Genomic DNA, 69,972 nt, shown 5'->3' with positions numbered 1-69,972 from the left:
GTTTAAGCCCAACTTCCTGTAAAGGAATCTCAGCCCTTTCATAGCAGCCATCCATCCAGTCAGCCAACCATCCATCTTACCAGGCAGTCATTTATCCATCCAACCAGCCAGCCAGCCTACCAACCAGTCAGCCAACCATCTATCCATCCAGCCACCAGCCAACCAGCCATCCATAAATCCAGCCAGCCAGTTGGAGGGTTTGAAGTAGCTAATATATCAGTAGCTGTCCAGAGCTGGCTCTAATCCCATCTCTCTCCCTCCACTGAAAACAACTCAGGAATTTTGCTACGTTCTGGTCGAAAATATAGTCTACATATTGGGGCTCTCTCAGACAAGTGTAGAACGACATCTGTGTAAAATGTTTGTGCTTGTAACTGGAAGAAAACATTACTACAGTGAAAGTGTATATAGTACAGACTACAACATTCTTCAGGGGTTGATATAATTTGCTATTTTCTTCACAGTGCTGACCAGACACCCATGATCCACTACTGTAGTTTTCATTTGCGAGAGGTAGGCAGTTCATTGTAACAGTGTGCTACAATCGATTCCAATTTTCTCTGCTGGTGTGGGGTCTGAGGTCCCAGCACATTAGAAAACGAACCAAAACTGGGTCTGTGGCTGTGCGAAAACACCTCACAGGATAATATTGACAACATCTCGATTCATACAAGACAGAAATACCAGACTGAGGCTCTTAGGAGACTGACATGAAAATACTAAGATGCTTGCAGATGCATGTGTATTGTTTGCATTGTTAATTAAAATACCACTACCCCTGAGATGAACAGAGACATCCATATTCATCTGTTATCCCGCACCACAGAAATTGGTCTCAATCCACCTCAACCAATCAGTGTCCAGCAGGTCACTTCCTCTTTCCTGCAGCCTGGATTTGTGATTAGGTAGTGAAGACTGAGAGAGCGTGTGATTGGCTGGGGGTAGAAAAGGAGAGCTGAATAGAAGGCACTCTCTGGAGTGAGGAGAGCTGAACTGTCATCCTCATACCAGCAGACAATCATCACTGGGGAGAAACTAACAGAGCTGAACCATATATCTCTCTCCCCCTCCCCCTCCCCCTCCCCCTCCCCCTCCCCCTCCCCCTCCCCCCTCCCCCTCCCCCTCCCCCTCCCCCTCCCCCTCCCCCTCCCCCTCCCCCTCCCCCTCCCCCTCCTCTCTCTCTCTCTCTCTCTCTCTCTCTCTCTCTCTCTCTCTCTCTCTCTCTCTCTCTCTCTCTCTCTCTCTCTCTCTCTCTCTCTCTCTCTCTCTCTCTCTCTCTCTCTCTCTCTCTCTCTCTCTCTCTCTCTCTCTCTCTCTCTCTCTCTCTCTCTCTCTCTCTCTCTCTCTCTCTCTCTCTCTCTCTCTCATCAATATTTACAAATACATGCAAACACAAACGCACGCAAGCACGCACAGTGAGGGGAAATAAACAGTATGTGTTCTTCATGTCCTGAGTTCTTTATTTTCAGCTTTATATGTTGTGAGGGTTGCTGAGTTGGCAGAATTAAAGTAATTTCATGGCTGGCTGGCCCAGACAAGGGGCTGTTTGCATTCTTTGGTACTATGGAGGTAGAAACCACTCGCGATAAACGGACACCACTGTGTGAGTGTGTGTGTGTGTATCTGTAAGCTTGAGCATGTTTTGTGTGAGAAGACTTCGTGAAAATGGATGATATGAGGCAGGAAGTGTAGAAATCATATTCACTGTGTGGTGTGCAACAAACACAGAACAGGTTACCGGGGAGACAGCAGCAACAGCAACAACAACAACAACAACAGCAACAACAGGAAGAGGAACAGAAACTGCTGACAGGCATTACACAACACAAACCCCTTCACCGGGAACTTGAAGAACAGACATCTAATCACACATTTACATGGACATCCACCAGACCTGGGTCTGTTCGTAGGCCAAATACAGAGAAATACTTGAGGTAAGCTTGATTCAAACCCCCATTACAATTGCAAGTGAAACAAGTGTCCCCTGAAGGGCAAACTGTTGATAAAACAAACTAACCGCAAATCCTCTCAAGTAGATCTATGACCTTCACTCTGGCCCATCTCCTATCCACCCATGACTGAGTGTTCAAGATCGGGAAGGGCTACATTCAACAACCCAAGTCAACCCAGATGTTGTGCTCAGGTTTGACCTAGTTTGCTGTGAACCGAACGCATTTAAGCTGCACTCTAGTGGATTCCCAATTAAAGCTGGTGATGTGGTTGTTTTTTCTACCACGACTGTGCTGAACGAACAGGGGATGAGAGAGGAAGGGCCAAAGAGTGGGCGGAGGAGAGGAAACGCAGGATGATTAGACAGATTAGGAGGGAATCTGTTCGACGGGCATATTCCAGTTTGCCTGCCCCCACGGTACGATTCATCCCAGGATTTCGAATCATCCCAGGATTCATCCCAGGATTTTGAATCATCCTAGGATTCATCCCAGGATTTCGAATCTTTCCAGGATTCATCCCAGGATTTCGATTTATCCCAGGATTCATCCCAGGATTAAGATTCATCCCAGGATTCATCCCAGGATTAATCCCAGGATTTCGATTCATCCCAGGATTCAGATTCATCCCAGGATTCATCCCAGGACTTCCCCCAACTCGGTATTGGAGGAACTTCGTCACGGCCATTTTGGCTATCTTGAACAGTTCACCGTGGAGTCTGTGTGTGGGCGCGTGTGTGTGGGGGGGAAGCTACCCTCACCAAGCTGTAGGTAGCTTCAAGGCCCCGTGACGGACTGCAGCTCACATGCTCACACAGTAACTCATCGGGAAAAAAATGCATACCCAAGAGCAGCACGTCATAAATTGCTACGAGGGGAGGCTACGTACGTTCAAGACTTCTCTTTTAGCCTCTCAGATGTGTCGCCCCCCCGTCGCCCCCAGTTACCGCTTCCCTAAAGGGGGAGTCTTGAGACATGGCATGTCTCTTTAAAAGCATCTAAACAGAAGACAGAGCGTCTCCAGTGGAGTGTGCTCCTGTCATAACAAGCGGTGCTGCATGAGAGGAGGGGCGTGTGTCACGGCGCTCAGGAAATGTTCCGGACGTTTCCGTGTGTCTGTCTGTCCATCTGCCCGTTGGTGACATCGGTGATCCGCCGTAATAATCAGCCTCACCATCCTGTGGGCAGAAACAGGACACCCCTCCCCCTCCCCCTCCCCCTCCCCCTCCCCCTCCCCCTCCCCCTCCCCCTCCCCCTCCCTCTACCTCTCCCTCTACCTCTCCCTCTACCTCTCCCTCTCCCCCTCCCTTTCCCTCTGTCTTTCCAACCCCCTTCTCCCAACACACAAAGAAGTATCCCTTTCACATTCTGAGCTACTCTCTCCTCCAGACCTCCTCACCCCCCCCCCCAGCTGACCCCCCCACTCTGGGCAGAGTTGCTGCCACAGCAACCCTCCCCCCTCCCCTCCCCACCCCAGAGCACTGCCTGTGTGGATACACACGAGTCAGAAGGGGTGGCAGAGCCAAGGGTGTTTTCACAGTGCGGCAGAGATGAAAGTATAACAATAGACCCCCACCCCCCCACCACAAACACACACACACACCCACACAGGCACACACACACAGGTGCACAGGCACACACACACAGACACCCACGCAGGCACAGACACAGACACACACACTCAAACACACACACACACGTGCAGGCACACCCCACGGGGCTATGAGGAAGCAGCAAACACAAAGCGACAGTCTCTCACATGGCTCTTTCAGCTGCCTCTCTCTCTCAAACACACACACACACGCACATACAATCCATGCAGGGAGGGAACGACCCAGCAGTAAAAGGCTGGCGGAGGTCAAAACAGGAGATGATATCAGATCAGTGTGGTATAGCATGACTTCCCAATGCCAAAGATATCCTTTCTTCTGTGCTGTGCTGTTTGTGTGTATGCGTGTGTGTGTGTGCTAATAATAAAAATACACCGCCAGCCAGCCAATGTTGGTTAGGGTTTATAATTTAACTCATGTCGTCTTTCTCTTGTCTTATGTGGCAGAAGCTGCTTGGTATGTTTGCTCAGCTTAGCAACGGAGGTGGGAGGAGTGTGTGTGGGGGTGTGTGGGGGAGGGTGGGGCCAACCACACCATCCTTTCACGAAGAAGAACCCTTTTTCCAACCGATAACCGCGCTAACCACGCAGGAGAATCACGTTAGTCCCTCATCTCAACACCTCTCTCAGGAGAAACTCCTACTCCACAGGTTTGAGGTTAGATCACATGGTCTAGTGTGAACTACTTTGACTGTGGTGGCTGAAGTTTAGATCCCAGAAGTGTGGATGTTGGATGTGTTCTGAATCTGTTGTGAATTGGATTCTACTGAGCCCTACTGAGCTTCCTCCATGCAGTTTCACACCCTGACAGAGTTGATCTGGGGCCACTGGACTCACCTCCCAGTCACACCTGCACACGTCAGTCTAGATCTCTCCCTCTCAAGCTTGTTATCTCTCTCTGTCTCTCTCTGTCTCTCTCTTGTTTTTTTTTATTTATCTTTCTTTGTATCTGTCTATGTCTGTCTTGATCTCTTCCTCTCAAGCTTGTTATCTTTTTCTCTCTGTCTTTTTCTCTCTCTCTCTTGTTTTTTTTATTTATCTTTCTTTGTATCTGTCTATGTCTGTCTTGATCTCTTCCTCTCAAGCTTGTCTCTCTTTTTGTCTCTCTTTTTGTCTCTTAAATTACACACTGTCTTACACACCCCCCCCCTCTCTCTCTCTCTCTCTCTCTCTCTCTCTCTCTCTCTCTCTCTCTCTCTCTCTCTCTCTCTCTCTCTCTCTCTCTCTCTCTCATCACATGCTCCACAGCCAAGGTAGAGCAGTGAAAAACTAGGTTACAACAACAACACTGTTATGAATTACAGGGCAGTGACAGAGAGAGAGAAATAAAGAGAGAGAAAAATGGAGAGAGAGATAGAGTGAGTGAGAGAGTGAGAGAGAGAGAAAGATAGAGAGAGAGAGAGAGAGAGAGAGTGAGAGTGAGAGATATAGAGTGAGAGAGTGAGAGTACAGCTAAACATCTGCTCCTGCTTAGATGTTTAGCATGCCATCCCACTGACACATTTACAGCCTCCATGTGTACTCACTGGGTTGTTCGCATCTACGGGGAGAGTGATACTATCGTAAATCCATAAAAATATCGAATCTAACTGCCGGCTATTTCTTTTCAGCTTTGGAAAAGGGGTCATGCGCAAGCATGAATGGCCATTCTGTGTAATAATCATACAGGCAATCTCACTGGGATCTAGTTCTACCTCCCTGCTTAGTTTTATGTTTATAAATTGGTTCTGTAATGATGCCGATGCCTGCACGTTTCATGTGTTTCTCACAAAGGCCTCACATTCACCTTTTCACATGGTCGAAAGAGACCTGTGACATTTCAAATTCTCAACGTGTTAAGAGTGGATGAGCATCATCTCCTTATTCAGTATCTGTCGAATGATGAAGTGCATTCTGGGTGCTTGTGTGGGTGTTCCTGCATGGGGGGCTTTGATGGTCCTGGTTTTCCACACGGAGCGCTGGTCACAGCTCAGCCCAGTGCGCGGCCAGCCCTGTGCTCCTGTAATGCTGCTCGACAAGTCCGACAGCCCAAACGGCGAGGTTAACGGCGAGGGATATTGAGATATTGACGTAATATGGCCACAGCGACAGCCCTGTGCACATAACGTGTGCGCGCGAAAGACGGTGTACGGGAATTAGAGACGAAGAGACAGGTACACACACGGTTGCAAGGATCACTGGAGCTTCCTTTGCTGGTTGACCGTGCAGTTTCTTTGATCCTCCTCCCCGGTAATCAGAGTCTTCATCGGTGCCAGGTGCTCTGAATCTTTCCCCTGGCAGACCTCACACGCCAGCAGGTCAACATCCACCCTAACCGCCTACTTGTCATCTGGCTGGATGAAGCCAGGGTGGTTTATAAGTGTAGCTGTGTCCTTGTGTGTGTGTGTATGTGTGTGTGTGTGTGCGTGGGTGGTCGGTCTGTCCTGATACGATATCAAAGCATTTCAAAGGCACACCCTCGAGCCTTTGAACATCAACTGAAACACCTTTCAGTGTTTTTCCGCGCAGAGTTCCGTTGCAAGAGGAGAAGACGACAAGCGAGAAGAAGAAAAAAACATTTGCTTTTTCTCAAACACCGTAGGTGCTGAAAAGAAAGGAAAAGAGAGTTCTTCTCTCTATCCTGACAGGTCTCTGCGGCGCCGTCAACTGCCACTGGCAGTTCTCTGTCTGTCTAAGAAACTCTTATCCAGAGCGACTTACAGAAAGTACAGGGACATTCCCCCGAGGCAAGTGAGGTGAAATACCTTGCCCAAGGACGCAACGTCATTTGGCGCGGCCGGGAATCGATCCAACAACCGTCTGATCACTGGCCCAATTCCCTAACCGCTCAGCCACCTGACTCCGGAACATGCCGCAGATCAGCCTTGGTGAAATCCATTTCTGGAGATGTATTTAGACAGAACTAACTGATTGGAATGGTTGGATTGGAGACCTTTCCCCCACTATCTCCAGATCATCAAAGGCAGGCTGCGTGTCGTTTGTGTTTTCCCACACTGAAAGCTTCCTCCACGGGGGATGTGATTGGTGCGACTCCACTGTCCATGTCTGCCTCGTGTTAGGGAGGTTGTCAGGACACAGAAGGTTGGTCTATTCGCGTGCACGCCCGGCTTATCCTCATTCCCGACCTCACCCACACACCGACAGAACAAGCAAACATAGGAAAAGACGAGAAAGAGAACAATTTGAATGAGAAAAAGAGAGAGGTCTTAATAGGGAAGGACATCTTGTTTGTCTGAATCCAGTCCTGTTCCTCCCCGTTAACAGTCACCCCTCCCTCACACTCATCCTCATTCATATTTCAGAGCAGAGATGGGAGGACGTGTCACTAAACATTGGGTTTTTAGTCCTCATATGTGAGAGCACTCAGGACACCCACCGGGGAAGCAAGCAACACCAGAAGAAAACAACATCCAGAAATCTGTGCCGTCACCAAGCCGACAGTGGCACACTGATACACACACTGATGCACGCCGGGAAAAGCGTGAATTTGTGTGTGATGTCGAACCTTTGAATCGTGAACCTCACCTCTTCCAGTCTCTCACCCAACATCCCCCCCCCCTCTCTCTCTTTCTCTCGCTCTCTCTCTCTCTTTCTTTCTCTGTCTGGTTCACTCTTTGACAACTCATTTCTTCACTCATCTCCCCTGCCGTCCCCCACAACTCTCTCCTCCCCTCCCCCTCCTCCCACCCCTTACCCTTTCCCTGCCTCCTCTCTCCCCTGTCCCGGGCCTCCCTCCCTTCCCCCTATTATGAGGCAGCCTTGGGGGCCAACAATAGCGAGGCATCATCTATATTTTAGAAGCAGAGAGAAGAGAGGAACGGCAGTGCGGAGCCGAGGAGGGGAACACTCAGCCTACTGTAGCTGTCTCCTGTGTGACCCAAATTCTTTTCATAGCAATGGAAGACAGTGCGTTTTGTCTCTGTCTCGCTCTGTCTCTCTCTGTCTCTCTCTGTCTCTCTCTGTCTCTCTCTGTCTCTCTCTGTCTCTCTCTGTCTGTCTCTGTCTGTCTCTGTCTGTCTCTGTCTGTCTCTGTCTGTCTCTCTCTCTCTCTGTCTCTCTCTGTCTGTCTCTGTCTCTCTCTGTCTCTGTCTCTCTCTCTCTCGTTCAGACCTTCAACCACCTCTCTGTGTCTCTGAGTGCAGTTTATGAGGATGCTCTCTACAAAATTGATGTGCGAGCTCTCCAGTCCCTCAGCAGAAGGTTTTCTGGAAGCTTCCGTGACTTCGGTGTAGACAACACAGCATTTATCTGTGGTTTAGCTTGCCAACCGCTTTCTTTCTTTTGGCAACAGGGATATTATCTATACACCCACCCACCCACCCACCCACCCACCAACACTCACACAGACAGACACAAGCACAAAAGCAATTCCAGTATGGTCACCCTGGCTCAATAGCATTAAAAACACCACCTAAAGATGATTCTCTTCGGTAGCCGAAAGTCGGATTGAAATGTACGAATACGAAATTTATGGAAAGGAAAACTGGAGGAATCAAAAATTCACGGACGGAATTTCAGTCGACCTCAAGCCACCGAGGGAATCCCAGTTGGGTGGGTTGTTCTGTGGCGTGGCTCAGCAGAGCAGACTGGAGAAGCCTTCTCTCTCCCTGGGGATCGTCTGTCTGGTAGGGCCTCATTACAGGGACGAGGAGACCCTTCTCATATCTCCAGCCTTGACAATAAACACACACTTGCGCACGCCCTCACACACACACACACTCCACGGGGTCAGTGAGGTGGAGAGGAGGAGGAGAGGAAAGTCCTACTGTCAGTAGCCAGACAGTAATGAAGATAGCCAGTGAATGATAACACTCTGAGACTCAACACAGGCACTCTCATTTGTTCCCATTGACTGCGTGGATTACAATATGACATCCTACCATCGCTGGGGTACTTTGACTGATTAAAGTGGAATGCTAAGTGATTGTCTAGGATGTGAAACATCTGTGGAAATTAGCCCTTCTGACACACAAGACCACCACTTGAAGAGTAGCTTCTTACATGCATGTTACAAATAGCAGTATGGGTGCCTTAAATATTGAGCTTAACAATAGCACTGTTTTGTCAAAGCTTATTAAATTCACATGTTCTTTCATCTGCAGGAAAACAGAGAGAAGGCTATTATAGTTCCACTGTGTGTGTGTGTCTGCTGCGTGCTTGCATATGTGTGTGTGTCTGTATGTGTGCATTGTTACTGTACTCGACAGTTACTCTGTGAGACTAACTCATTCAGTGTTCCCCTCTGCTCCCTCCCTCCCTCCCTCCCTCCCTCCCTCCCTCCCTCCCTCCCTCCCTCCCTCCCTCCCTCCCTCCCTCCCTCCCTCCCTCCCTCCCTCCCTCCCTCCCTCCCTCCCTCCCTCCCTCCCTCCCTCCCTCCCTCCCTCCCTCCCTCCCTCGTTCTTGTGTGACTTTGACGTCTCTCCAGCGGGTAACTGGAGAACCAGGGCGGGAAGGAAGGACGGAGGGAGAGAGGGAGAGAGGGAGAGAGGGAGAGATGGAGAGAGGGAGGGAGGTAGGTGACCCCAGATTGGGAGGTGGCAGTGTGCCAGGAAAGTGTTCTAGTGTTCTTCATAAAAGCTCTGGCTGAACAGGAAGAAGCAGGCAGGCAGCCTGACCACCAACCAGGCAGCCAGCCAGACAGCCAGGCAGGCAGGCATGGAAATGGGGAGAGCAGCAGACAGGCAGGCAAAAACGTCAGACAGACAGACAGACAGACAGACAAGCAGAGCAGCTTGAAGCAGGAGGGTAAGCAGAGAGGTATTCGGTCTAAGAAGCGGAGACAGGCAGACAACTGTTAGGAATGGGGGATGGGCAGGAGAGAGAGAGTGTGGTAAGAAAGGGAGGGAGAGACTGGGGGGAGGGGATGAAGGAAGTATATTTGTCATCCTCTGTGATGCAGAGACTGGTGTGTCTGGTTTCCCAGGAGAATGTCACACTCTCTCCCTCTCCTTCTCTCTCCATTGTAATGGAATTCACTTATAATGATCAAATACAGGCAGAAAGCAACACACTTTGAATCCATCATTAACAGGTTCCACAATGCAATGTGGCATCTCAAAGTGTGACATTGTTAGCACACTGTTAGCAATATGTTTCCTGTGACCCCAGAGCGTAATCAACATACAGCAAGGCCGTGTCTCCATAAAGGGTTTGCATTTCGTAGTGTTTGTCTGTTGTCTAACAGGATGGAGAAAGATAGAAGATGAGAGAACATGACTATTGGCTTCTCAGAGACAGGAATGCCCTCGACGGTAATTGTTTCAGACAGCAGCTCCCGTAGAATGCTAGCCTTGAGACCGCTACACTCAGGACAGATGGCTGAAAGACTTCTGGTAAATTGAGCTATCAATGCATTTGCTGTATTTGCGCATGTGTGTGTGTGTGTGTGTGTGTGTGTGTTTCTAAGAGCTTGTGGTCTTTCTGACTCATCCTTCTTCATGGGCACTAATGGGCTATAAGTATGCAGCTTCAGCCCACACAGGGTGTGGGTGGACTCGTAATGCTGGAGCCAACACCAGAATCACTGCTCCGTCTAGTCTGCAGTCTATATCACTGATCTATCCAGAACAGTCTGCAGTCTATATCACTGATCTATCCAGAACAGTCTGCAGTCTATATCACTGATCTATCCAGAACAGTCTGCAGTCTATATCACTGATCTACACAGTCCAATCTGCAGTCTATATCACTGCTCTACACAGTCCAGTCTGCAGTCTATATCACTGCTCTACCAGTCCAATCTGCAGTCTATATCACTTCTCTACCAGTCCAATCTGCAGTCTATATCACTGCTCTACACAGTCCAGTCTGCAGTCTATATCACTACTCTACACAGTCCAATCTGCAGTCTATATCACTGCTCTACACAGTCCAGTCTGCAGTCTATATCACTGCTATACACAGTCCAGTCTGCAGTCTATATCACTACTCTACACAGTCCAGTCTGTAGTCTATATCACTGCTCTATCCAGAACAGTCTGTAGTCTATATCACTGCTCTATCCAGAACAGTCTGCAGTCTATATCACTGCTCTACACAGCCCTTTGCCAAATGTAAAGAGCTTAGTCCGAAGGTTCTCTACACAGCAGACTGTGCATCTGCAAAACTCCTTGCATTCAAGGTTGTGTGTGTGTAGACGTGTGCATGTGTGTGTGTTTGTGTGTGTGCGTGTGTGTCTGGCAGGGCGCGGGGTGATACTTGGAGGATATGCAGGTATAATCTGACTGCCTGGATACGGCTTAGCCAATAAAACACAACTTGGTTCCCTTAGCAACAATTCGACTGAGCTGAGGCAAGCAGACAATTCTTTTCAAATGTGGCAGAACAAAAATGTTCACAATAGCTGGACGTTTTTCAAGTTTTAGTCCTGGTATTAAACCAACGGAATGAGACTGCGATGAAAATGGACTCCTGTCCTTCAGTTAGGTCAAAGAGATCCTCAAATAGAATGTGATTACTATCGGGTGAAAGTGCCTCGCAACTGGACCATATTTATTATTGATTGTTGACAGAAGGCTTAGTACTTATCAAAACAACAAAACCAGATTCAATCACATGTTGTAAAACTCAGCAGACAGCCACTGATTTCAGGGTGAGTTGATGGGTGTATGGGTTGGTGGGTGAATGGATTGGTGGGTGAATGGTTGAATAAATCAATCATCCTTAAAGTGCACGTCTCATGTTGTCCTTCTGGGTGTGCTTTTGATGGGGGCTGGACTATGTTGACATACTGCACACAGGAGGGCAGAAAGACTATACTGCACACAGGAGGGCAGAAAGACTATACTGTAAAGAGATGTGTTCAAATGGCTGGGATTCCCCGAGCTTGCTGCACTACAACCATACATCACAGCTCATTTGGAGGACGAAGGGCGCACACGCACGTACACACATTCACACAAACACACAAGGCGGTGTACCTTCTAGTGAAAGCTGATATGATTCCAGTCCCTTTCACTCGTTGCTCAACTGCGCCTACTTCTCCTCCCCCACCCTCTCTGCTCACCCCCCCCCCTTCACCCCTCCCCCCTCCTCCCTCCCCCTCAAAGGGGGAGAGCTGTTGCAGTGAGCCCAGCCCCAGCCCTCTGCTCTGCTACAACAGAGGAGCCCTTTCACCTACATTCAGGGGAGGGCTGTGCCTGCCTGCATACCATTCTGCTTCTCTATCTGTCTGCTGTGCGCGTTTATTTCCATGCTTGCTTGCCTGCCTGCCTGCCTGCCTGCCTGCCTGCCTGCCTGCCTGCCTGCCTGCCTGCCTGCCTGCCTGCCTGCCTGCCTGCCTGCCTGCCTGCCTGTCTGCCTGTCTCTCTCTCTCTGTCTGTCTGCCTGCCTGCCTGCCTGCCTGTCTGCCTGTCTGTCTCTCTGTCTGCCTTCCTGCCTTCCTGTCTGCCTGTCTGTCTGCCTGCCTTCCTGTCTGCCTGTCTTGTCATGCAGAATGCAGCACTGCGCCACAAGACAACAGTGCACCCTACAGTGGAAACTGATCAGCCATCTGCGTCCAAGGACACTCTTACACACTGTCTCTCCCACACATACAGGCAAGCACTCACACACGCACGTACACACAAGCACGTACACACTCACACACATGTACACACAAGCACATAAACACCCACCCATGCAAATACACACCTACACACACACTTACACACACGCACGTAAACACCCACACATGCAAATACACACCCCACACACACACTCACACACATGTGACATTGTTAGCACACTGTTAGCATACAGTAAGAGAAGAAGGACAAGGGGTGTGTTTTTTATGCATGATGCTAGTCTACCACATGAACCGTGTATGGCAATGTGCTTTATTGTTTTTGTCGAGAACAAAGATTTCCCCTACTTGGTTACCATGGTGAACAAATGAAATATTTATCAGAACACAAGTGGAGACAAAACTGGTGTAGCCTGTGTTTTGATGAGTCTCTCAGAGACTCCTGCTTCCTGTGTGCAACAGTTTCTTCAAGCAGAAGGACTGGATCCTATACCCCTGACCTCTTACTTCAGTGCTCTTTTTGAAACCCAAAAAAATTAATGCAAAAGAACATTGGAAATTCTCAAGATTGAGCCACTAATTATGAAACCCCAAACCTGACACTAGACAGTTAGCCAGCTCGTGCTTCCTCAGAGCAGCACTGTTAAACATGGTAACCATGTTTACCACAAACGCCCTCTGACAACAAGACACCTGCCAGTCACACTGAGAGCCCCCTTGGAAACCCCCCCCACACACCGCCCACGCCACGTACCCTCTCTCTCTACTCCCCCCCCCCCTCTCTCCCCCTCCCACCTCCCCTCGTTTCCCCTCCCCCACCCTCTTCCTCCATGCTCTTCACGACAACTCTTATCAGCATCAGTTGGTCCTATTCCTGGAAAGACTCTCTCCTTCGAACACCTGCCAAACACGAGGACTCTCTCCTCTCACGCCGGTCGTCTCGTCTCCTCGTATCTGGAGGATATGGATTCATTTGTTTCAGGGGTTTTTTGTCTTCACACGCTTAATATTCCATCACACGTGTAGTGAAAGTCTGTGTTAGTTAGGTGTTATACTAATTATGATATTCTATCCTTTGCTCATTCATTTACAGTAAGATTATGTGTGTATGTCTGCTTCCAACTAAATATATATACGTGCATAATATGAACACATAAATAAATAATAAAACCCTTGCCAGAAACAAATCACCATTTACAGTCAAATGTGTAAATTACTGTGATGAAACTGTGTGTTATTTATAAATGTGAGGTCTTTTTTTCTCACTCTCTAGGAGACAAATAAGTATACAACTTCAGTAGGCTGATAAGTGATTTCTGTAACTGAGGGAATGAGTCTCTGTGCTTTGGGCTCATGCAGTATTGCTTCTTGGCGAGAACAGACACAAACCAACATTAAATTGACAAAAAGATATGAATCCAAAACTTATGACTCCAACAATCTATACTGTGTATGGAAGCTCTGGTAGGTTTCTGTGTGTACAATTCAGGGCACATGCATGTATGTGTATATGTTTGTGCATGTGCATGGGCACGTGTGTGTGTGTGTGTGTCGGTTTGCTGACTAACAGACACAGGACAGTGGCCATGGGAGGGTTGAGGGGGGCCAGAGAGAGAGAGAGAGATGGAGTGGGTCCTGTCGGGGGGGGGGGGGGGGGGGGAGTGATGATAAACGGCTGCTTGATGACTGTGGGGGCTGGAGGCTGGCTTGGGTCATCTTAGGTCACTGCGTCTAACAGGACAACACGACCCACGGTAACACTGTAGAACAGACCAGCCCCGTGGACAGACAGACAGACAGACAGACAGACAGGCAGGCAGGCAGGCAGACAGGCAGACAGGCAGACAGGCAGACAGGCAGACAGGCAGACAAGCAGACAGACAGACAGACAGACAGACAGACAGACAGACAGGCAGGCAGGCAGGCAGTCAGGCAGACAGTCAGGCAGACAGACCAGCCCTGTGGACAGACAGGCAGGCAGGCAGGCAGGCAGGCAGGCAGGCAGGCAGGCAGGCAGGCAGGCAGGCAGGCAGGCAGGCAGGCAGGCAGGCAGGCAGGCAGGCAGGCAGGCAGGCAGGCAGGCAGGCAGGCAGGCAGGCAGGCAGGCAGGCAGACATGGAAGCCATCACTGGAACAGTTGTTTGTGTGAAGATGTGCATGTCACTCCTCGCTTGTGTGAACGTGCACCCGTGTCTGTGTTGAAGTGCATGTGATATAAATTATAGCTTGCGGGTGCATGCACGTATGCGTAAATACCTTTGTGAGTGAGAGTGAGTGTGTGTGTGACCTTGGAGATGAGGTCAGAACCTCCTCTGGCAGCATGTGGCAGGGGAGAATGACAGGAGATCAATACTGTGAGAAGAAAGGTTCAATATCACCAGCACCCCCAGGATGCCACAGAGAGAGAGACAGAGATACAGAGAGTGAGAGACAGAGAGAGAGAGAGAGAGACAGAGAGAGAGAGAGAGACAGAGACAGAGACAGAGACAGAGAGAGAGAGAGAGAGAGAGAGAGAGAGAGAGAGAGAGAGAGAGAGAGAGAGAGAGAGAGAGAGAGAGGGTGTGTAAGACAGTGTGTAATTTAACCAGTTAATCACAAACTACACAGACCTTGATGATGGTGAGAAAAGAGAGAGAGAGAGAGAGAGAGAGGAGGGGGAGAGAGAAAGGGAGAGAGCAACCAGCTACACAACTTAGAGGGGAGAGGAGATGGAGGAAATGAAAGGAAAGGAGAAGATGGAGGAAATGAGAGTCTGTGAACATAAAGCCCTTCCAGATAACAATGTGAAAAGAAGACAATGTGATAGAGAACTGAAATTCATACAGTTAAACCTCATACATCATTCATGCATCTATCCCAGGTGGTGCAGGTAGCAGAGTAGAGCTGAGGAGAATAGAGCTTGGCAGAGCAGAGGAGACGAGGAGGTGGAGAAGAGGACAGCTTGGTAGAGCAGAGGGGATCTTGGTAGAGCAGAGGAGAGCTTGGTAGAACAGAGGAGAGCTTGGTAGAGCAGAGGGGATCTTGGTAGAGCAGAGGAGAGCTTGGTAGAGCAGAGGAGAGCTTGGTAAAACAGACGAGAGCTTGGTAGAGCAGAGGGGATCTTGGCAGAGCAGAGGAGAGCTTGGTAGAGCAGAGGGGATCTTGGTAGAGCAGAGGAGATCTTGGTAGAGCAGAGGAGAGCTTGGTAGAACAGAGGAGAGCTTGGTAGAGCAGAGTTTTAGTGCCATGTGCTCAGCAAGGTCTATTTCTGGAAGCAGCGGTCAACTCAGGAGCACTGCAGATAACCCAGAATATTTATGGCCCATAACATTCCATTACAATAGGACTGATTGCTCTCATCCTTAGTTCTCTTTTCTCTTTCCCACTTCCACACTCTGCCTCGCTCCTTAGCAGGCTGTGTGCAACAGTCTGAACAAGTGAGTGGATTGAAAACTGTGTTTGATGTTGCCGCCACACTGGTGAGTCTGCAGACAGAGGTGCTAGATGAGAAGCTGTGTGATACAACACTGAGCTATGCTATGCACACTTCTGAAAACGACGACCATCTGTAAATGTGTTCGTTGAAATAATAACCTTTTGGGAGCTCATAGGAAAGTTATTTTCTGGCAGTACAAGGCACATGCAGCCAAAGCCACACACACACACACACACACGCTAAGAGACACACACTGCATTTTGCCCTGCATTACAAAATTACAAAATTGTATCTTGTACATTTGTATTCTTTGTAATATTTGTATTTTTAAATTGTAAATTACGGCAACTTATATTTTATTTTATATTTTATTTAATTATAATTCCAGTTAGTACTGCTAGTTTATGTACCCTTAGTTTAGAGAGTCCACATATTTAAATTTTTGGTTCCTATATGTTTATTGTATGCACCTTCCTGCCAAAGCAAATTCCTTGTCTGTGCAAACTTTCATGGCGAATAAATCCCATTCTGATTCTGACACGTGCACACACTCGGACAGACAAACATGGACACTCACACACATGTTCTGACAGACAGACACTCACACACATGTTCTGACAGACACACACACACACACGCTAAGAGACACACACTGCATTTTGCCCTGCATTACAAAATTACAAAATTGTATCTTGTACATTTGTATTCTTTGTAATATTTGTATTTTTAAATTGTAAATTACGGCACTTATATTTTATTTTATATTTTATTTAATTATAATTCCACTTAGTACTGCTAGTTTATGTACCCTTAGTTTAGAGAGTCCACATATTTACATTTTAGGTTCCTATATGTTTATTGTATGCACCTTCCTGCCAAAGCAAATTCCTTGTCTGTGCAAACTTTCATGGCGAATAAATCCCATTCTGATTCTGACACGTGCACACACTCGGACAGACAAACATGGACACTCACACACATGTTCTGACAGACAGACAGACACACACACACACACACACACACACACACACACACACTGCAGTGGGGCTAGTCAGGGACAATGTTTCCACCACTCACTCACAGTGTTCAGGTTCAGTGAGCAGGCGGGTGAGAGCTGCCATTAGACATGAGAACAACACTAGTGACTGTCCTCCTTGCTCCCTGGCTGAACCACACGAGACCAGGGAGAGACCAGGGAGAGACCAGGGAGGGACCAGGGAGGGACCAGGGAGAGATCAGGGAGAGACCAGGGAGAGACCAGAGAGAAACCAGAGAGAGACCAGGGAGGGACCAGGGAGGGACCATGGAGAGACCAGGAGGGACCATGGAGAGACCAGGGAGGGACCAGGGAGGGACCATGGAGAGACCAGGGAGAGACCAGGGAGGGACCAGGGAGAGAACAGGGAGAGACCAGAGAGGGACCAGGGAGGGACCAAGGAGAGACCAGGGAGAGACACAACGCTGGCAACACTGTTTCTGCCACTGTCTTTTCATCTTGTTTCGTCTCCTACATTTTCACCAGTCTGACAGACACATGCATACACTCCCACAGAGACACACATATCCATAGAGAGGAGAAAAAAAACCTTACTCTTACTTAACATTATGCTCTCCCGTTGCCGTGGATACCGTACTGCATGCTAACATTCTGTGTCGGCTGCTGACCCTGCTACGCCTGTTGTGCTGCATCATCCCACTCCAGCCCATAGTGTGATTTATCAAGCTACCTTGGAGGTAAACAAAGGATTAGTCCTGCTTCCCCCAGGCAGGATGGGTATGTGTGTTTGTGTGTTGTGGCAAGCTGGTTCGGGGCACTGGGTAGAGGCCCAGGCTGGTTCGGGGCACTGGGTAGAGGCCCAGGCTGGTTCGGGGCACTGGGTAGAGGCCCAGGCTGGTTCGGGGCACTGGGTAGAGGCCCAGGCTGGTTCGGGGCACTGGGTAGAGGCCCAGGCTGGTTCGGGGCACTGGGTAGAGGCCCAGGCTGGTTCGGGGCACTGGGTAGAGGCCCAGGCTGGTTCGAGGCCCAGGCAGACAAACAGGGTTTCCCCCTTTTTTCAACACACTGTTTGTTTACCATTTCCTTATTTGTCGCTTTTATCGTCTTAGTCAAACCCACACTTTCCACATTGGAAATCGATGCTGCGAATGTGTTGAAGCACCCGGAAACGCCGACGTTCCACAAGGAAAAAGCAAACCGGTGTCGAATGTCGGAGAAGCTCGAGGGGAATGCGTGCCTTGTCAACTGTCTGGGAGCCTAGCACCACACAGGAACCTCTGAACCCTGAGGGACAGAGGAAGGCTGAGACACTGGATGATGAAAGGATGAGGACGGGGTGATGAAAGGATGAGGACGGGGTGATGAAAGGATGAGGACGGGGTGATGAAAGGATGAGGACGGGGTGATGAAAGGATGAGGACGGGGTGATGAAAGGATGAGGACGGGGTGATGAAAGGATGAGGACGGGGTGATGGGAGCAGAGGACAGATGGGGCAGAGATGGAGGCGGCTGCTCGTGACTCCACAGCCACACGGATGACCTCAACTCCCCTCTTTGTGTGTTTGTGTGTTTGTGCTTATGTGCGTTTCTCTTTTTTGTACATGTGTGTGCGTGTATCTGTGTGTGCGTTCCCTTTTGTTTTTGCATGTGTGTGTGTGTGTGTGTGCGCGCACGCTGACGTGATGCGTGTTGACAGATCCAGGCCATGCTGGAGCGATCATGAAAGAGAGTCGAGGTCTATTGATCCTACTGTTTCTGCAGGGCCTCTCGTTTTTTCACTTTTAACAGACCCCTGGTAATACTGCATGGTGTGTGTGTGTGTGTGTCCATGCATGCTCAGGCTTCTGTTCCAAAAAGACCTTCTAGGCAGTAGGAGAGAGAACGCCCTGGTGAGAGGGGATGGGTTCATGGGTCCCCTCCATGGTGAGAGGGGATGGGTTCATGGGGGCCCTCCATGGTGAGGGGGGATGGGTTCATGGGGCCCCTCCATGGTGAGAGGGGATGGGTTCATGGGTCCCCTCCCTGGTGAGGGGGGATGGGTTCATGGGTCCCCTCCCTGGTGAGGGGGGATGGGTTCATGGGGCCCCTCCATGGTGAGAGGGGATGGGTTCATGGGGCCCCTCCATGGTGAGAGGGGATGGGTTCATGGGGCCCCTCCATGGTGAGAGGGGATGGGTTCATGGGGCCCCTCCATGGTGAGAGGGGATGGGTTCATGGGGCCCCTCCATGGTGAGAGGGGATGGGTTCATGGGGCCCCTCCATGGTGAGAGGGGATGGTTCATGGGGCCCCTTCATGGTGAGAGGGGATGGGTTCATGGGGCCCCTCCATGGTGAGAGGGTTCTTCTGACAGATGAGGCAGCGCCAGGACATTCCCCCTCACTCAGATCGGCCCAGCTTGGGCGTCTATTGAATGCCTGGAGCTGGAGAGGAGCTGGAGAGGAGCTGGAGAGGGTTGGGACGAGGTTTCGTGGGATGCTAACTGCGTTTGTTCCATCCCTTTCTCCCTCCTCCCACCCCTCTCTACTTCCTCCCACCCCTCTCTCCCTCCTCCCATCCGTCCTCCCACCCCTCTCTCCCTCCATCCTCCCCTCTCTCCTTCCTCCCACCCCTCTCTCCCCCCTCCCATCCCTCTCTCCTTCCTCCCACCCCTCTCTCCTTCCTCCCTCCCCTCTCTGCCTCCTCCCACCCCTCTCTCCCTCCCCTCTCTCCCCCTCCCACCCCTCTCTCCCCCCTCCCTCCCCTCTCTCCTTCCTCCCACCCCTCTCTCCCCTCCCACCCCTCTCTCCTTCCTCCCTCCCCTCTCTGCCTCCTCCTACCCCTCTCTCCCTCCCCTGTCTCCCTTCTCCCACCAGTCTCTCCCCCACCCCTCTCTCCTTCCTTCCTCTCCTCTCTCCCTCCTCCCACCCCTCTCTCCCTCTCTCCCACCCCTCCCACCCCTCTCTCCCTCCCCTCCCTCCCCTCTCACTCTCTCCCTCCCCTCTCTCCCTCTCTCCCACCCCTCTCTCCCTCTCTCCCTCCCCTCTCACCCCTCTCTCCCCCCTCCCAGCAGGGTGTCTGGGCTGTGTCTTGCCTCTGTGTTGCTGTGTCCTTACATAACGTGTTCCGTTCAGCAGCAATGTCAGCTAAATATAGTTTCCTCTACTTCCCCCTGGGAGGACTGGCTGCTTGAATCTCTTACATTCTCCTGCCTCACTGCCTTGTGTCTGCCTCCTCAGTCTCCTGCCGTTCTACCTCTCAGTGTCTCTTTGTCTCTCTGCCTATTTGGATCCCTGCCTCCTTGCCATTCTGCCTTTCAGCCTCACTGTGTTCCTGCCTCTTTGTCTCTCTGCTTCCAAGCTCTCTGCCTTTCTGCCTCCCTGAATCGGAAAATACATTTTTGAGATCTGTTTTCTGATCTGAGGAGGTGTAGAATACTGTAACAGCAGAGCAAATGTCCCAGTTCAACATAGGGATATAGGGATTCAATTTGATTCAAGGCCATCTGATTCGATTCTGATTTGCATCGAGGAATCAATTCTTGTGTTACATCCCAACCATAGGGGAGGATGGGAGGAGGAGGGACAGACGTAGAGACGGAAGGCATCCCTCACAAGAAATGTTTTTTTTTCTCTCCCGGGAGTGAAACAGAAGTCACCGAGGCCAGCCCGTTATGCTGAAGTTCACATGAAGTTGATCTGGGTGAAGCTACTGTGCCAGTTGGGAGTTCAGAGAGATGGCATTGCAAACAAGACTCCCACAGCTCAGATGGAGCGGAGCGCCTGGCGGCTCACTGACGCCTCAATCACGGCTCTCAGCGTGCATTAATAGCGTAATGGCGGTGTCAATCATTTCATTTGATCAGACGGCCAACAAAGGGGAATTTATTTCCATATCATTCCTCGTTTCTGCACATAGCCCACATTTCTCCACGGCGTTTGTGCCCGGGCCAACTGCTGCCTGCTGCTGTGCTGAAGACTGATGAGCTGGAAGCTATTTAAAGCCTTTCTCAACAGAGCAGCAGAGAGGGAGAGAGAGCGAGAGGGAGAGCGAGAGCGAGAGAGAGAGAGAGAGAGAGAGAGAGAGAGAGAGAGAGAGAGAGAGAGAAAGAAAGAAAGAGAGAAAGAGAGGAGGCCGTGAAAGTGAGAGCGAGAAAGAAAAAGGGGGAGAAAGAGCAATAGAGCAAGTGAGAAAGAGAGGCAGAGAGAAATAGAGAGAGAGACATAGAGAGAGAAATAGAGAGAGAGACATAGAGAGAGAGAGAGAGAGAGAGAGAGAGAGAGAGAGAGAGAGAGAGAGAGAGAGAGAGAGAGAGAGAGAGAGCAGTCTGGAGGGAGAGCAGAGGCTAGCTATTCGGATGGCTTCCTCATTAACAAGCATTTGAAATATTCATCAGTGGAGATGGATGCTGGCAGAGGTCTGTGTGAGCAGGCCATGGTGCTGGGTGTGTGTGGGGTGGACTGACAGAATGGACTAACAGCAGGGCCACAATCCACTGATGGCAGACCACAGTCCAAGAATGACACTGGGTTTGATTGGTGCAATGTAACCAGTCCAACAGTCTCACAAGATCCAGCCACTCAAAACCATACTGAGTCCAATCAGACGACCACAGCTTCCTCAGGTTCCCCCAACAGTCATTGTGATCATGTTCTACTTTAATGTGACTAGTGTGCTGCTATGTGTCAATGTGTAAACCGTTGACTGTCCATTAAGCTGCTGCAGCTAGCGATGACAATCCTCTGAAGTGGGTGGTGTGTGTATTTGGATGTGTGTTGGCTTGTGTATCTGTACATTTAGGAGTGGGGGTGGAGTGTGTGTTTGTGAATGGATGATGGTGTGTGTGTGTGGCTTATTTAACACTAGAGCAGCTCGGTAGCATGGTATTTTTATGAAGGTTACGGGTTCAACTCCATCTCATGACTACAATATAGGTTACCATTTCGTTTAGATTATGATGTGAATAACTTAGCTGTGTAGCTATGAAGTAATCTTCCAATAGCATCTTAGCCACGCACCCAGAGGTAATATTATTCTTATCACTGCACATTAATCATAACAGCATGATTACATAAAGCACTATTAGGTGGATGTCATTACAGCAGCGCAGTTTGAAAGCACACGACTTAAAGACCTGTTTTGTAATTGAGAAAAAAAAAAAGATGTGGTCTATTCAGGTATATTTAAGTAAAGCAGAACTAAACGAATATGCAGGCTGGGTTCAGTGAAGCATGAGGCTGTAAGACATGATCGGTGTTTGTTATGGGTTTTTACCCATCTGTTGATGGGATATTATATAGTAGACCAATATGCTAGCCATTAGTAACAGCCTAAACTCCGACATATAATGCACTTCCAGCGTTTGGTAGCCTCCGAGGGAAAATGCTATCTTACCTAACATCAGTTGTGCTTTTTTTTGTGGTCTCCTTTTAGCATCCTTTCGGTCATGGTAGCCTGCAGCCCTAGTTACAGGCAGCACCAAGACAAAGGCAGAGAGGTTTCTGGGTATTTATGGAGTAAACAAGTGACGACCTAAGGGCAGGTGACACACAGGCACTGAGTGTTCTGGGGTTTTAGCAGATGACGTTGAGTCGTAATGGAACACGCGCGCACACTCTCTTCGACAGACCGACAAAACAAGCTCACAAATTTGTGACGTTTCTATAAAGGAATAAATTAGTTTTTTTAAATCAATGTTCCTCGTTACCAATGTTCCGGAGGTTGCGGGTGCTGGGGGTGAAGCTGTGTTTGGTTTGGAGTGAGCCAGTTTAGACGTTCTGTTTTGACGGTGTATCAGATGGTATTATGCAGGCCCTTCAAGGTAAAATGTCATGAATGGTTGGAGCATTCAGGTCACCGCCCCAGGGTGCTGTGTCACAGATCCCAGGTGGTGTGTGTGTGTGTGTGTGTGTCTGTGAATGTGTGAGGGAGGGAGGGATCTCAAGTCTTTACTGTATCTCCAGGTGTCGCGTCGATTAATAATTCATTAGATTCTTCTTCACCTTCAACACAGTAAGTACCTTTGGACATTACCCTTCAAACTTTCCTTTTACCCCTGGCTCAGAGGAGTGGAACTCTCATCATAACAGTAAACCCAGGGATCATTATAAAACCATCATGAGGGATCCTAGATATTCCATGCGGTCTGATTTTCTGAAGGAACAGTGCTCTTCACCGAGAGGAATAACTGAGTCACTTTGGAAACAGTCTCGCTTTTCCATCCTCCTCAATACAGCATGTTAGGCAACAGTTCAATAGTAACTAGGTCACTCCCAGCCCCTCTTTACACAACCCCGAAAATCCAAGATCAACCCTCGGGCTTTGGCCGCTCTCCTCCACCGACCTACGTCCAAAACTATTCACAGATACTGCCAATGAGTTCAGGTGCATTTGATTTAGGTCATCCGGAGGGGTGAAGCCTCTCCGGTTCTCCCTGTGGTGCACAGTTGTAAGGCGAATCAAATTCACCCCTCAAACAGAGAGGAAGTCTTCCATTGCAGTTCCATGAGGTGTGACCCCGGTTAGCCTCGGCACTTTGAGCGGTCTGAATGGAGAACACAGACGTATGGGGGAACATTGAAGAAAGGACGCACTCAATCCGAAATGACTCGATACAGTGTGTTTGTGTTGTGTTAAAGGGGAAGGAACAGCATTAATGCTGTTATCCAGTTGGTGCCACATCTCACAGCACACAAAACACACACTGCATTGTTTTGTGCTTTCCCTTAACCTTGGTACGTCTTTTGTCTGTTTTAAATCTTTAGTCTTTAACCGACGAAATTGAGAATAAAGGTTTGGGCTGAAAATCTACTCTGGGTTATTCTATTTATGGTCACATGGACTTGTAAGTGTGGCAGTGGAGTTTATCCTCTTGTCTCCGCGGTGACAGCCTGGATTCTAAAGCCCGATATGGCTGCAACCCATTGGTGGAAGGAGGGAGTTCTCTGCACCATTCCCATGGCAACCGCTCCCATGGTTTCTGGGAAAGGGCGGCATGGTTTCTTGTTTCATTGCAGAGTGTCAGACTGCCCCCTCCTCTGCCCTCCCTCCCTCCCTCCTTCCCTCCCTCCCTCCCTCCCTCCCTCCCTCCCTCCCTCCCTCCCTCCCTCCCTCCCTCCCTCCCTCCCTCCCTCCCTCCCTCCCTCCCTCCCTCCCTCCCTCCATCCCCTCTCTCATTTTGTAGTTCTCTCTCCCTCTCCCTCCCTCTGTCTCTCTATGTCTCTCACTCTGCTCTGTCTCTTATTTTCCCTCCCTCCCTCCCTCCCTCCCTCCCTCCCTCCCTCCCTCCCTCCCTCCCTCCCTCCCTCCCTCCCTCCCTCCCTCCCTCCCTCCCTCCCTCCCTCCCTCCCTCCCTCCCTCCCTCCCTCCCTCCCTCCCTCCCTTCCCCCTTTTCTATCTCTTTCTTCTGCCTCACGTTCACTTTACAGATTGATTCCTGCAGCAGCAATAAAAAAACAAACAGAAAACAAGACATGTTCCAACCATTAATGGATGACATCAATGTTTTTTTTTTCTGTTCCAGCGTTCTCAGTAAAATCATGTATCTGCTGCCCACTAATCAGTCAATTAATGGTCGTAACCATGGGATCATGAAACAGACAAGTTTCCACACAGTGTTGATGCTCCTGGAATATAAACATACACAGGGTCGGGGACGACAAAGCAGACCACATTAGCGGTGGAGGACGATTATGTAAAATTTAGAGCTCAATATCTTGTTGAAATGAACCGTGTCTCATCTTGGTCTATGAATCCATACAGACATGCACCACAAACCCCAGCAACTCACAGCTAAAACCCCTCTTCCCAGTTCAGTATGTAGGTCACTTGTTTGAGGAGAGGGAGCGACAAGGGAGGGACTGTCTATTAGTTGTAACTGGCTGCAGAGATGCACGCAACCCTCCTCTGTTCTTCACGAGCGGCTGTCAGAAGGTCAAACACCTTGGAAACGACAAAACCATCAATCACAGACACTCTTTCACCAGTCACCATCGTGTCATTAGGATCCTTAGCGACATTACCGTCATCGTTTGAACAACGAACATGGTACGCTGATTAAAACGTCAACCAAGAGATCAATTGGCTGACTTTGCCATCCCCAAGCTACACAGGAGCCTGGAAGCATCTCCTGTCGGTTTGCGATGGACTGTAGCGTTGTTCCTTGAGGCAAGTGTGAGCTCATGCGTGTTTCTCCGCAACGCTCTGTCTCCATGTCTGCGTCCTGGCTATTAATAGCTCTCCGTCTCACAGTGTTCACCATCCGGAGGCTTTGTTGTGGTTACTTTTGGTGTTGGTGTTGTTGTGGTCCTTACTGTTGATTTTGTCAGTGGCGCGGAGCTCCAGCGCTAAACCCCCCACGGTTGCGTAGGTCCTGTGACCGCCGCTACCTCAAGCTAGGCATTTGAGTGTTCGACGGCCCCCGCATGTTTCCAGTCGTACTCCTCCTCACAGACTCGCAGCCACAGAAACGGTCCGGTGCTGGACCGGAGGCCCGGCAGACTGCGGTCTGTGCAAGTCTTTGTTTACGCAAACAGAGCAGTGGAAGGAGGAAGTAAGAAGTGGAAACTTGGACACGAGGACGTATTTTTTTTTGCATCGGGGGAGAGCTCGAGCACGTGGTCTTACCACTGACCCACATTCCCACCCCTCACACACACACACACACACACACAAACTCTTACCCCCCCCCCACATGTGTGTGTGTGTGTGTGAGGGGCGCCCCCCCCCCACCCCAAGGCCCAATCCTTTCAAACTGAGCTCCTGTACATCCCCTCCCCCAACTCAGACAACACACAATGGACGACACACCTGTTAGTGTCTGTGGGCTGGTAAGTTTCACTGCACTGGATACGGTGGCACGTACCAAACCACCCTAATTCCCCAGCCACACGGAAACATACTGTATTCACACGTCACCTTTCACCTTGTTTTAGTTTTTGATCGTATTTGAGAACGCAAGCGCATCTTGAAGGCACCTTTGCAGTCCCTTTGCACTGCCCTTGTTACTACTGAAACTGGGGACACGTTTAACACTGAAGCTGTGGCTTTCAGAGAATAGAGAGACTAACCCAGGGGAACATTATTTTTGAGCCAGAGAGCTGGAGGGGGATAAAAACAACTACAATTCACCTTGTGGAAGGAGTTCTTATGGAACAGTGCCCCCTAAAGGGCAGTTGTTGAAGTTGTTTTGATCTGGCGACATGAATCCGATCTTTGTTCTGTACAGAGTTGCGTTGCAAACAACCCAGATGAAAGTGTTGCAGGTGTTGCTTGACTCCATACCGCCATCTAGTGGTGGAAATTATTTAATCCTGCCACCTATTGGTGGAAATTTGGTGTTGCATCCAGATTCAAAGCCTTGTTTACATTGGGAAAAGGAAAAGAGGTCATTCGATCAACATTTGATCAACATTCAGCGTACAGCTTATGCAAATGCTGTCAGTTTATTAGAAAGACCTATCGAAGACTTGTCACTGCGCACACATTCTCACCCAGGGCCTGCACTTTCACTTCCTCCTCCTTCCTCTCCTCCTATTCCCACCCAGGGCCCGCCCTCCGCCTTCCTCTCCTCCTCCTGTTCTCTCCCAGACCCTGCCCTTCCTCTCTCTCTCTCTTTCTCTCTCTCCGTGCCAGACCGCCAGTCTGCCCCTGCCATCCTGCCTCAGACCAAACACGACCTCCAGGCACCAGAGCGTCAGAGCATCATGCTGACAGGCAGAAGATCAGGGTGAGAACGATCCTTATTGTTATAACTTTCTATTTTTCTTCCATCTACTTTTTCACCTGCTACTTTTCATGACTCTTTTACATTTCGTTTCCCCACCGGGGGAATGAGAGGAGTCTGACTGATCTTCAGGAGCCCCTGACTGGAGTTCAGAGGTCAGCAAACAGAACCCCAGTGTTAGCCGTCAGGACGCAGCCGACCCTCTGCATACGACCCCTTACGATCCGTCATGTGACCGGTTACCGTCTACCAGGAAGACACAAACATGTCTGCTCCATCCCCATCTGTGTGGCTGGCTGTGTGTCGTGCTGGCTGACTCTCTGTCACCCTGCTAGTCTGTAGGTCTGTCAGTCTGTCTGCTTTGCTCCAGTCAGTATCTGATGGAGACGTTTCCTCCAGGGGCGGCCCCTGAGAACGAGCTAGCACTGTGATAAGAGTCACTGGAGGAGAGACAGCTTATGTAAGATCCCAGTGGCAAACCAATAGATGGTGCCAGACAGCAGACTGCAAACACGTCAAGTCCTCTTGCAGTGTCCTCATGTACTGCCAAACTCACACACACACACACACAAACTCTCATACGCACATATACACCTCCACACACACATAAACAAACACATGCACGCTTGTATACGCACACACACACCTACCCACACACAAACGCACTCATCACCAACTAATTATATGCCCCCAAGCAGTCTAGTACGTAGTGCCTGTCAGTCTGACCCCAGCCAGTGGTATGTGAGACATGTTGAGCCCAGAGGCTTACAGCAGGAGTTACTGTGGCCGTGTCTCTAATAGTTCACCTTAACCGGCTTAAACAACCAGGACTCGGCGAAAAGTTAAAACAACTGCTGACAGTCTTCTCTTCAAAGCTCAGGGCGAATGGGAATATCAATCAGCAAATCTGAGGCAGAAGTACACGCACACTGAAGGTAGGACGCAAGGGTATAATGTTGCAGAATTCAATTGCTGCTAGAAGCAATTTTTGCATGGTTGGTGGATGGATGGGGATTATCTAGAACTTTCCATGACACTGCATGCCCATCGTTATTGTGCTTCATTAGGGTGGGTTGGACAAACCAGTAATAGTGTGTGTGTGTGTGTGTTTTTTGTGGTCAGAGATTTCTTCATCAAGTGCATAGTATAACCCAAGGTCGTTCTAAACAAGGAAATTCTTAAGACACAGCGAGCAACAACTACATAGTAGGAATTTAAAAAATGATTCAAAACACTTGCATCTAAATAGCAATTATAGCGATAACACACTCTCCCTGGTCATAGACGAGAGAGGCTATTCAGAGAGGCACCGTGTTCTCAAGAAGGCAACCTGCTCTCTCTAGGCTCTCATCATTGTTGTGGTGGTTCTGTGTGACTGTGATGATTAATCAAAGGTAGACCTCACCATCGGGGTCAGCATCAAGACTAGACATCTGAATCTCATTCTGCACCTCTGTAGTACACTAGGGGTTCTCTTATGGCTGCAGATGTCTCCACTCGCAGGAACCAGACACAGGCCTTGGAGGTCTGTTTCTCCTCCGGTCACTCTCATCTCGTTGACCCCTGACCCCTTACCTCTGACCCCCCAGGTCCATTTAGTCAGTGACCTTCAGAGCAGACAGCCGTACCGCTGTTTTGTTTCTATTTCTAGTTCAACGACTGACCAGTTTGACCTAGGCACCTGGCCCGGGCCCTACCATTATCACCTGACCAGGGGGGTGTGAATGGATTGACCCATCAAATAAAACAGGGGAGGGACGGCACCATTCTTTCCATGAACTATCTCTCTACCTTTCTCTTTTTCTTTCTCTCTCCCTTCTCTCTTTCTCTCCTATCCCCTGTAATCTACATCTCCCATTCTATCTTCCTTTCTTATACTTAAGCTTTCACGATCCCCCCCTTCTATCTTTCCCAGTTCTCTCGCTCACACTTAATCTTCCTCTCCCCCTGTACGTTTGTTTCTCATCCCTTCTCTCTCACAGTCTCTCTTCCTCTTCTGTATCTCTTTCTCCCTGTGTATTCATGCATGGACAATGATAGATAACTTTATAATCCCACGGTGCCTGGGACATGGTCCATGAGCAGCTCGTGTTGTGGGACGTCACCACTGTCACGTTACTGTCACCTGTAGTGCCACCTCTGTCTCAGTGACTTATGCAAGGGCTGCTCGGTGACAGAAACCCAAGTGTCAAGACACACACGTAGAGGGACCATGTACTGTGACGAATACAAACACAGGTCTCAGCAGATTCCCCCTCGGTTTGAGCTCATCCAGCTACGTACATGCAGAATCCCCCCCCCCCCCCCCCCCCGCCTGTCTTTACACCCCATGCTTTGGCGAGGAACATTCCAGAACATTCCAGTGCGTAAGTAACACAGCGGGCCCCGCGAGGAACGCTGGTCTGAGGCCTCTGTCCCTGAGGTAAAGAGTTTCCCCCAAGGCCTCCTCCTCCGACCGCACAGTCAGGCGTCCCTGTCAACTGCCGACTGTCGACAGCCTGCCACGAACGACGACGCCGTCACCGAAATAACTTGTTCGCAAACAGCTGATAACGTCACCGTTCAGGACGCGTCTGACAGAATGTGCTCGACTACTATCCACTTGTGTATGTATGTGTGCGTGTGTGTGGTTGGTGTGTCAAATTGTCTGTGCATGTTAGACAGTGTGTGTGTATGTAAGAGTGGTTGGGTGTGTGTTTGTCAGAATGCGTGTGTTTGTTTGGGTTGGAGGGTGAGGTCTATGCGGCCTGCTTGCCCGTGCCCAGCCTTTACGAGCCCCCGGCAGCACCTGTGCTGTTGCCATGCCGCCTGACGTCTAGCACCTTCCGGGAAGGCCCTACAGACTTGTGTGAGTGGACAAGTGGCTTGGGAGAATGAGCCGTGGCTCTCAGTTTGTCTTTCTGTCTCTGTTTTCTCTGTCTTTCTGTCTCCCTCTCTTGAGAAAAAGTGACACCACTTGTTTAGCGACCTTTGTTTGTAATCTGTTTTGCAGCTGCCAAACCACACAGGTCTAATAAGGGCTCAGTGCCGTAGTGGAGTCTTGGCTGGTGTTTGTTAGTGGCACGCTAAGTGCTAGATGGATGGAAAGCATTGGTATGTTGGGAACGTGTGTAGGACATGCAGGCTATGTGAGTGAGAAGAGAGAGCCGTACTCGTGTGGTCTGGAGAGAAGGACACAGACTGCCACTGACCTTTTTAAAATAGTCAAACAACGTTTCACCAATGAAACCTTGGAATATACCCCATGTCATATGATAGGGCCTTTCAGAGAGGCTGTTTGCTTATTTTTAGTAGGGCAATTTGTTCACGTCAGGATACAAAAATGTGTTGAGCCACCTGTCATTCATTCATTCACTCGCGCTCACTCTTGTATTCATTCTGTCATTCAGTCAATCATTCTTCCACCCGACAGGAGTGTACTGATCATGAACTAAGCTATCAGTTATTTGGGATCTAACGATAGCTGTTTGATATCTTCCACCTCCCGTCCGGTAAGTGAAGATACACTGCTGGAGACAGATTCACCAGTTTGCTGCCCGGCACCCCAGAATCCTATGACATCACTCTGACAGCTGTGGACGTAAGGCTATTAAAACCCAAACCCTCAAGGCCCTTCAGAGAGAAGCTTCTCGTCCAGACATTCTAAACGTCTGAGCGGGAGACGGATAACATCCGGGTTAAACCTTCTGACCCTCCGCATCAAAGCCAGCGCACCTTCTCCAACATCGCGCTGCACTTTCTGACTTGGATGATCGTTATGTCCAGTTCAGACTCGCGACCTTCAGGCTTTGACTCCTGCGAACGCCGAGCGCATTCACAACCCACAGGAGCTGATGAGGCGTTGACAGGGTCGTCCGGGAGACTGACGGCAGTGCGTCGAGGAGAACCTCGCTCGGAAGGTGAGAGGACCCAAGGCTCTGGGGCTGAAGATGAACCTGAGCCTGATATACAGCCATTGTTGACGTGTCTTTGCCCCCCCCCTTGGTTAGTCGTCCGTGTGCGTCAGTGGGAGCCTGTAAGTGGGTCTGAACTGGTCTGATTAACAGTGTGACAAGAGGGTTCCTGACTTGAGGTCGTGTCTGAGGAACACAGAGAGATTAAACATTCACATGTCAATGACCGGTGTCAGAGGTGACCTTCGACCTATCTCTCTCTCTCTCTCCCGTTCTCACTCTTTACCCCTCTCCCTCTCCTTTTCTCTTCAACCCTCCCCCTCTCCCTCTATTTCACTCTCCCTCTCTCTCTCTTCCTTTCTCTATCTTCAGCCCTCCCCCTCTGCCTCTCCCTCTCATTCACGCTCCCCCCCCCCTCTCCCTCTTTGTCCACACAATCACACACACACATTGACTAATGCCTGACCTGCGGTCCCTTAACAGGGCACATAAATCTAGCTGCCACACAGCCTTGGAGGGGTCATCCACCAGGCGATGGGCAGTGGTAGTGTAATAGAAGTCATGCTGGACGAAGCTCAGCACTCCCTCAAGTCTCTCTACCACACACACACCCCAGAACCACAGCTCAGGTGAGATTCATCCTGCATGCGTTGAAAAGGAACTGAATGCAGTCTTAAGAGTTACAAATTAGATAGTTCTGAATGTGGATGTGCCAGTGGATTGAAAACAACAAAAGTCACTTGACGTATTTCAGGTGGGCTTGGTTTACCTTGATTTCCCTAACACGACTTGACTATAGACTACACTCTAACATCTGTGGGCAATGTTTCTTAAACTTATTATAACCGGCTCTAGAATCTTCCACAAAGTCATGGCTTCACCTCACTCCCTCTGTTCAGCTAATATTTACCCTCCACTGCCTGCTTCCCGCTCAGCCAGTCACTCATTCACTTACTTTGCTTCATGGAATATTCATGTGCACTTTAAATTAGACTGGTTCAATATTTACACTGAGGTATATTGACGTCCAACGCTAATGCTGGTGTTGCTAGGTGTTCTTGAGAGACACAGCTGTGTCCTCACTTCAGGTCGGTCTGATATTAACATGTGCCATAAATGTTCACGCTCCCAACAAAATTGGGATTTTAAAATACAGTGTTAAAGAGGGGGCACGTCAGCTATACTCTGAAAACTTGTTAGGAGGATTTAATGGAGATTTCACAGCAGTGATTGGTTTACGTCTGTGTGTCTGACCTGGCTACTTTACCAGAAAATAAATTTTGCTGACTATTTTAATGTGTTCAGAGACCCATGTGCTTGTTTCATGGATGAACTGGTAAGGTGACAGGACTGGTAAGGTGACAGGACACAGGGCTGTTACAGGTGGTGACTGTTTGAGGGATCAAGCTTTGTAAATATACAAAAGGTGAAGTGGTGACAGGTCATTCACCACCAGAACACGAACAACATCAGTTGAACAGAATAGTATTTTGAAACACACACACACACACACAACCCACGCAAACACACTCGAATCGAGAATGATGGATTGTAAAAATGGAGGGAAGAGCAGGGGAGGTATTTTAAAGAGAGCTCAGTAACAAGGTCAGACTTAATCACACAAATCCTGACATGCCGAAAGTCCCGCGCTCCCAAAATGAGACCAAATACCCATCGAGTTCATGAAGAGGGTGTGTGTATCTGTGAGTGAGTGTGTGTGTCTGTGTTTAGGTTTTAAAAGACATGTCTGGCCTCCGTTTCAAGCCTTTCCTCCGGTGCTAAATGTTACTCTCTGTTCCCCATCGTTTGTAGCTTCCTCTGAGTCATCGTTCCCTAATCATTCGCTCAGAGAAGCCTCCTCCCGCCCTCGCACCGGGCCACATCTGAGTCCCTGTTATTATACCCCCCCACCCCTTGCCCCGCCCCACCACCCCCACCCTCATCCACCCGTTCCTGGTGAAAGCCCAGGTCTCCAGAACACTCCAGCCTCCCATGCGGGCGCTCAAATAGCACCAGCACCTGGCTCTCACGCACCCCGGCTCCAGCGGCCGCTGAGGGAACGTGGCATTCCTCTCCTCCCCAAAATCCTACCCCACCGAGCTCCCCCTTAGCCCTTGCCCTGTAGCCGCCCCCTCCCTCCCTCACCCCCCACCCACTCGTTCCCAGCAGCAGGAAACCGTTGCCCTCTTGCAAGGGTGGATGACGTGCCGTCGCCTCGTAAATTACACGTTTCGAAATTTGAGGATTGCCCCTTTAATGCCATTTTACCTAAGCCCCCCTGAAAATACCCCCCCCCTCGAAGTGAATCCCCGTCACCCAGGTATGCGAACTTGATGGAAAGCATTCGTGTCGGAAAAAGCACTTTACGCTTAAAAGGGCAACAATCTTTAATTCCCAGGTAGGCCGATTCAGGTTAATGTCGTTGATTAATATTTCATCGTGGCGGGCTTTGTTTGAGTTCTGGAGCCATTAGCTTGTCTAATGGAGCAGCTAATGCTGTTTGGATTCTGTCCGAGGCGCCTGGAGCTGTCGAGCTGATGTGCTCTCACACAAACACCCTCTGTCATTCACAAAACATTATTGTTTTCATTTTTGTAAAGCTTTAAAAGCTTTTAAAGACGTGAATCACTAATGAGTGGCTGATAAATAAAATGGAGAATTGAAGGTTGGTGCATTTAGATTTTATTTGTGTGTGTGTGTCAGTTTCTTGTGATCCAGGGGGTTTCAGACCTGTTCACCATCCCTGTGGGGTTTTCTGACCTTCATGGGACAGCTTTTATGAATGAACATTCCTTTCCATGTGACCTCCAGGGCTTGAATTTTAGAATGGATGGCATGTGCTCATAAATTTCCCAACAAATCTCATTGGTTCACGCTGCCCACACAAACACACACTTCCCATGCTAGGGGCACCTTGTTGATGACTGTTGTAACTAGGGATGGGTATCGTTCATTTTTATCGATATTGATACCATTTTTGAGACTGCTTAACGATTCGAGTCTTTATCGATACCACTATTCATACTTTTCTATTTCTTAAGTAAAACAGATGTAAAATAGAACAAGGGGAACGTGTTGCTGTCAGGAGGAGGCTGGCTAAAATGAGCAAATAGGCACAATGGATCCTGACTCTGGCTATATCTAAATCTGTCCACAACCTGGATGAGTAACTAGACTGTGATTGGTTGGTTGACAAAGTGATATTGTCAAGCTCATCGACTTTATGAAAAGTTGAACACGTTTCAACAAAATGCACCTGATATAGCTAAATGACCAGTTAACCAAACCCAAACCTTCCTTATCTTATCCCTATTTTCTTCTGTCTCTGTTTTTGTTTTACACGATGTTTAAGCATCCCACAGAGCCATGCTTGCTGTGGCTATGTTTTGAATGATCAACAGTGAGGGGGGGAGGCTTGTCTATACTCACACACTGTGCTCGTAAATCATTTTTGCAGTTCGCGCACACATCAAATTTGAGGGTAATATGCGCGTGAAATAGTTGCACTGTTGAGCCCTGAATTGTCTTATTATTGTCAACGACGGAGACTCGCTACGAAGTTGTGGTGCGCTCACCAGAGGATTGTCCTGCAAAGGCAGCTGGAGTTTGCACCGTTGCGACTCAGAGACAGTCGAAGTACTGCTTTTTATCTTTATCTGATGCACAACGTTGAGGTGCTTTTTCATCGCAGTTGTTTCCCCCCCTTTACAAGAAATTACTTTGAGGAATATATTGCACTTTGCTTCGTCTTTATCTTTGGCTTTAATAAAATGTAGCCAAGCCTTTGACCGTTTTGTGCGTTCTTCCATCGTAGCTAGCAACAAAATGATAAATGAAGCGAGCTCGCTACCTAGGTAGCACTTGAGGCAATAACATTCTTCTTTGTTTAGTTTAAAGGCGGTTGGCAGGCGATTCAATTGAATTTAGTCATTTTATTAGTTTATACGTTGTATGTTTGTGCACCAGCGATTTGATTTAAATAACATTACTTATTTCTCGATACATAAGTCAACGTTACATTATATTACTTGGTCTCGATAGCGGTATCGATAAGCTTGGACCTTATTGATATTCGAGTTTTGAGAAATGTAGAACCGGGTCCTTACAGAACCGGTTCTCGATACCCATCCCTAGTTGTAACCCATCTGAATCAGGGTTTTAAAACCCTACTGACATGCCAATCCCCTTGGCCATATCACCTGCAAGTTCATACCAGCTTAGATCTTTTTAGTAATTCTGGCAGTCACTGAACATGCCCAGTAGTACCTTCAGAAAACACAGGGTTAAATTCTCCCCTAATGAGGGTAATAGACCAGAAAAAAAACTCCCATTAAAACATCATTAAAACTGCCTGTTGATGGTGTGTGTTTTATGTTGGTTTTGTTAAAGTGACAGTTCACTGAAACCTTCCGATACACAGCTAGTTGGAAGTCAGTGTCAAGGGTTACACGAGCTGTCACACCTGTACTCCATTTAAAGATGATTACGTTAACCTGTGTATTCAGTTTTAAATGAGCAACTTGTTGCATCGTAGCATTGAAGTGGCATAATTGGCATTGTTGCGATGGCGTGGCAGTGTCCATGGAGTGCCATTAGCTTTGCTACTTTCATTAGAGCACAATGCTCCCACTCACCTCTCATGCAGCGCACAATTACACACCTAATCTAGCATGAAATGACAGGACCACTAATGACATCAACAAGGATCATTCGAATAGAAAACGTTGTTGATTTCAGCCGAAAAATAAGACCTTAAAGGAGTGTTTTACCCAGTAGAAATGAGTAAAGAAGTGTTTTATTATGTGGGTCTCATCTTGTATCCAGCTAGACATACTGTTTACAAACCCTAGAGAGCTCATTGTTTCGAAAGATGAAGTCCAGAACTCTCGTCACGGCGAGACAAAGTGTGTTGGCTCAGTCGAGTAATAGCCTAGTGTAGGTATTGCTGTTGCGCAATTATGGAAACCATTGCAGAAGGAGATGGACAGAGTATTGCTGTGAAGCATCTGTGTGTCTGGTGGTTGTCCAACAGATAGTTAGGTGAGTGCTGAGGATCATCTGTTCTCATTTTCAGCATGTCAGAAGCAGTTCCCCCGCTAGCCATTTTGGTGTTTTACGCATAATTCCTTTATGATGCCCCCCCCCGCCCACCACCACCACCACAGCTGCACTGTCAATGCATCTACATTCTGCGTTTGATTTGAGGCTCGTTACAGAGTTAATGCGCACGAGCAAAATCTTTTGGCCTTTATTTGAGTGCTAAAACGTTTTTGGAGCTTCATGTAAAATAAACAGCCGTATTTCAATTGGTAAAACCTTGTCTAGTGAAGGTGATGTCTGTTTGTCTCAATTTGTCAGCCCCACCCTTACGTTTCTTAGCATGGTTTTCCAAATAAATTATAAACATTTAAAACTGAAAGCATTAACCTAACCTTCCTCCTTGTGAAGTCACAAGGAGCAGATTTTCAAACAGAGCAATAATGAGCCTTCATTTTCTCAAAGGCAGAGAAGAACACCCAGGGCTTGGTTTACACCTATCGAAAATTCTAGCCACTGGGGGACCAAAGGCAGGCTAGGGGAACTCATATTAATGTTAAATAACCGCCTACAGTGAAGTTTTCATGTCATGTGACCTTTAAAAACGATTTCATAAATCGAATATAAAAGCATCATAGAATGTACAGTAAAGCAACTGCTAGCTGGCATCAGTTACTTCAAATGCATAGATAATGTTAAACAGTAAAATCACAATTTAGCTTGCACCTAACATTTTTGAGTGTGTGCTAACATTAGCAATGACGTCAGCTAACTAGTTCGAGGTGTATGCATAGGCTAACCATTATTAAATTAGAAGCACATTTCCCGTATTTAACAATGATTAAACATGGACTTACCTGAAAGTGATGCACGGGCATCATCTAGCAGTTTCTTTCTCTTTCTTTTTTCTGCCCCTTACTCCTGTTGTCTTTTTGAGGCCATTTTCGGAAAGTTGACCTAGCCTACTGTCAAAGTTCGCCCACGGCGAGCTTGGGAAGTTGAGTGTGTATTTTTTTTTTGGGGGGGGGGGGGGAGGGGGGCACCATCGTAACGTTTTTTGAGCAATTAAATATATCTCTTGTTTTGCCTGTTTTGTGATATACATGCCTAAAAGGTGCCTAATATTAATATAGGCCTTCTGAAATAATATAAGCATTATAATTTGAATAACTTTGATGATTTTTCAGTTGGCAATTTTGTGGTGCCCCCTCAAGACTTGGTGCCCTACGCACAGCGCGTAGTGCGTGTTACGGCGGCACTGGTCAGAAGTCCAGAAGGCCATCATAGCATGAGCGTTTGGAGTTAGCATTAGCGCTCGGCGAAGTTGATGACACAAAAAACTTGCAAGGAAAATCAATGTTGAAACCTTGACAAAAGACTGTTGTGAGGCTTCTAAAGGGGTTTTAAACTGGTACACAACAACAACACCACATTAAGCATACAAGAAGCCAAATTCCTTTGGAGTGGTCGCTTGACATTCACAGCTTTCCCCAGAGATTCTGTAAGTCTCTATTTGAGGAAAATAGGAAATGAAAATGCATACTCCCTGAGGAGAAGTTTCTGAACATTTGGCATGGTTAAGAGGTGTGTTTATGGAGCATAGTAAACTTAACGGCGAAAGCCTGAACCAACTCCAACCAGATGTTGCTACTGATCACAGATGGTCACCACTGCTTGTAATGAATGCAGAGTAAGATGTATGGCTTTGCATTTCAAGGTGACCTGAATGACAGCCAAAATTCACAAATGTGCTGCCCAATCATCTCGATTTGACCTAAGATACATTCCAGAGGAACCAAAGGAATCCTAGTGTTATCCGGTCTACTGTCACTTCCTGTCACTTCCTGTCTGAGATCAGCCTCGTCTCCTGTCTGTCCCTACCCCAGATCTGCTCCATCGTCTCCCAGGGCAACACAGTCCAGCCTCATCCGTGCTCCTCCCTCCCCAACCACCTTCATTCACTCACTGCTACTGCGTCTCACCCAAACTCATCCTTTCGCATGCTGAAGTCGCAAAACTGTTCTTCATCACGAGTTGCAAAAGTTCGACTTATCTACTTAACATTGAATTCCCCAGATAGTACTTTGGTACCCAGATGGATCTTTATTTTTTGGGCGTTATTGAACAGAGATGTTCACAGAGAGAGGGGGAGACATGCAGAAATGGCCTGAGCCGGAATCGAACCCAGGCTGCTGCACAAGGGCCCCATCGTCCTGCGGTTTTAGTCAACTTTAGCATATTGGATGGCCAAGTCAGCTTTCACTGTGCTGTTGGATTCACGTGGATCTACAGGAGCGGCGGTGTGTGCCAGGTGACCTGGTTCAGGGAAGGGCTGACACGTGTAAACAGCATGGAAGTACAGGAGCACCTCTCTGCCTAATGAAATGATACGCATCACTCTGCCCTGGGCTCTCACACCTGGGGTGACTAGTTATCTCCCCTGGATATACACAGAGCCAGTGTGTGTGTGTGTGTGTCCTAGTGTTTTTTTTAAATTCTGCTCTCTGAATGCTAGCCACGTGGGCATCAACACAAACACACAAACGTGAACACGCTGAGCTGAACGTCTCCTTTGTTGTGCTCCAGTCAGCGACTAAAGCCACGCTTGATATTTGTATGCCCGTATTTCACACTCTCGCCCTCCCCCGAGCCTGTCGACGAGCCGAAGTTGGCCGTTGAGGGGAGAGGAGGGCGAAGGAGGGAGAAGGAGATGAATTCAAAAGGGAGGAGATGGATGAAGTGGTGGGCGAGCGTGCAGGCAAAAGAGAGGGAGGAAGACAGAGGGAGGGAGGAGGATTGGAGGAGGATGGAGGGGATGGGTGAATTGCTTGTGGCTTTTAGTGGTGAACAGTGTTGGAGGATCAATGTGCTCACGCGGGTCCTGGTCTGGAAGCCTCCTCATTATGCCTGCTCTGCTCTGCCGTCCCACTATGAATAGTCAATTCCAAATGAACAGTGCAGGAAATGGAGAAACAGGCGAGTGGGTTTGACGCACATCCTGAGGTGTGTGTGTGCTTGTGTTTGTGTGCGTGTGTGTTCCCTCCCCTTGACGCTCTCAATCTCTGTCTCTCTGCTTACTCACTCCCTCCCTCCCTCTCATTTTCTCTCATTTTATTTCTCTCTCTCCCTCCTCTCTCTCTCTCTCTCTCTCTCTCTCTCTCTCTCTCTCTCTCTCTCTCTCTCTCTCTCTCTCTCTCTCTCTCTCTCTCTCTCTCTCTCTCTCTCTCTCTCTCTCTCTCTCTCTCTCTCTCTCTCTCTCCCTCCTCTCTCTCTCTCTCCCCTCTCCCTCCCTCTCCATGGTTTCCGTCCCCACTCGCAGTCCTTGGATTACTCCAACCCAATCGCCAGTTTGCTTTTGACTCCTGTGGATATGCTGTGGGTTCTCAGCGAAAGAGAGAGAAACTTGCCTCTGTCAGTGACTGACCGAATGAGATTGAACTCTGCTTTTCTGTGAAGAACACTTACGCTGGCTGAGGTCCTGCCCTGACCAAGTTTGGAGCTGTGCCAGAGGGGGTTTGGAGCTGTGAGGTGATGCGTCGCTGATTCCCAGGGGGTCCTGGATTGGGGCAAATGGGTAACAGAGTTCGAATGTCGTCGGCAGGTGGTTGCAGCAGCCCAGCGTGAACTCCTCCGACAGTGGTGGACTACAAATCCCAGCCTCCTCGCAGAGCATGTTCCTCTGGGCAGGAAGTAAAGGAGTACAGGGAGGAGGAAGTGAGAGAAGGTATTGTATCCCTTATGAGTTTGTCAGCAACACATTACGTTTTTTTCTTTTACGAATGCTTCTCTCCAGTTAGTTCAAACTTAGCTGATGAATGAAGTAGTTATAAATAACGGTTGAATGCAAAACAAGTGTGCATCAATAAAAGCAATCGAGAAACCAATCACAGGATTGTGAAATCTACATCGATCTGTATCGATCAGTCGAACGTTACCCTCATTGATTTAAACTGATGCTTTTAATCCAACCCAGATGGATGGGATGTGTAGTTTAAACCTGACTGTCGCGTGTGCACGTGTGTGTGAATATACATGTGTGTGTGCCCAAACCTGTTGACCTTCGTCAGGGCCGTTTACCAGAGTATCCGGGAGTATGACGTGTTGGACAAGAGGAAGACTGTGACAGCGCTGAGAGCAGGGGAGGACAGAGCCATCCTGCTGGGCCTCAGCATGGTCCTCATGTCTGTCATGATGTACTTTGTGCTGGGCATTACCCTGGTGCGCTCCTACTCCGACAGGTAACGGGTGTGTGTGAGTGAGTGTGTGTGTGAGTGAGTGTGAGTGTGCGTGTGTGTGTGCACCTCCTCTCTCTCTATTTCGGTCTGTCTTTTGTTCTACGTTTGCGTGCGTGTGTGTGCCTTTCTTTATCTCTGTGTCTCTCATTATATGTGTGTGTGTGCGCGTGTGGGCAGAATTCCCTTTCCTGCGCTCCAATTCCACATACACCAGTAGATTCACTAAACTAGAATCAAGCTTTTTTCCGTCCAAGCATAGCGTTGCTCTGTCTGTCATGGGTTACATGTCTGTAACTTGGCTCAGGAATGTTCAGCGGGGACCAAAGTTGTCTGCCGTCGACGTTCAGGACAACAAACGAAGCAGAAAGCAGATTGGACGGAAAACAAAATTCACAGGTCAGTGACTGTTGGCTCGCGTGTCGCTAACCCCCCCTCCCCTCCCCCCCTCCCCAGTGTCTGGACTGAAGAGTCCAGCTGCACGGTGCTCAACTCCACCATCGTGGGGGACGTCAACTGCAGCTACAGCTGCGGCTCGGATTGCTGGAAGAATTCGCGCTACCCCTGCCTGCAGGTCTACGTCAGCCTCAACTCCTCGGGGAAGGTGCTCCGCCTGGCCCACAACGAGGAGGCCCAGGACAGCAACCCCGAGGTGGGACAACCCCCGCAACCGTACCCCCCCTGACCCTTAACCCTCCCCACAGTTAGAGTAGAGATAGGGAAAAGAATCGGACATTGAATCCCAGACCGGCATTCAACCAGGCAATCGTCCTAATTTAAAGGCACATTGCAATGAAATGATGTGTTTGCTCTCTCAAGGGTTTCCTAGCAAGGGTTTTAGTACTTCCAACCCGTCTATTGAGGAGAACTGAAACGGGCGACCGCACTCAAGCTGACCCAAAGAGTTTTTGATGGCGTTTCCAAAAAAGCATGTCGACAAGCGCGGGCGGCGCGTGTGTACTAACGTGTGTCACTCGTGTGGCCTGTGCCCCCCCCTACCCCACTCCCCCCCCCTCCAGTGTTTCTACGTGCCCAAGTGTCGCAAGGACTACGCCGCCGCCGTCGCCATGGCGTCAAACATCTCGGAGCGCCTCAGGAGGCAGCAGACGGTGCCGTGCTACTCGGACCCCGAGCAGCGGGAGGAGAGCGCCATCCTGACCCGCCTCTACGGCCAGCTCGCCGTCTTCCACTCCCTCTTCTGGCCCACCTGCACCCTGATTGGCGGGACCGCCATCGTCGCCATGGTGAAGCTCACGCAGCACCTGTCGATCATGTGCGACCAGGCGAGCCGGGTCGGCAGGTGAAAGGGGCGACGGGGGGTTGCTGTCGTGACGACCGTGCTAGGAGAAGGTTCCGGACAGTCCGACGTGGTCCACCTCTGCTATGTTTGGACTCTGGATTGGAACCCATGTCTCCCATGTAATACAAAACATACCAGAGCCCTGACTGGAGCATCAAACCAGCAGCAAAGTTGTCTAGAGAGTCTTGGACCTCTACTGTGATTCTCCGGCACACTTGGCCAACAGCAAGGAAACTCGCTAGTCTCCTTTGGGATGGAGGCGGTTCGGTGACCTTGCTTGTGTTAGCTTGCTTGGTCAGTGCCTTGGAATGGAGCAGCAAATCCAAGCCCAATCGAGTGGCAGATTCCAGAAGGTCCGGCAGTGATTTGCACCACAGAAGTGTGTGTGTGTGTGTGTAAGGGGGAGCGGACTGACCTTGGACTGGTGACCAGGCCCTTCGGCTGCCCCTGACATCTTGGCGGGCTCTCCCAGAGAAGCACCCGCAGGACTGGCAACGAGGATAGGTGAATCACTGTGAGCTCGAGACACACACACACACACACACACACACACGTAGCTTTGTACAGCCTCCAGAAACAGACCCAGGGTGTGAGAAGATGAGGATCAGGCAACGTGTCCAGCAGTGGCCCTGACCCGCCCTTGACCCGCTACCGTCGGCGCTACTGGACCAGCCAGGTTATGGCGACAACTTGTGGACAAATGTTTGGAACCCCCACCCACCCACCTCCCTAGATTCTGCTCCAAGCCTGGCGTCTCCTGTTACCCACAGTGTCAGGTGGAAGCTTGCCCAACCCCAAGTGGGGGCTGGAGAGCTTTCCAGGGCCCCTCACCAGGGGTGTAATCTCTCCCACCACAGCCATGACCAGCAGCCACCCTCGGCCCCTAGCCTCGGCCCGTAGTCTGCTCCCTAGACACGGGAAGAATTTTGATCCGTTTGAGGGTAAGATGGTGAAAATGACCCCCAGCTTATGAGAGGGTCAAAGGGTCGCTTCCGCTAACTTGCTAATACCTAACATGTTGTCTCAGATCTGCAGAGGGGTGCGACAACTTGGGTTAAGTGTTCTTCCTGGAGAGGTCTGGGAAATGGAGACTCCATGACCAAGCGAACAATCTGGGAGGGCTTGTTTTTGTACCAGTGTGTCTGTCAGGACAAAAAAGCGTTTGTCACAAGTAAATGATATAGTTTGACAACCTAGATGTCTTAGAAGTCCACAATGCCTTATGTAATGTTCTGATGACTAAGTCCCTATACTGTTCCACAGCTAGTACAGAAAAAAGGGGAATGCTTGAAATGTAGGCCATTAGCTGCAACACACTGAAGCACAAATCCATTAGAGAGGTGGGGGGTATTCACAGAAGGGTGATTGATCACAGTCATTCAGACCGATTTGGAGAAACGTCAATTATTCATCCCTGGTGACACAGCTGGGCAGCCGCTGCTGTTTCTGTTGGTTGGTTGTGCTGTCGTCAGCTTCATCACGTCTCATGTATGTGTCACGTATGTATCATTTAGGTGTTATAAAGTGTTTAAAACTTCTGTTGGACCTGCCTGCTCAGGAAACTTCTGAGCTGAACGTCCTGTAGTTTCCGGATGATTTAGCCGGTGGTGATAGGTCTTCACAAACACACACACACACCCACAAAAAAGCAGGTACACTCCTCTACGATGGTCTCTCCTCCCCCCTCCTCTCTGCTGTAGACACCCATAGACACCATCAGAGAGTAGCGGGAGAGCTGATGAGCCTGCTGTGGAGATGAGAGGTCCCTCTGTTTGGGGGCTGCTAGCAGAGCAATCAGCTGGCTCTCCGGGTGATGGATCTGCCAGCAGGGAGTGGGATCACTCAGGCCTCCCTCTGGGGTCACCTGACCTGGGGGAGACGGACTGGGCAGGACTGGGCTCTCATCACAGCTATGCTTCTGAGAAGGACGTGGACTGATTAGATGGGAAGAGTTGCATCTCTGGATGCCGCGTGGGCAGGGAATCGTGATGTTCGTTTGATTTGAGGCCTTCTTTGATTGAGGGTCAATATTGTTTTTTACAAGGTTTTTTTTAAGAATTCAAACCAAGATATTGTATGATTTTTTACTTGACCATAATTTGTGTATGATTTTCGTGTAAAAAAGACTTTAATATGAAACTAACTAAAGTACATTTAGTTCTATGTTTATTGGTTAAACAAGCCCAGTAAATTTCCTTTAGAAAAAACAAGCGTTTTTTTTTGTCCTTGTTTAGCTCGAGGTAAAGGCCCTTTGCCTTTCATCACTATTGAATATAAGTATAGAAGCCAAGACTGGAAGTGGAATATGTGTCTGGAGATACACTTAAATGAAGCACAAAGGGAAATGACTGCAACAGCACAGAATAAACCTGGGCTGTGGAGCCAGAGACCGCCAGAGAACACAATAAAGAGAGTAAGGCAGAGAGAAAGAGAGAGTAAAAGCAAGAGAGAGAAAGAGAGGAAGGGAAAGAGAGAGGCAGAAAGAGAGAGAGAGGGAAAGAGAGAGAGAAAGGGAGAGAGAAAGAGAGAGAACCATGGTCATTTTCCAGAGTACATGTCAATGCTGGAAGGATAAACGCCGTCTCTTGTTCAGATCCTGATACTCACCACCACTTTCTGTGAGCAAGTGAACGGCAAAGCACTCGTCTAATTTCCTTTTCCTGTTTGCCTCCCCCTTTTCTATCAGAGCCTGCAGGTTATTCGTTTTCTGGCCAGTCCAGGCCGACAGCTGGAAATGAGGGACTGGATAGGCTGTCAAATAAAATGCCAGTAAAATCATGCAATCACTGAGAACATGTTTTGTACTATTGATGAAAGACTCAATGAACACAACGATTCGCTGATCTGCACAATAAACGAGTCTAATCAGAAGGCCGGTCGTTCAATATTTTATAATGTGGTGTGTGTGTGTGTGTGTGTGTTTGGTCTTTTTGTTTGGCTGGAGCACGGAGACCTGTGTAAACACTCGTTGGAAACCACAGGAAGCTCTACTCAGCAGCTTCCTGTCCGACACGTTGAACAGAGAACTGACATTCCTCTGGCTTCCTCTGGCTTCAACAGTGTTTGTGTGGGAGTGTTTGTGTGTGAGAGAGAGAGAGTTGTGAGTGTTTGTGTGTGTGTGTGTGCGTGTGTGAGAGAGAGAGTGTGAGTGTTTGTGTGTGTAGATTAGCTCAAATTAACTCCAGGAGACAAAGAACTTTTCCTGATATAAATCGGGCCCCCTCTTCTTCCTCCTCCTCGATGCACACACACACACACACACACAAATATTCACCTGTTTACAGGTCTGAGTGTGTGTACACAAAGAACAGCTGGCTCAACGACTCATGCGGCCAGGCTTGGTGGGGGCCAGAAGGCAGGGACGGGGTGGATTACTAACCAGGGTCAGGGCCCATTCACAACACTCTGGCTCCCCCTTCTGGTGACTGGGAAGACATGCTTCTCAGTCATCTAACCTGCCAGATGGAAATGTTGACTGTAATGAGAGCTGGTGGATATTCACACCACATGAGTCTCAGGTATTTAATTAGCAATTACAGTTCTCCTCTTGGGTAAAAATTTAAATATTAAAATTGTGCTAGCAGTCTGTAAACTCACTTAGAAACTTAAAATCCAAACGGGCATCATGTCTTATGTGGCCTGTAGATGGCTCTATACTAATCATAACTCGGGACATGAATTGGTAAGATTCCTCTGCAAGTCTTCCTCGTCACAGGCCCTGCAGAGGACGTGATGAAACTGCATAGAGCCCATACTGACAGTCTTGAGTCTGTGCTGGTCTCTGGCGTTGCACTTAACCAGATAATAATCTGTCAGATGATCTTGTGTTTCTCAGTCAGCCATAAAACAGCTCTCGCTCTCTTTCCCTCCCTCTCTCTCTCTCTCTTTCCCTCCCTCTCTCTCTCTTTTCCTCTATCTCTATACCCTCTCTCTCTTTTCCTCTATCTCTATCCCCTCTCTCTCTTTCTCTTTCCCTCTATATCTCTCTTTCTCTCTGTTCATTTGCTTACCTCCTTTATTATCCGCTAACTCTTCTACTGACTCGGAGGACATAATGTATATGCTAAAGACAAAAACACCATCTATAAGTTAAAGTACGTTTTTTAATTGAAGTGTTGAAGAGTACATCGTGTGACCAAATAGCATGTATTATTCACTGTTGATTAAACAGACAGTAAACCCAGGCCAGTGTTTGTTTCAACGCTGAATATGTCATACTCTGTTCCAGATCGTTTGAATGTTCAATAGAGATTCGGAGGAAAGTCGATCCTCATGTTTTGGGTGTGACTCATGTGTGTGTCATCATCAAGTCCTCTCTGGGATTGTCCAGGGAAAGGCACCGTGGCTAATCCTCAGTGACTCGGGAGTAGTAACCCTCCTCAAACGACCCATCTGGGCTCATCAGGGCTGAGTGTTCGATCGAAAATGCTCTTTGTGTAAAGGAGGAAATGGAGCCATTGAAAATGTCACGTTTATGGACGTGTGTGTTTGTGTGTGTGTGATGGGGTGAGGTGTGTCTGCGTGGGGGTGGATATGTGGATCTCCCAGGGGAACGTTGTGTTCCCATGCTGGGGTCATCACTTCCTGACTGAACGACAAACATCTGTTCTTCGCCCCCTTGAAAACATCCTCTTCCAGACCGTCTTTCTCAAACACACATTCACACACATACATACACACCTTCAAGCTAGAATGCACAGTACATCTTTGTAGTACATGTACAGCACATGTTTCATAGAGGATAAGCCTAAACGATGCTCTTCATCATGGTGTCATAGACATAGTCCAGTCCAGTCATGGACCAAGACCAGTCCAGTCCAGTCCTAGACCTAGTACAGTCCAGTCATGGACCTAGACCAGTCCGGTCATGGACCTAGACCAGTCCAGTCCAGTCCTAGACCTAGTACAGTCCAGTCATGGACCTAGACCAGTCCAGTCCGGTCATGGACCTACTCCAGTCCAGTCCTGCCTAGTCCCAGTCTAGGTCCAATGGGTGCATTTGAGCAGCTTCATACAACAGAACCAGATAGCAGTCTGCTGTTCTGAGGTCAACCAGCGTTCTGGCATGGTGTCTGTGATGCAGCACTAGCCTTGGCCCAGATCAGTCGGCCCTTCACTGCCCCCTCCGGCTTCCCCACCCCACCCCACCACCCCCATCTCTCCAGCTGCCATAGGAGGAGTAGCAGAGGACACAAGCTGCAGACACACAACACTTCAACCAAGCACACCAATCGATGAAACCCATTTAATTACCATGTTTCAGCTCCCTGCAAAATCCCCCAGCCCTGCAATCAAGTCTATGGACGTCATGCGGCTACTGCAGGTAATCTGGAACAAATCTGGACAGCTATTTCCTGATGCTGTACATTCAAATGTTCCCATTAGATATCTATCCCTCTCTCTGTAAACATTTGTTGTAAATCATGTAGGAGTCATCACATAAGCAAATAATTCATCAAATCATCAAAACAAGTCATCATTATTCATCATCATAAAGTCCAGTGTTACTACCAATGCAAGAAAATGTAAATAAACAGAGGACGTTCTTTTCAGGAAATTATTCTTGCGCTTCTGGAACATCCCCTATCAGTCCTCCTCTCTAATCTACTTAAATAATTTTAGTGTGATATATGGTACTCATGCACATATGTAAAATCCACCTTCAGTATTTACAGTACAATATTCATAAAAGTATTCTTCACGTACACAAATTGTTGAATCATGTTTGTCTACTGGAGAAAACTAAAACAATAGTAAAAAAAAAACGTAAGTACTACACAACAAAAAGTAATTATTTTACCTCTAGACAAGCAACATATTTTGCAATAGAATTAATCATATTTTCATTTTGCCTAAATCATTTGAGGAGGAACTCAAAAAAGAACTATTTAGGTAGGGATATTTAATTGAAGTAGAGAAAATACAGTAAAATCGTGATCAAATCTCTTTGTTCTGTTTGTGCACGCGAGCATTCTGAACAGGTCAGTGCGTGTCCATCTGGAGTCTCAAACGGAGCCTGTTCAAAGAGCCTTGGAGTGAGAACACAGCTTTCCTGAGCAGGACCACTCCTTCTGGGAGGACTTACGTAACAGTCCCTCTCACGTACAGCCCCAAAACACTTCATCAAAGATGGCCCCTGCTCAGTCCCCTCACAAGCCCAGGACCTCGATATGTAGGCTGGGAGGAGGGAACAGAGGGGAGAGGGGGAGGGAGGGGGGGGGGAGGGGGGGCTTAGAGCAGCTGTTTTTCTTCCACTGTCTAAAAAAAATAACAGGAACAAAAACATCCAGTGAGTGTGCCATAAAATACATGCATTCTTTGGAGATCTGGATGCCTGGGATTGATGTTCGATTCTCGTACCAAAACGCCAGACGATAGTTCCTGTACTGAACCCTGTTAAAGCAGCATGCATGCAGACCAGGAAACATCAGCTTTCACTCGTTTTGTGCAAAGTGTGCGTGGTGGGGGGTTGAGGGAGGGGGTGGGAAAATTGTCATCGCAATCCTAGTACAGTACAATATGGTCTTCCAGTCCGGGCTGGCATATTGTAGTCTAGTCAGTACAGTTACAGTTATAGCATAGCATAGCCCACGCATAGCCCATGTCTTATGGTACTATTCTTAGCGAATTATGTAAAACATTAGAACCAAAGAAGTAAAAATAAAACATCTATTGAATATAGAGATATTCTTTTTCCATACACTTTGACTAAATCCACAATCAGATATAATGTAAAACAAAAAAACGATTACATCCTCATAATCATATGTTATTGATGAATAAATAAGCTATGCTAATAATAACCACAGACATTGTGGAGGACCAACACCTTAAAACATGTAATGGAATGAACACACCGTACATCAAGTCATCAAAACTAAAACAAAAGATCGACAACATACAGGACAGGTACATACAAACATCAGGGGCTAACTCAAACACACAGAGCTGCCAGACTGGGCTATGGCCATGAAGACAACACTATTCCATTCTCCCACTCCTTTCTCAGCTGACAGCAGGAAGTCTTTCATCCCTCCTTCCTGCCTGCCAGCTCGGTGCAGCAGCAGCTAGCTGACGCGCAAGGGTCGGCCGCTGTGAGGTCAGCGGGGAGTCAATGACCCCGCTGCACCTCCGTTCTCTAGCATTCCACCTGAGGTCAAAGGTCACGGTCAACTCGAGACAGCGGCGGCGGAGGGTGGAAGGAGGATTGGATTCGAAACTGACCGTAACAACCTGATACAAGCACCCCTTCACAAACCCCTCCCCCCACCCCATCCTGCCCCCCCCCAGTTCCCCCCGCCTCCCCTCCCCTCCCCCCCCCCTCCCCCCTTCTCCCCTACGTGTATCCCAGGGTCTCCATCTCGCTGCGGTAGCGCTGCTCCGACACCTTGCTCTTGTGCTGCTTGCTCTCCAGGTGCAGGCGGAAGTCGGGCTCCTCGCTGGCGCCGCAGTTGCACATGGAGCAGTAGAACTGTCCGCTGGGCGTGACGCACATGGCCAGGTCCCGCGGGATGCGCTGCCTCGGACGCGGATTGTAGTACGGGCCTGGGGCACGTTCACACACACACATACACACACACACACACATACACACACACACATACATACACACACGCACGCATATAGGAAAACATTGAGATCAGACACTTGAGGGGGAAACCTACTTGGGCAAGTTACAGGGACTACACAAATACACACACACACACTCTCCCTCACACACACACACTCTCCCTCACACACACACACAGTTAGAGCCTGTGCTCATTAGAGACATGCAGACCGAGAGAGATCTCGACGCTGTTATTAGTTAGCTGTGTATGAGAGGATGAGAACAGATGCCCTATACTGCAGGGCAACATGGGAAATAGAGGCTACACACACACTCACACACTCACACACACACACGGTCCAAGCCAGAACAGACTAATACTGACATGGACTCCAACTCAGTTCTATTCTTAGACTGACATCCATAAAAAACATGATTAGATCAGCCAACCGCTAAGCCATCACAAGAGAGTTGGGTCTGGATGTGTGTGTGTTTGTGTGTGTCTAAGAGGACGATGATTCATCCTCGGAAGAATGGTAAGGATTATGCTGTGTGTGTGTGTGTATGTGTGTGAGGATTTGATTAAGCGTGGACACCTGAGTCTGCGACCATGCAGGTGGAGCTGTGTGTGAATTCAGTGAGGAAGATCTGACGCAGGTTACTGTATCGGTTTACACACAGGCCACAGCCTGCGTGTGTCCAACCCTCCACACACACCCTGTTCGCATGGCCAGACTCCTGCAACACGCACCGGTCACTCATCCTGAACACACAGCCTGTTACGGTGTTATGTTCGAGAGTGTGAAACCTACTGAGCATCATGCTCAACTAAACATGAGAACATGGGCTCTGAACACTACCCTCGTAATGCAGGATCGCTGTTTCTGTAACTTCAGATAAATACACACACACAAAAAAACGACTAAACAACAAAGCTTTTTCTCAGTCTACTGCCTAGTCCTCAGTATTGATTGATGGGGCCTGGTAGTAGTGGCTAGCTGGCAGGCTGGCAAGCTATCTGTCTGGAAAGCTTGCTGGCTGCCTGGCTGAATGGCTGGCTGGCATGAAGTCTGACTGAATTTGTCTAGCTATCTGGGCTGTCAACAACATGTGATAGTCACATTTCATGCCTGGAGATTTAAAACAACTGCCAACTACATTCCATATCTTCCACCAGTGTCATATAACTGTAACAGAGTGTACCCAACAACAATGCCCGAATTCATCTCATCTCTCAAATGACTGAAACAAAGACGACTTTTCTCAGAACCCCAGGGGTGATTTCCCTCCTGTCAAGGAGGTTCTCTTTTCTACAGATAGTTCTAGATGTGCTCTCAGTTGACGGTTGCTGTTTAAAAGTTGTTTTGGATTTTGTGATTATTTTTATTTTTTTACCTGGCATCGCGGCGGACACCTGCAGGGTCCTTCGGTTTTTGACCAGTCGGTACTCACTTCCCTCCTTCCTCTGGCGCCGCTGGGTGGACTCGGACGGGTCTCTGAAACACGGAGCGCTTCAGTAACTGTGGCTCTTCCGAACGTCGACGAACGGTTTCCTCGACCGTATGTGTCTGCGGGGCCTGCTTGTTTGTGAGTCTGTGCGGCGGCGTGCATCTGTTGTTTGTGCTGAGAGAAGCCGTGGGGGTGTGTGTCTGTCTGTGTGCGTGTGTGTGTGTGTGTGCGGGGGCTCACATGGTGCTGCAGGCCTGCTGGGCCTCAGCCAGCCTCAGCCTCTTGGCGTGGTTCTTCCCCTGGTAGTGGGCCTGAGCCACGGCGGGGGAGCTGAACGAGGCATCGCACAGCTTACAGTAGTCGTTCTCTGTGGCCAGGATCACCCGACTGGCACCCTTGAAAGACAGTGGCACCGGCTGGGCGAGAGCGGAGGAGGGGAGAGGCCGGGGGAAAGGAGAGACGGGGAAGCAGATGCTCATGTTAAGTTAGCTGTCGTATATGTTTTATGTTCTATAGAGTATATCCATAGGAAGTCTCTACGTCTCAAAAATACATCTTGGGCGTTTCACCTTGGAAAACGCTTTCAAGTATTGTACAGTACTGCGCTGTACTGTATTCCCTTGTGTCCTATTGTGTTCTGTCCAGTTGTACCTGCTTTGAAGGCACACTCTCTGTTGAGGAGGTGGTGAGAGGTTGCTGGGTAACTGGCTCTGTGCTCTCGGGTATTCTGATTGGTGGAGGCTGCTGGCTTCCAGCGTAGAAGTTCCTTAGCTTCTTAGAGTGGTTTTTCCCCTGCAGGGTGTATAGACCATGTCAGGGAGTATGGCTCAGTGTCAGAGACACTTTGCTGTCCACTCTTCTGGGAAAAAAGTGACCGTTGCAATGTGTGTGTTGGCTCTTTGTGTGTATGTAGATGTGTACGATACCACATGCTAATAGTACTCTCCTACCTGATAGTGGGCCTGTGCTTGCTGTGCAGAGTTGAGTGTGACGTTACACAGCTTGCAGTAGAGAGGCTTGCACATTTCTTCCAGGGTGGAATCTGACTCCTCTTCCCCCAGTAGAGGGTCATTTTCCTGGGGCTGGACGCTGGCTGGGGCTGCCTGGGGCAGTAGAGGACCGGGACCAGGAACAGGGACTAGACCGGGACCGGGCCCAGGAAGAGGACCAGGATTTGGACCAGGGCACGGACATGGACAAGGGCCAGAGCAAGGATCAGGGGCGAGGGGCAGGAGGGGGACAGTGGCCCTCTGGAGCAGGTGGGGGTGGGGAGGGAGAGTTGTGGCTGTTAGGGGACTGGGGAGAGGGAAGCGGAGAGAGTCTGGGTCCACGACCACAGGCGGGGGCCCCAGGGTGGGTGGAGGGCCCAGGGGCTGGAACGGCTGCTGTTGGTGGTGCCCAAACAGGCCCAGTGGAGGCTTGAGCATCGCCTCAGGCCCTGACAGAGAGACAGCACAGTACACATCACACAGGCCAGCTCAGACTCTGATAGTGACAACACTCAAATCTCCCCCACACAAAAAAAAGGGCTTAAAATAGCCTGCCGATCGGTCTACAACATCACAATTCAGAGGGACGCGTTCTTTACTGAAATGCCAAGGCTTGTTTGTTCCAAAGAGCAACAATGGTTTGTCAGTGACATTAGCACAAGGCAGCCATCTCCCTCAGGCATGGGACGGTTCCTAGCACTAGGAGAGAAGACACTAACTAAGTCCGGGGGAAGGCTTGGTTCACAGTCCAGTGGTGATTGTGGAGATGAGGCCTTGCCAGGCTTCCCTGGCAGTCATGCAGAAAGAGACACACAGTACGGTCCCCGGCTGTCCGTGACACTGGACACTCCATGCACACTAGCTCTGGATCCGGGACTGATTCAAATAGACCAGGATCTGCCTACTTGGCCAGGCAGATTCTACCCACGCATATGTGTGTATGTTTGTGTGTGTGTGTGTGTGTGTTTCGTGTATGTGTGTGTGTAGAACTGAAGTAGGGGACTCCAGTCAGCAGCAGCTGTGACTGACCGTGCCTACCGGAAGCTTCCGCCGTATCGACTTGGACTGAGAGGCTGAGGATCCCCGACAACAGTGATTCACAGCCCCAAAATAACGCGGTGGGATGCTGTTGCTTCCGCCGCCAGGGCATTGACACTAAGTCGACAGAATGTCGGGACGGGAATGGAACTTTCCCACGTCCCGACGAGAGTTTCATAAGTCGGTGGATGGAACCTATCGTGTCGCACACGTTAATGCTGTGGCCACATATAGCAGGAACGCGTGCTTAACACCTAGATACGGTAATACACAGCATATTATCGAGAAATGGAGATGTTCATGTCTTCTGTATCCCAATGCTGCAGGCTCTAAACTGTGCATTGCACTGTACAGTACGGCTACCTTCCACCAAACTTAGAGGGGTCAACGATGTGTGGATACTGAATCCTATGATTAATAGAGAATCCAGAAGGAGCCTGGAACCCAAAATAGGTCGAGGGAGCTACATAGACAGCTCAAGGTCAGAGTCACAGTCCTCCTCACCATCCGAGGCATGTTGTGTTTTACTCCCGGGACATAGAACAGGGATTTGAAACTCCAAACTGCCTCTGAACAGAAACGATGCCATGGCTCAGCCAGTCAGCTCAGCCAATTGAGAGGCTTGTTTCAGGTTAGCGGAGGTGAAGAAAAGTCAGGTGCTTGGGTTTGGGTTTAGTGTGTATGCCTATGTGTGGGTGTGCGTACATTAAGTGTGTATGTGGGTGTGTGTCTGTTGCGTGATAGTAGGGGGATGGGGTGCGTACCAGCATGCTTCTGTCTGTGTGTGTATGTTGGTATGAGGGGAGGATAGCTGGTCTCATAAGGTACAGTAATGGTCCATAAGGCCGGGAGAACCCCGCCATTGTTTCTGTCCTGAAATAGCCAGGTATTTTCACTGCAGTTTAGCGCTAAAAACTGTAGCTCTGACACATCAATTATGGAGTGTAGACCGCATGCTGGAGGCACTGACTTGATCTGCATGGTTAGCCTTTTGAATGAAGAGAGGCTGAAGGGTGGAATATTGACTAGAACATGCCCATGAACTGCAGTAGAATGATCTTGGCCCAGTGTAAAAAATGGCAGCTATGCTATGATATAAAGAGTTTCAAGCGAAGGTTTCCGATTCACACTTAGCATTTGTGAGAATCCTGATATGGAGATCAACTCGGTAAATTGAGTCTGTGACGTTAAGCCATAAAATGGACCTGGAAGCTTTTAATATCTTGATATAGGTTATGAGAGTAGTTATGACTATAAAGTAAAGCAAGGCAGTATGTGTGACTGAGGTTTGCTTCGCTGGCATCTCTGCTGCACCTGCGAGTAGGCTACTCTAGGTGAAGTCATTACGGACCGCATTAATACACTAGCCACTCCATCGAGTTAACTTCTATAAACTTGAACCTTTTTTTTTTTTTTTTACAAATGTAAGGAAGCAGGCAAGAGTGACAACCTCTTAAATAGATTTTAAGTCGTCCTTTCACCGTCATAGTTAGTCGCCTGTCTCAAATCTACAACAAAAGATTCATGGTTTTCATGTTCAAATTCTGCAGCCTACGATTGCAAACATGTTTGATCAGCATTTCACTGCATTTTCTCAACTGCATTCAGCCATCCTTTCTCGCCTTCAGCCGAGTGACAGCAACGCATGCAAACATTTTCTTACCTGCCAAACGACCAAAATAATGGCTGCTATCTCCATAGTTCAGAGGATGAGTGCCGAAATTCCTGCAGTAATCTGCACTTTGATAATAGGCATCTCTGTTCTTCACATGCAACGCCATCATCGGATTCGCATCCCTCTGCCAACTTCAAGCCAGCTCCGAACCATACGTGCAGTCCCAGCTCGTTTCACCGGGGAGGGTCGAAAATCGCCGAGAAGACGGGATTAAATGTAATTTACTGCAAATAGAATGTAGGCTAACTGGTTTGTGACTGTATTAAAGGGACCATTTCTGTGACAATTTATAAAACAAAAATTACATTACATAGATATTTTCTTTATGTTCATCTTTTTACGATGCCATCCTTTTCTTGATGGTGCAGTCCGTTTCCTATACCAGTGACAAGTGGACTAGTCTTGGGAATGTTAATTTCATACACCGAAAAGGAAGATTGGCACAGCTATGGCAAATGTCTGATAGCCTATAGGTTTTCATTAGGATAAATTATTGAAAATTATATAAAAACATGTAAGAACTGGGTTATCAACATCCCAGTTCTATTTGTTTGACTAATAATGTAGCCTATTCTTAATTTTGGGGGGAAATTCAAAATATTCGATATCTAGTCTAAATGAGCATACTACAGAACAACTACATTCCATACATGACCAATTGCTCACTTTGATGCACCTGTATGCGATACTTAATAATCACAGCTCATTTTTATAACCGATTTTTCCCCATAAGGTATAGCCACCATCTGTAAAGTTTTTACGTGGTAGTTCATGCGAGGACAGCTCATAGAGACAGCTTATATCATTGTCAGAAAGTTGATGTGAACATAAATGCTTTAGGGTGTGGGTGGGAGGCGTGTGATCAATCAATATTGAGATTCGTGACTGAAGTGAAGATCAACACTTGGAACAGGGGCTGGAAACGGGGTACGGCGCATCGCACTCGGATCAACACACCGACAGTATTACTGTTACTGTAGTAGGTGCGCCCAATACAACTCAAGGCGAAACTGATAGCTTATTCTGTTGTCTTGTGTTAATTTTTTATAACATATCAAGCAAAGGATTACTGGTCAAACTGAAGAAGACTGCTTTTATATGGAGAGAATGTTCCCGTCGACTCGTGGGTAGAAGCCGCAAGCCGCGTACTGTGGTAGGGACAGTGGGAGAAGGAACAGCCCTCTCGCCGTGGAATGAGGTTGGTGGTGGACAATCCTCACACACTTTGAGACATGTCTGTCTGAAGTTATTTTATCTTACTGTAAAAACAACAATTCTTACTGTAAGAGTAACTGGTTGACTAGCAAGATACCTATTTGGATCTGACATTCCATATTGATATCCTGCTAAATAGATAGCTAGAAGTAGGCAAGGAAAGAAGGAAACTGTCAGTCTAGCTTACTGGCTAAGGGGTAGACAGGCTAGTTGCAGTAGTCTAGCCTGTACATTCTGCCTGGATGTTCCCCTGCTTGCTAACTAGCTTACTAGCTAACGTTGAACATCTAGCTAGATATAGCACCACAAAAAACATATTTTTGCCGTTGTAAATGTGTCATTTGAAAATGTAAGTAATAAAAGCTATTTGAAATGTAGTAGACAGACAGCTAGCTATGTCGCTATTTGTGGACATGCATCAAATATGTAATTTGGGGAGATGGAATTATAACGAACCAATGCGACTACAGTAAGTTGACCAGCAACATAACCAACCAAAGGGGCAGCCTGAAGCATTGAACATTTTCTCTGCATAACCAGCTACCCATTTGCAGGTCATATTTTAATATAATAAGCTCGTGATTATTGTGTACTAAGTGCCTAGATTTTCTCTTTCGTGATTTCAAAGGCGCTGTCACTGGCAAGCCAGCTGTCCCGTTCACCTGACAACCACACACACAGCAACATCGATGCTGTCAAAGATGATCTGACTCATGCTGGGTGAAAATACCACCAGAAAAAAACAAAACAGCTCTCCAAGGTATGACAATATGAAACGCATGCCATGCCTTTTAAATGTGTTTTTCGAAAGGCTGAGTTTTGCACTGATAATAGACGGACACCTTTTCCCCTATTGGAGTGCGATAGACAAAGTTTGCATTGTAAAGAGCCCCCCTTGCTCTCCCATTCATCTGCATTCAAAGTAGGCAGGCTTCACAACACCGGGCTTCCTTGCTTCACATCCTGAGTTTGAGGAAGCTTCCGTTGGCCTCACATCCTGATGACCAGATTGGGCAAAGCACGACTGGGGGTTTGTTGTTGCAACTGTCAATGTTGTGACATGACGTTATACCAGATCAGAGGTTATGGCAAAAAATGAAATAACTGTGTGAGTGTGTGTGCGCTTTTGGTAGAATGCTCGCACTGTACTGTATTTATCAACAACACTATTTGTGTGTGTTTGTATGTGTGTGTTTTTATATTATGCACACACTGAAGGAATCCTCCAGTCACTGCCACATGACTCATCGCTCAGATCGCCGCAATTTCTTCTGTTGGGCAGTGATGGCCATGACGTCACCACTCCTACTGCTTCCAACATGTTGCTCGTATTTCCCATCCCAGTGTGACAGTCTGGGCTTTAGTCACCAGGTGTTGTGCTTCCCTGTTAGTGGGTTAGGAGTGACGAGCTAGCTAGCTGAGGAGTGATTTTAGAAGCCGTTGCCGCCCAGCTAAGTGGACGAGTGGATGAATGTTATGAGAAGATTCTGTGGGCTGCACCGATGGTGTCAACACAGCTCAAGTCTCTTTCACTTCTGTAAACACACCCAGTTTTTTTTTTTTTCTGGGTGAGAGAGGCACTGAGTAAGTGGAACTGGAAACAGCCACCACACTAGACACCATCAGACCAGGGAGCTGCCTGTGTCGCAAATGGGACTACCACATTAAGGGTTCTCTCCTGCACTGCTTTACTCCTACCCAACTCTACTCCTTCTCCTACCTTATTCTACTCCTACTGTACCTCTACTCTACTGTACTCTACTCCTACCTTACTATACTCTACTCTGTTATATCCATCCAGCTAATGCTGCCTTGCCCCCCCCCCTCCCCCCTCCAGGAGACAGTGCCTAGCTACTGAGTCAGCGTGAGTGGGGGTGAGGCCCGAGCCGAGAGATGCCCCCCCGACCGTCTTCCGGGGAGCTATGGGGCATCCACCTGATGCCCCCCCGGATCCTGGTGGACTGCCTGCTGCCCAACGGCATGATCCTGACCATGGAGTGCCTGCGCGAGGCCACGCTCGTCACCGTCAAGCACGAGCTGTTCAAGGAGGCCCGCAAGTACCCCCTGCCGCACCTCCTCCAGGAGGAGTCCTCCTACATCTTCGTCAGCGTCACCCAGGAGGCCGAACGCGAGGAGTTCTACGACGAGACCAAGAGGCTGTGCGACCTCCGGCTCTTCCAGCCCTTCCTGAAGGTCATCGAGCCCGTGGGGAACCGCGAGGAGAAGATCCTCAACCGAGAAATCGGTACGTGCGGGGGGGGGGGGGGGGGGGTGAGGAAACCGCTTCTGGGGAGGAAGGAAAAAAAACCTGCAGCGTTTGTGGATTCCAGGATTTGCCATCGGTATGCCCGTGTGTGAGTTTGACCTGGTGAAGGACCCGGAGGTGCAGGACTTCAGGAGGAACATACTGAGCGTGTGCAAAGATGCCGTGGAGCTCCGCGACGCCAACGGCTGTCACAGCCGAGCCCTATACGTCTACCCGCCCAACGTGGAGTCCACCCTGGAGCTCCCCAAACACATCTACAGCAAACTGGACAAAGGTATGTGTGTGAAGTACAAGGGAGTCAGGTGGCTGAGCGGTTAGGGAATCGGGCTAGTAATCTGAAGGTTGCCAGTTTGATTCCCGGCCACGTCAAATTATGTTGTGTCCTTGGGCAAGGCACTTCACCCTACTTGCCTCGGGGGAATGTCCCTGTACTTACTCTGGATAAGAGTGTCTGCTGTAAGACTAAATGTAAATGTAATGTAAATGTACTGAACGGCCATGGGACTCTAAAGGTGGATTATGTCTCTCATGTGGTGAATAGTTGATTTGGGTCAGATATACAGTAGGTGCCAGCCAATCCCAGCCACCCTTGCACACTTTCACGTTTATTTGAAATGAGCAGCTGGTACAGGTACTTCGAAATGTGTTCGGTCGTATCTTTAATTAAAAATTCCATGATGTGCCTGCAGGTCAGATCATTGTGGTGATATGGGTGATTGTCTCCCCAAACAACGACAAACAGAAGTACACGCTGAAGATCAACCATGACTGTGTACCAGAGCAGGTGTGGAGCACATCTAACCACCTCCACCCAGCTGTGTGCCTTCTCACCTCTTCTTGACAATGATCACATGATTTGCTTACAATGATGAGGTGTGGTGTCACCTTGCGTCCTCACACTGTGTGTGTGGGGTGTGTGGGGTGTGTGTTGGGCCTGCCAGGTGATAGCGGAGGCCATCAGGAAGAAGACCCGCAGCATGCTGTTGTCTCCCGAGCAGCTGAAGATGTGCGTTCAGGAGTACCAGGGCAAGTACATCCTCAAGGTGTGCGGCTGTGACGAATACCTCCTGGAGAAGTACCCTCTCAGCCAGTACAAGGTACAGCACTTCACCTCACTCTCTCTCTCACTCACTCAATCACTCACTCAATCACTGTCAGTCGATATTTCTGTTGTCTCCTTAATTCTCTCATTCTTGTCTTTCTGTTATCTCTCTCTCTCTCTCTCTGTCTCTCTCTCTCTCTCTCTCTCTCTCTCTCTCTCTCAGTACATACGGAGCTGTATCATGCTGGGCAGGCTGCCTAACCTGATGCTGATGGCTAAGGACAGCCTGTACTCCCAGCTGCCCCTGGACACCTTCACCATGCCGTCGTACTCGCGGCGCATCTCTACGGCCACGCCCTACATGAACGGGGAGGCCTCCACCAAGTCCCTGTGGACCATCAACGGCACGCTGCGCATCCGCATGCTCTGCGCCACCTACGTCAACGTCAACATCAGAGACATAGACAAGGTGACGGGCCTCCTCCCTCTATCCCCTCCTCCTCTCTCTCCAGCTCTCTCTCCCTCCTCTCTCTTTCTCTCTCCCTCCTCTCTCTTTCTCTCTCTCTCTCTCTCTCTCTCTCTCTCTCTCTCTCTCTCTCTCTCTCTCTCTCTCTCTCTCTCTCTCTCCAGCTCTCTCTCCCTCCTCTCCTCCTCTCTCTCCTCCTCTCTCTCCTCTTTCTCCTCCTCTCTCTCCTCTCTCTCCCTCCCCTCTCTCCTCTCTCACCCCCTCTCTTCCTCCTCTCTCTCCCTCCTCTCCCCTCTCTCTCTCTCCCTCTCTCTCTCCCTCCTCTCTCTCCTCCTCCTCCCTTCTCTCTCCCCCTCTCTCTCCCTCCTCTCTCTCCTCCTCTCCCTTCTCTCTCTCCTCTCTCTCTTCTCCTCTCTCTCCGTCCTCTCTCTCCCTCCTCTCTCTCCTCCTCTCCCTTCTCTCTCTCTCTTCTCTCTCCCTCCTCTCTCTCCTCCTCTCACCTCTGTCTCTCGCCCTCCATCTCTTTCTTCCTGCAGCTCCTCTTGTTGCCTCTGTTACCTCTCTGTTTGGATGGTTAGACTTGCCACTGTCGGTGCATGTGCTGAAGACCTGATCTGTTCTGTGTAGATCTACGTGCGGACTGGCATCTACCACGGAGGGGAGCAGATGTGTGACAACGTCAACACCCAGCGGGTGCCCTGCTCCAACCCCAGGTACCATCCAGCAGGCCTGGGGCTAGGGGCTCACTGTAGCATCCAGCAGGCCTGGGGCTAGGGGCTCACTGTACCACACAGCAGGCCTGGGGCTAGGGGCTCACTGTACCATCCAGCAGGCCTGGGGCTAGGGGCTCACTGTACCACACAGCAGGCCTGGGGCTAGGGGCTCACTGTACCACCCAGCAGGCCTGGGGCTAGGGGCTCACTGTACCACACAGCAGGCCTGGGGCTAGGGGCTCACTGTACCATCCAGCAGGCCTGGGGCTAGGGGCTCACTGTACCACCCAGCAGGCCTGGGGCTAGGGGCTCACTGTAGCATCCAGCAGGCCTGGGGCTAGGGGCTCACTGTAGCATCCAGCAGGCCTGGGGCTAGGGGCTCACTGTACCACCCAGCAGGCCTGGGGTTAGGGGCTCACTGTAGCATCCAGCAGGCCTGGGGTTAGGGGCTCACTGTACCACCCAGCAGGCCTGGGGCTAGGGGCTCACTGTAGCATCCAGCAGGCCTGGGGTTAGGGGCTCACTGTACCACCCAGCAGGCCTGGGGCTAGGGGCTCACTGTAGCATCCAGCAGGCCTGGGGTTAGGGGCTCACTGTACCACCCAGCAGGCCTGGGGCTAGGGGCTCACTGTACCACCCAGCAGGCCTGGGGCTAGGGGCTCACTGTACCACCCAGCAGGCCTGGGGCTAGGGGCTCACTGTACCACCCAGCAGGCCTGGGGTTAGGGGCTCACTGTACCACCCAGCAGGCCTGGGGTTAGGGGCTCACTGTACCACCCAGGAGGCCTGGGGTTAGGGGCTCACTGTAGCATCCAGCAGGCCTGGGGTTAGGGGCTCACTGTACCACCCAGGAGGCCTGGGGTTAGGGGCTTGCTCCTGCTCAGGGTTCCTGTAGGGAGAGGCACGCTGCTTAGTGTAATCCCCTTAGCAGTGTGTATTTATCTCTCTCTCTCCCACCATGTCTCTCTGTTTCTCTACTCATTCTCTTTCACTCTCTCTTTCTGGGTCTCTCTCTCTCTCTCTCTCTCTCTCTCTCTCTCTCTCTCTCTCTCTCTCTCTCTCTCTCTCTCTCTCTCTCTCTCTGTCTCTCTGTCTCTCTCCCCCCCAGGTGGAACGAGTGGCTCACCTATGACATGTACATCTCCGACATCCCCCGCGCCGCTCGCCTCTGCCTCTCCATCTGCTCCGTGAAAGGAAGAAAAGGGGCCAAGGAGGTAAGAGCATGGGCTTGCTCGCCCTCCGCCATTCCTGCTTCACCAGGGCGGACCTCACCCCCCCCTCCGCCATCCCTCCTTCACCAGGGCGGACCTCACCCCCCCCCCTCCGCCATCCCTCCTTCACCAGGGCGGACCTCACCCCCCCCCTCCGCCATCCCTCCTTCACCAGGGCGGACCTCACCCCCCCCCCTCCGCCATCCCTCCTTCACCAGGGCGGACCTCACACCCCCCCTCCGCCATCCCTCCTTCACCAGGGCGGACCTCACCCCCCCCCTCCGCCATCCCTCCTTCACCAGGGCGGACCTCACACCCCCCCCCCCCCCCCCCCCCCTTTACCGCCTTGTTAGTTGTGTCGTTTTCATCGGCCATGCCAACGGAGACACTGAAGCCCTCGGTTAACCTGCAGCCCGCTGGCAAAGGACACCAGACCATGCTAGGCGGGACAGCAAGTGCCAGCAAGTGACAGTGATCTCGACGCTCGTTAATTTAATAGGTTAAATTTAAGTTTAATGAGACGGGCCAGGTCTTTAAGTGTTTAAAGGAAACCCTAGCAGGCACCTGTCCTGTCGTCCACAGGCCAGCTTTGGGCTTTTACCGGTGGAGCGACGGTGTAAGTTGGAAGGTCTGTTGAATTACTAAAGACCCTTGTGACAGCCCGTCGACGTCACAGAGCTAGATTTTGCAGAGCGGCCATGACCGTGGAAGGGAATAAGGTCTGGTCTACTCAACTGGAATCGAATCGAATCTACTCGGTCTGGCCTCCAGCTCTGTGTATGGCGCGCTAGCTAGCCAGGTAGCCAGGCATTGATACTGTAACGGACACCTCCGAGGACCGATCTCACCTGCAGTTGAGCCAGGTTTGGGAGCAGGTTGGGTTTCCATGCCGGCGCTGAATTAAAGATAAACGCCTCTTCAGGCGGTTCCGTTGTCTGGACGCTTGCTATTTTTAGACCCTTCAAGATACATGGAAACCAGTATGTGACTGTGTGAGTGTGTGTGACTACTGTCATTACTACAGCCCAGTGCTCCTTAGTTTGAGATTCCCTCCCAAAGGCCTAACATGAGATTCCACCCTAATTAATTCCCATGGCGATAAAATAAGGGGCACTTAGCTGTGCCGAATGACTTTATAACTGAATTCAATTGAATCAAGCTGAATTGGATCAAGTGCGATCCTCGTGGATCTCTTAAGATGTCCTTGTAGATGCATGGCATGTGTCCTCTTGAAAAAAAGGACTCACCCCCTGTCCCCGAATTCCCTGTGTCCCCAGGAGCACTGTCCACTGGCATGGGGCAATGTCAACCTGTTTGACTACACCCACACCCTGGTGGCAGGGAAAATGGCTCTCAACCTCTGGCCTGTCCCCCATGGTCTGGAGGATCTGCTCAACCCCATAGGAGTCACCGGCTCCAACCCCAACAAGGTAAACATCGCAGGGGCATGGGCTTGACACCCAGCCAACGGGGCTCCACCAGTATGTGTTGAAGGGAGTCGGGTGGCTGAGCGGTGAAGGAATCGGGCTAGTAATCTGAAGGTTGCCAGTTCGATTCCCAGTTCCTGTGCCAAATGATGTTGTGTCCTTGTGCAAGGCACTTCACCCTACTTGCCTCGGGGGGTAAAGTCCCTGTACTTACTGTAAGTCGCTCTGGATAAGAGCGTCTGCTAAAATCCTTGGGGTTGGTCTTCATTAAATCCGTTTCCAGAACCTCCAAATAGCCTGCCACACCTGCTCCAGTCAGCGTCTCTCTCTCTGCCGTCCACTCAGGAAACGCCTTGCCTGGAACTGGAGTTTGACTACTTCAGCAGCCCGGTCAAGTTCCCAGACATGGCTGCTGTGGAGGACCATGCCAACTGGACCATCTCCAGGGAGCTGGGCTTCAACTACAGCCAGTCGGGACAGGTAGGGCCCTGCAGAGTCAGCACAGTGTAGCCACAGCTCCGGGGGGTATAGCCTTGCATATCCCAGGTCCTGGTCGATGTACAATTGAAGGTAGAAGGAGAGTCCCTAACCCAGCCCTGACGTGATCCTCGTGTATGCGTGACAGCTTATGTTTTGTGTCGTGTGGCCTCCGTCCAGAGTAACCGCGTGGCACGAGACCACGCGTTGATGGACAGCGACCTGGAGCAGCTGAGGCTGCTAAGCAACAGAGACGCTCTGTCTGAGATCACAGAGCAGGAGAAGGACTTCCTCTGGAGGCACAGGTACACTTCCTGTTTGAAACCCTACAACTTTATTTAAACCTTCCCGGGGTGGCACAGATAGATTTTTTTTCGTATTGACTGTTCGTTCTTGTACAACTTTGTCTGAGGATAGTCAAATCCAACATGATTTGTGTTTACTGGGGAGTAGTAGAAATGTGTCAGAATGCCTCAAGTCACTATCAAAAGACTTTAAAGCTAAATACATCCGCTATCAACCAAGAAGAGAAGGGTTTTTACAACCTTTCGACACAGCACATTAACACAGGGTGTTAAGGCTGTGAAGAGGGTACTGTCCTTAACCAATCTGTGTCCTGTCTCGTCCCACATGACCAGACACTACTGTGTGAACATACCCGAGATCCTACCCAAGATCCTCCTGGCGGTCAAATGGAACTCCAGGGACGAAGTAGCACAGGTAGCTTCACCTGGAGCCACATGGCCGAACCGTCACCGCCTTCACCACAGGGCCCTGGTGACCGTAACGCCAACGGTTTGGAAGGGCAAACCCCAAAAATGAACCAAATCCACTTCGAATGACACAAACTGTGCCTGTTAAGGGGTGTTTTGTTGTTGTGGTCTAGATGTATTGTCTTCTGAAAGACTGGCCGGCAATCAGGCCAGAGCAGGCCATGGAACTGCTGGACTGCAACTACCCAGACCCCGGCATCCGGGACTTTGCCGTGCGCTGTCTGGAGAAGTACCTGACGGACGACAAGCTGTCCCAGTACCTCATCCAGCTGGTCCAGGTAGGTGTGTCCGGACGGGGGTGCTGTTTGAGGAAAGACTGCTCCCAGACCGTGAAGAGACCTTGCCCTGTTCCAACTGAGCATGACCGCAGAACAACATAGAGCCTGTTGTGCATTCTCTGTTCAAGATAAGGATTCAAGTCCACTTTACCTTCGTTCATCATCATGAGCTCCCATAGAGAAACTGTGACACCAGGTGAGCTGGTGGCTCTGAATGATGCATTTTGGGTTTAGCTTGCAGGAATAGTTCCAGGGCACTGGGTTTAGTTGGTGGTGGTCTAAGTGCTGACTTTTCTGAAAGTTCTTTTCACAACTTCTGGGAATTTGCATTCGCCTAAATGTCTCATTTCTGCTAGCCTTGAAAATTTGCTTTTGACATTTTGAAACCCAAACCGTTGAATGTCAAACCATCTCTCTCTGTTTCTCTCTCTCTCTCTCTCTCTCTCTCTCTCTCTCTCTCTCTCTCTCTCTCTCTCTCTCTCTCTCTCTCTCTCTCTGTTTCTCTCTCTCTGTTTCTCTCTCTCTATGTTTCTCTCTCTCTCTCTCTCTCTCTCTCTCTCTCTCTCTCTCTCTCTCTCTCTGTAGGTTCTGAAGTATGAGCAATACCTGGATAACACATTAGTACGGTTTCTATTGAAAAAGGCCTTGACCAACCAAAGGATAGGACACTTCTTTTTCTGGCACTTAAAGTGAGTAACTTCAGACAGTTACTCATTCCATGGAACGTGGAGAACCCCAGCACGTCCCCATATCACGTTTGTGTGTGTGTGTCTTGTGTTTATACATGCATATGTGTGAAGTAAGAACATGTTGAACTTGTGGGGCCTGACTGGGACTGAATGGGGAGTCCTGTGGAGGAGTAGTGACTCGCTGGTTGGTGCTCCAGGTCAGAGATGCACAACAAGACGGTGAGTCAGCGCTTCGGCCTGCTGCTGGAGTCCTACTGCCGGGCCTGCGGCATGTACCTGAAGCACCTGAGCAGGCAGGTGGAGGCCATGGAGAAGCTCATCAACCTCACCGACATCCTCAAACAGGAGAAGAAAGACGAGACGCAGAAGGTAGCCCACACACACACACACACACATCTGTCCATGTTTCACACTGCACAGCTGGGGGTCTCTGAACACTTGGATTTCCTTTTGGTTCAATTGATTTGAATCCACTTGCTGTGTGTGTGTGTGTGTGTGTGGTTCCTCAGGTCCAGATGAAGTTTCTTGTGGAGCAGATGAGGAGACCGGACTACATGGACGCCCTGCAGAGCTTCAGCTCTCCTCTCAATCCGGCCCACCAGCTGGGAAATCTGATGTGAGCCTGCTCTGACCTTGACCTGCCAGCGGCATGAGGAGTCACAGGGGGGGGGGGGGCAGCGACTGTTGTCACGGTGATGGAGACCTTTTGACCTGCTGCCTCAAAACTCTTAAGGATGAAACGTCATTTTCATCTCTCTCTCTCTCTCTCTCTCTCTCTCTCCCTCCCTCCCTCCCTCCCTCCCTCCCTCCCTCCCTCCCTCCCTCCCTCCCTCCCTCCCTCCCTCCCTCCCTCCCTCCCTCCCTCCCTCCCTCCCTCCCTCCCTCCCTCCCTCCCTCTCTCTCTCTCTCTCTATCTCTCACTCTATCTCTCTCTCTATCTCCCTCTTTCTCTCCATACCATCCCCTCCTCCCTCCCTCCGTCTCTCCCCAGGCTGGAGGAGTGCAGGATCATGTCCTCGGCCAAGCGGCCCCTGTGGCTCAACTGGGAGAACCCAGACATCATGTCGGAGCTGCTCTTCCAGAACAACGAGATCATCTTCAAGAACGGAGACGGTGAGAGCAGCTCCGGGACGAGGGGCCTCGCTCCGCGCCTCCGGCCATCGTACGGCCTGGCTGACCGACGCCATCGTGCGTGTGTGTGTGTGTGTGTTTGTTCCAGATCTGAGGCAGGACATGTTGACGCTGCAGATCATCAGAATCATGGAGAACATCTGGCAGAACCAGGGACTCGACCTCAGGTTAGTCCTCACATACCAGGGTGTACCTGTGTGTGTGTGTGTGTGTGACCAGAGACAGACAGGGTTTGACACGGCGGTGTGCCTGCAGGATGCTGCCCTATGGCTGCTTGTCCATTGGGGACTGCGTGGGCCTCATCGAGGTGGTGCGAAGCTCCCACACCATCATGCAGATCCAGTGTAAAGGAGGCCTGAAGGGGGCGCTGCAGTTCAACAGCTCCACGCTGCACCAGTGGCTCAAGGACAAGAACAAGGGAGAGATGTGAGTGCTGTGTGTGTGTGTGTGTGTGTGTGTGTGTGTGAGCGTGTGTGTGCGTAACCTTTGTGCCCAAGACTTTGGCACCGGATTGTATGTGTGGTGGTGTGTTTAACAATTTGTGAAAATGTCCTTATTGTGTTACTGTACAATTGCTTCCGTCTGTGTGTGTGTGTGTGTGTGTGTGTAGGTATGACATGGCCGTAGACCTGTTCACGAGGTCGTGCGCGGGCTACTGTGTGGCCACCTTCATCCTGGGGATAGGAGACAGGCACAACAGCAACATCATGGTCAAAGACGACGGGCAGGTAGGCATGCACATGTTTCCGGCGCGCCCCAAAGAGTCGAATCAAGCGCGCCGCTGGCATTTCGCGTGGGTGCGCGGCCGGTTTGTTTTGAGCCAGTCGTCTCGTGTCGTCTCACCGAGCGTTGCTCTGCAGCTGTTCCACATCGACTTCGGCCACTTCCTCGACCACAAGAAGACGAAGTTCGGCTACAAGCGCGAGCGGGTTCCCTTCGTGCTGACTCAGGACTTCCTCATAGTCATCAGCAAAGGAACTCAGGAGTGCACCAAGACCAGGGAGTTTGAGAGGTACCGCGCAGCAGCTACGTCCTGTAGCTGTCGCAGTGCAAACCAGCAGATGTATACTGTATGCTGTGTATTACACAAACACATACATTTACATTACATTTAGTCATTGAGCAGACGCTCTTATCCAGAGCGACTTAGTGAGTACAGTGACATTCCCCCAGAGGCAAGTAGGGTGAAGTGCCTTGCCCAAGGACACAACGTCATTTGTCACAATGACACACACACACACTGCTGCTCAGAGGCCCCCTCCTGTGTCTGTGACCCCCCTCTCCCCCCTCTCCCCCTCAGGTTCCAGGAGACGTGCTACAAAGCCTACCTGGCCATCCGTCAGCACGCCAACCTCTTCATCAACCTGTTCTCCATGATGCTGGGCTCGGGCATGCCCGAGCTGCAGAGCTTCGACGACATCGCCTACATCCGGAAGACCCTGGCCCTGGACAAGACGGAGCAGGAGGCCCTGGACTACTTCATGAAGCAGATGAACGACGCCCACCACGGCGGCTGGACCACCAAGATGGACTGGATCTTCCACACCATCCGCCAGCACGCCCTCAACTGAGAGGTCCCCCCCCCTATCTCTCTCTCCGCCCCGGGTCGGGGGTGGGGATACAGGCCTTCCCTCTCCAGCCTCCTCTTCCTCCCCTGTCCACCTTCCCCCGCTCCCCATAACCACCTCCCCAGCCCGCGTCACGAGGAGGAGGGCAGCAGGCGGAGGCTCCTCCATCTCCCCGTGGCGCGAAGGCGCTGGATCCCAAGATGACGGCACCCAGGCGTCGCCCACCGCGACCGGGCACCTGGCCAAGCCTCTGCCCAGGGCAGTCAGGACAGTTTGGAGCTCTTCTACTGCGTTCCCTATCCTCCCACGGCTGACTTTTCCCAAGACCGCGTCTCCAGACTTTTTTGGACCCGTTTTTCCCGCCCTCAGGGAGAGTCCTGCCCCGCCCTCCCCTCCCCCCACGCCCTCCCATCCCCCCCCCCCACCTCCCCACAGTGACGCGCTCTCCCCTCCGTGATTGTGAAAGCGCGGGACTTTGCAGAGAGGCTCAGGGCATCAGTGTCTTCCTGTTCCTAGCTCCTCCCACACGGGGGGGGCGCGGGGCCTGTAGGACTATGCACGGGACAGCTGGGGGCATCGGATGCACAGGGTATGACCCCAGGTCACCGCAAACCCAAGCCTCAGCTCCCACCACGTCCTCAACGGAAGCCTATCATGTATTCTATCACAGTGTCTTTTTGTATTGACGTCTTTTAATATTAGTATTCTTTTATCCATTGCCGTACTTTGTTACTTTATTTATTTCCATGTGACAGCCCCGTGCGCCCCAGGGCCAACTGAAGTGGATGGGGGCCTGTGTTTGGAGGTTGCGAGAGGGAGAGAGAGCGTTTTAAGAGCACGGTCGCCGCATGTTCGCCTGCTTCCTGCCTAGCCACCCCACTTCCTGTGCTGAGAGTAGCGCCGCTGCCTCATTGTGTTTGCGTGTTTACCTTCCTCCCCCCTGAAGCCTGTTGCACCGTAGCTTCCGCGTTCTACAGACACCACCGGTGTGAGAACGTTTCAGTGTCGAGAGGAAGCTTTCTGGAGTGCTGAGCGGTGGGATAGCTAAGGGCTGCCGCCCCCTGGTGGCCAGGAGGCCCCGGTGCACAGAGGCAGCTTAATGCCAGTCTGCCTTGGGTAGCTGTGCTAATGAATGCTGAATGTGGAGAACTGTATGAATTGACCTGGACAGTCGTGGGTTTTCCCCTCCGGTTCGTCTAAGACGACGCAGAGTGCCTGAGTTTGTGAGAATGTGTGTGTGCGTGTGCACATTCTTTCCCGAAAGAAGCAGGTTCTGGAAGATCCTGCCCATCTGACATTGACGGACTTGAAAAAACAAGAGTCGTTTTCCTCGCGTGTTTTTTTTTGTCGATTGTTTCAAAAAACCAAAGTTATTTTTAAAGTGTTGGTGTCATGTTACATGCTCCATAATGCCAGCGTCCTGTGTGCCTGTTTTAGAAAGCTCTCCTAGCATCAGAGCTCCTAGCATCAAAGGAGAGGTCAGAGCTAGCAAGGGTGTTGCTGTGACTGGACTGAAAGGCGCCAGTCTCAATCCATGACTGTATCTTCACATCCTTTTACATCTTCATTCACCCTGAGGATGACTGAATCCTTCCCCAGTCTGTGTGTGTGTGTCTGCGTGTGTGTGTCTGCGTGTGTGTGTGTGTTCTGCAAAAAACAGACACAGTTATCAAATGCAGTAAACCAGCCAACAGATGTTTTTGTAAAGTGTCCCTGTAGCTGAAGGTCGCAAATGTGTTTTTTGCACTTTTTAAAATGTAAAATGCCTTTTTGGTCCTGTAAGGGCCGCCGTAAAGAGATGGCTTGCATGTTCTCGATGCCTATCACTAGTTTAGCCTATCACTTTCTGGAGCCAAGGCTTCTAGTGGTCTAAAGACTCACTTTGATATTACGTTGTCTCTTTGTTTTGTGTGTCTGGGTGGGTGTGTGTGTTGTGGGTTTGTTGTGTGTGTGTGTGTGTGTGTGGGCTTGTCTCTTAACGGGCAGGACCCCTTGAACACCCCATGCATAATGTATGTGAGTATGTCGGTGATCTAACAATGTTGTCACAGTGTGGTCAATGCCTCGGGAACCCCTTTTTCCATTTGGCCGGACAGCACCAGGAAAGACGAGAGAGACCATTTGTAAAGAGGACGGGGGGGGGGGGGGGGGGGACAGGGGGGTGGGGGGAGTAAAGAAACGAAAGCTTAAATGCTTGTAAATGTTTTACTTGAAACGCCGTCGTTTCTGAAGCGTCTCTGAATGTGGAGCGACGTGTGGATGTCAAACCCCTCCTGAATGTGATGGACTCCTCGGGGCGCGCCAAGTCTCGTCCCCACGTTCCAGACAAGTCTCGTCCCCACGTTCCAGACGCGTGGGGATGGATCGGGCCGGCCCCGCCCACTCTGAAGGGGAAGGGAAGGCGGGCGGGGGTGGTGAGGGTAGGAAGGAGTCAGTCCCACCAACCCTGCTTGACCTCTGTCGGCTTAATCACATGTTTGTGCGACGACACCGATCCAGCAGGCTGCTGTGCTGGAGTTGTGAAACATCTATCGGACGTGTCCGTACGGACCCAAAAGCTTCGCTTTTCTCAAGGGTTAGAGCTGGGGTAGGGATGGGGTAGGGATGGGGTAGGGATGGGGTAGGGATGGGGTAGGGATGGGGTAGGGCCAGAGGAGGATTTAAGTAGGGATGGCGTAGGCCTGGTGTATAACTGGTGCAGGGTTGGGGGTTTGCTGTGGATGAAATGTTTGCTGTGTTTCCTTCTCTTATTTATTCTGTGCAGCACTTATACCAACCTAGAGACGTTTATGTCATTATATTTATCATACCTGTGTAGTGTCATAACACTACTATGAATGTATAGTGGGGAAACGATTGTTACATACCCAACCTGCATGACCATTTAGAAAACATGCTGATATTATTTTTCCGTCGTTCTACTAAGCAGCTACAAGGAATGATTGGCCTTACATTTACCCGCTACTATTAATACAATTTCAAAGCCTAATCAGACAGACTTGCATTTTGGAAGATACTTCTCAGTTACAGATCTGCTTTGTATCCACACAGACCTGCATTTATTTGAGTGTTACAAGGCGATGTACAAATAAAGTTTTCCCAGTTAAATATTAACTTCGATGTCCTGTTTTCTCCATTTGTGCCTCTGCAAATATTGTTCAGTCGAGATATTGTATGCATTCTATGCAGATTAAGTATACAATTAGGCTTTTTTTTTATTGAGTTATCAAACAACTAGACGTCGAAGTCTAGTTAAGGGAGAATACAAAAGCGACATTTAAACACACACAGCACAAACACTGGCCCAAAGGATCGTTGTGTACTTCATGGTAAAGGCCATAATGTGTACACGTTGCGATTGCTCTTACGTGGCATCAGTG

At 49.7% G+C, this 69,972-nt stretch overlaps 4 protein-coding genes across 8 annotated transcripts in view; 2 read left to right on the top strand and 2 right to left on the bottom strand.

Moving 5' to 3' along the window:
• The first annotated feature begins 26,110 nt into the window (after positions 1-26,110).
• On the top strand, positions 26,111-43,507 carry s100p (S100 calcium binding protein P). 4 transcript variants are annotated; one of them, XM_084676379.1, is made up of 6 exons: positions 26,111-26,177; positions 38,706-38,828; positions 39,172-39,342; positions 39,793-39,988; positions 40,356-41,150; positions 43,323-43,507. In XM_084676379.1, exons 1-5 carry the CDS (start codon positions 26,155-26,157, stop codon positions 40,638-40,640), a joined length of 798 nt encoding a protein of 265 aa, XP_084532505.1. In that variant the 5' UTR covers positions 26,111-26,154; the 3' UTR covers positions 40,641-41,150; positions 43,323-43,507. The 4 variants fall into 4 exon arrangements, with proteins under 4 accessions (XP_084532505.1, XP_084532507.1, XP_084532504.1 ...); XM_084676381.1 differs by lacking the exon at positions 26,111-26,177 and adding an exon at positions 26,996-27,109; XM_084676378.1 differs by lacking the exon at positions 26,111-26,177 and adding an exon at positions 30,585-30,696.
• Positions 43,508-47,972: 4,465 nt separating this feature from the next.
• On the bottom strand, positions 47,973-53,614 carry zmat3 (zinc finger, matrin-type 3). Its single transcript, XM_084676143.1, has 6 exons — positions 53,325-53,614; positions 50,585-51,072; positions 50,286-50,426; positions 49,875-50,050; positions 49,581-49,681; positions 47,973-48,181 (listed from the first exon to the last, which is right to left on the bottom strand). The coding sequence occupies exons 1-6, from the start codon at positions 53,443-53,445 to the stop codon at positions 47,973-47,975; spliced, it is 1,236 nt and encodes a 411-aa protein (XP_084532269.1). The 5' UTR covers positions 53,446-53,614.
• A 185-nt stretch (positions 53,615-53,799) lies between these two features.
• Positions 53,800-66,726, top strand: LOC146254457 (phosphatidylinositol 4,5-bisphosphate 3-kinase catalytic subunit alpha isoform-like). 2 transcript variants are annotated; one of them, XM_084676027.1, is made up of 23 exons: positions 53,800-54,534; positions 55,180-55,311; positions 56,389-56,796; positions 56,882-57,091; positions 57,507-57,601; positions 57,759-57,914; positions 58,083-58,328; positions 58,953-59,038; positions 60,147-60,252; positions 61,527-61,679; positions 62,022-62,156; positions 62,334-62,458; positions 62,792-62,873; positions 63,040-63,204; positions 63,790-63,893; positions 64,091-64,262; positions 64,403-64,509; positions 64,885-65,006; positions 65,113-65,191; positions 65,280-65,450; positions 65,635-65,752; positions 65,885-66,036; positions 66,325-66,726. In XM_084676027.1, the coding sequence occupies exons 3-23, from the start codon at positions 56,445-56,447 to the stop codon at positions 66,593-66,595; spliced, it is 3,207 nt and encodes a 1,068-aa protein (XP_084532153.1). In that variant the 5' UTR covers positions 53,800-54,534; positions 55,180-55,311; positions 56,389-56,444; the 3' UTR covers positions 66,596-66,726. The 2 variants fall into 2 exon arrangements, with proteins under 2 accessions (XP_084532153.1, XP_084532154.1); XM_084676028.1 differs by lacking the exons at positions 62,334-62,458; positions 62,792-62,873; positions 63,040-63,204.
• A 3,056-nt stretch (positions 66,727-69,782) lies between these two features.
• kng1 (kininogen 1) overlaps positions 69,783-69,972 on the bottom strand; it is a 3,449-nt gene continuing 3,259 nt past the window's right edge. Inside the window, exon 7 of the mRNA XM_084676009.1 lies at positions 69,783-69,972. This exon is cut by the window's right edge and continues 369 nt beyond it. The gene's annotated coding sequence lies outside the window, so the exon portion shown is untranslated.

The sequence above is a fragment of the Hypomesus nipponensis genome, chromosome 16 (assembly GCF_054491055.1).
Source record: "Hypomesus nipponensis isolate SF chromosome 16, ASM5449105v1, whole genome shotgun sequence".
In the NCBI taxonomy this organism is placed as follows: domain Eukaryota; kingdom Metazoa; phylum Chordata; class Actinopteri; order Osmeriformes; family Osmeridae; genus Hypomesus; species Hypomesus nipponensis.
Note: the sequence above shows the minus strand (reverse complement) of the source record. Positions and strands in the feature narration are given on the sequence as shown.

Excerpts from the sequence above, each read along its gene's own strand:
- LOC146254457 (XM_084676027.1), top strand. The coding sequence starts at position 56,445 with ATGCCCCCCCGACCGTCTTCCGGGGAGCTATGGGGCATCCACCTGATG. Across the intron at positions 57,602-57,758 it reads ATGACTGTGTACCAGAGCAG|GTGATAGCGGAGGCCATCAG; the intron begins GTGTGGAGCACA and ends TGGGCCTGCCAG. Across the intron at positions 63,205-63,789 it reads ACCTCATCCAGCTGGTCCAG|GTTCTGAAGTATGAGCAATA; the intron begins GTAGGTGTGTCC and ends CTCTCTCTGTAG.
- zmat3 (XM_084676143.1), bottom strand. The coding sequence starts at position 53,445 with ATGATGGCGTTGCATGTGAAGAACAGAGATGCCTATTATCAAAGTGCA. Across the intron at positions 50,427-50,584 it reads AAGCACAGGCCCACTATCAG|GGGAAAAACCACTCTAAGAA; the intron begins GTAGGAGAGTAC and ends TACACCCTGCAG. Across the intron at positions 49,682-49,874 it reads CAGCAGGCCTGCAGCACCAT|AGACCCGTCCGAGTCCACCC; the intron begins GTGAGCCCCCGC and ends TCCGTGTTTCAG.
- s100p (XM_084676378.1), top strand. The coding sequence starts at position 30,602 with ATGGGCAGTGGTAGTGTAATAGAAGTCATGCTGGACGAAGCTCAGCAC. Across the intron at positions 30,697-38,705 it reads ACCCCAGAACCACAGCTCAG|GTGGTTGCAGCAGCCCAGCG; the intron begins GTGAGATTCATC and ends TGTCGTCGGCAG. Across the intron at positions 39,343-39,792 it reads GTGCGCTCCTACTCCGACAG|TGTCTGGACTGAAGAGTCCA; the intron begins GTAACGGGTGTG and ends CCCCCTCCCCAG.